The sequence below is a fragment of the Chionomys nivalis genome, chromosome 4 (genome assembly GCF_950005125.1).
Source record: "Chionomys nivalis chromosome 4, mChiNiv1.1, whole genome shotgun sequence".
Lineage (NCBI taxonomy): Eukaryota > Metazoa > Chordata > Mammalia > Rodentia > Cricetidae > Chionomys > Chionomys nivalis.
In genome coordinates, this window is record NC_080089.1 from 37,123,720 (window position 1) to 37,195,808 (window position 72,089).

General features: G+C 36.5%; 5 protein-coding genes and 1 pseudogene across 6 annotated transcripts; all 6 read left to right on the top strand.

The window, feature by feature from the left end:
- Positions 1–106, top strand: part of LOC130873238 (olfactory receptor 145-like) — a 951-nt pseudogene extending 845 nt beyond the window's left edge.
- Positions 107–17,644: 17,538 nt separating this feature from the next.
- On the top strand, positions 17,645–18,589 carry LOC130872935 (olfactory receptor 147-like). Its single transcript, XM_057767342.1, has one exon. It carries the CDS (start codon positions 17,663–17,665, stop codon positions 18,587–18,589), a length of 927 nt encoding a protein of 308 aa, XP_057623325.1. The 5' UTR covers positions 17,645–17,662.
- A 6,874-nt stretch (positions 18,590–25,463) lies between these two features.
- On the top strand, positions 25,464–27,997 carry LOC130872809 (olfactory receptor 8B3-like). Its single transcript, XM_057767076.1, has 2 exons — positions 25,464–25,472; positions 27,059–27,997. The coding sequence occupies exon 2, from the start codon at positions 27,065–27,067 to the stop codon at positions 27,995–27,997; it is 933 nt and encodes a 310-aa protein (XP_057623059.1). The 5' UTR covers positions 25,464–25,472; positions 27,059–27,064.
- Positions 27,998–39,923: 11,926 nt separating this feature from the next.
- On the top strand, positions 39,924–50,404 carry LOC130872816 (olfactory receptor 8B3-like). The gene is made up of 2 exons (XM_057767093.1): positions 39,924–39,937; positions 49,468–50,404. Exons 1-2 carry the CDS (start codon positions 39,924–39,926, stop codon positions 50,402–50,404), a joined length of 951 nt encoding a protein of 316 aa, XP_057623076.1.
- Positions 50,405–61,701: 11,297 nt separating this feature from the next.
- LOC130872870 (olfactory receptor 8B3-like) lies at positions 61,702–65,061 on the top strand. Of its 2 annotated transcripts, XM_057767212.1 has the most exons (2): positions 61,711–62,630; positions 65,049–65,061. In XM_057767212.1, the coding sequence occupies exons 1-2, from the start codon at positions 61,711–61,713 to the stop codon at positions 65,059–65,061; spliced, it is 933 nt and encodes a 310-aa protein (XP_057623195.1). The 2 variants fall into 2 exon arrangements, with proteins under 2 accessions (XP_057623196.1, XP_057623195.1); XM_057767213.1 differs by lacking the exon at positions 65,049–65,061 and having other exon boundaries at positions 61,702–62,643.
- Positions 65,062–68,371: 3,310 nt separating this feature from the next.
- LOC130872724 (olfactory receptor 8B3-like) lies at positions 68,372–69,310 on the top strand. Its single transcript, XM_057766938.1, has one exon. It carries the CDS (start codon positions 68,378–68,380, stop codon positions 69,308–69,310), a length of 933 nt encoding a protein of 310 aa, XP_057622921.1. The 5' UTR covers positions 68,372–68,377.
- Positions 69,311–72,089: the final 2,779 nt, after the last annotated feature.

Consider the following 72,089-nt stretch of genomic DNA (forward strand, 5'->3'; position numbering starts at 1 on the left):
CTATACCATTGTTGGCCCAATGCTGAACCCTTTCATCTACAGTTTGAGGAACAAGGATGTCCATGTTGCACTGAGTAAGACTTTGAAGAAAAGCATGCTTATATAGATAGAAACTATTTTTATAGATACAGTTGAAAGGAAATGCCAATTATTTAATAATATACAAAATTAATTGTGTAAAGCAGTTCACAGATCAGACATGTGAAGCAGAGAGTGAGTCCTTTATACTTTTTGAAATAGTAAAGTGAGGATTTCAGTTTTTGATTCTTGAGTTTACTTTCAGTTTTCCTATTTTTACTTTCTTTTGTCTCATTATATAACTTAGGATTTTTCTCAAACTCATGATTATTCTCAGCCTCCTGAGTGCTAGAATTATAAGTGGTCATATACAACTGTATATGGTTTGTATAGATTTAAGTAGAAGTTCTGAGTTAATAAATTGAGAAATGACAAAGTTGTGCATTTTTTTCTAAACTAGAAACATCTAGGATTCTGTAGAGCTGTGATGGACATGCACTAATTCAGAGGACTTAGAGTTAGTCTGTCTTAACTTAGAAATCCTCCGTTCAGTGTTAAACAAGCTTCTGTTGGGAGAGATTTCTTTCTTTCTCTAAGAGAAGAGGAATAGCGTGAATGTCCCAGTCAATCTGATTTTCTACCCACGTTCAGTTCAAGGGAATTTGGCAGAGTAAAGTCAAATTTTCTTATTCTAATTCCCAAGGACAGGATACTAAATAGCAATTCAGTGTACAAAAATAAAGGAACCTAACTCTGGTGCATATCTCTGATTTCAGGAACACGGTGGATATGATGGTAGGCTGTATGTTCACTGACAAAATGTCTAGCTACTCATTCTAGCAATGCTCTGAAGAAAAGTTTGTTCTTTTAAAACTTAATTTTATAATACTGATTAATTAACAGGTGAATATTTCAATTGTATTATTTGGGTTTCATAGGTGTATATGGCAACAATAATTCAGATTGTATTTGAGTCTTTCTGAAATCAATGATAAAGAAAGCCCCTGTTATTTCTTCAGAATTAGTAGTCAAGATGGGCTTGACTATGGAGTGGTTTGTGAGCTGACAAGTCATTGAGCACTATGTGACAGCCATAGAGAGGATATTTCCATCAAAATTTGTAGTTGAAACAAAATCTGACAGGCAATTAAAACTTTGATGCATATAAAAGCAAAAAAAAATAAGACATGGATTCAGCTCCATATAACGTGTGAAGACAAAAATTTAGAGATATGTACGATCTATGGAAAAATAACTTAGAAGTAAAGCTGATATGTTAAGAATCTGTAAGGGATAAGATGAGTGCTGCTCAAAGAAAATAACATTTCCTATGATATTAATCACACAAAGGCTATTTTATTTTATATTACATTATTTTTACTGTTTTGAAGTCCTATATATGTTAATTTTGTACACACTTCCCAGACATATTAAGCATTTCACTGCTAATTTGTGGTGAAGTTTGTTACACTGTCATTGCTCAAGCATTCTCATAGATATTGAAGTTGTCATTGAAATTGAATCATAAAAATTGATGATAACACAAATTATTAATAATTTCATTGCCATTGAAGATTCCTTGTGCAACTTGTACATATATATATATATATATATAAAGAATATGTATATATATATTCTTTTTTAGCTATGAACTAGGTTTACAGTTTAAATAACTTATATTAAAGAAAATAAAATGTTAGCTGAACAAAAGCAATACCCATGGTCATGCCCAAGGGGGTGGGAATGGGGGAAAAACAATGAGGTTTCAAACCTATACAAAGAACTATAGACAACTGAGAAAATCTGGGAGACAGAGAGGTGGTCTTCCCCAGGGAAGAAAATACCAATTGTTTGTCCAGTGTCAAATTGTGAACCCTGAAAATATAAACACAAATATCATTGTACAGACAGAGAAGGTTATATTTAGGAGTATATATGCATATTCATATATATGCAAGCAATGCAAATAGTCAATGAAAAGGACAGGATTTGAAAGAGATGGGGGAGGTTTGTTTGGAAGGGTATGGAGGTAGAAAACAGAAGATAAAAAAAATCTGTAATATTCTTAAACTATAATTTATTTAAATTGCAGTATAATCCTATGCCTATATTCTTTATTATTTTGAACAGAAAAATATTCTTTATGAAACAAAACTTCTCCTTTGAAACCTTCTGTTAGAAACACAATCTTTTTAGCAGTTTTCTATGTAAAACACATCTATTGAGCTGGAAGGCTGGGTCAGTCTCTTTAAGGGAACACAGCATTCTTTTCATGCAGTTCAAAACTGGCAAGGCAGGCAGTGGTGGTGCATGAGTATAATCATAGCCCTTGGGAGCAGAGGTAGGTAGATCTCCGTGAGTTCAAAGCCAACTTTGTGTATAGAGTGAGTTCCAAGAGAGCTAGGACCACATAGAGAAACCTTATCTTGGGAAAAGCTACTGCAGCTGTAACTCCTGGGAATCTAATGGCCTCTTCTGGCCTCTGCTGGCACAGCTCTCATTGCACAAACTCACATTCATACACACACATATAAATATAATTAACATGAAACAATAATTAATGAAAAATGAGTCCATGAATTTGAAAGAGGGCAAGGATGAAATGGAGGGTTTGAGGGAGAAAGGAAAGGGGGAAATAATCTAATTGCATCATAATCTCAAAAAATTAAAAATTATATGTAAAGATGATTTTGCTTAAAAATAAAAATATTAAAGTTCTTAAAATATAAATAAATATAACTATGGCTGGCTGATATCCATGAGAGGCCACCCGTGTCTGAAGAGAAATAGTAGAAGTGGAGTGGATGGGGTGGGGGTGGGAAAGAACTATGAAGAGAAAAGTAAGGGGAAACTTTGTTGGGATGTAAAAATAAAAATTAAGCAACAAAAATAAAAATACATAAGACACACATCAAATGTTTCATGAAAGTATGGCTTTCCTTTTAATGTTTGGTTTCACTCATTATGTCTAATCCTCAGCAATGTGAGGCAGCAATTTGTAGATTGATATCAATTCATGATGTAGAAATGTAAATGTTATTATAATATAATGCTTTAATGTGGAAAACTATCTGCTTCTATTTTTACTTAAAATCGTATAAACAAAATGCTTAGCTCTATACTTCAACCATGTATTTAAGAGTTGATATCCTAGTCTTTTAAAGAACAATTTGGGAGACCTAGGTTCCTGACAACTCATTCTTTGCCTCTGCCTGTATCCTGAATTCAGAGTGTAGGGAGTCCCTTGTCCACAGAGAACTATGGGAAAGTAGAGATGGTCATTGCAATGCTTTCTGTTCACTATAAAGTCAACCTAAAGGTTAAGTTGCAGTAAGAATTGGTCTGAACTAAAATGAGGGTCACACTCAATTAAGAACTTCCAGAGATAGGGAGTAGCTATTGGGACTCGTTATATTTATGGATATCTTAGAAATAAATGTTAGGATGATCTAGATGGCATTTGCAGTATACTCTAGAGCCCCATGGTCCAGACATTTTTTTGTAATATTATGCTTGTGATACTATAAATCTTTCATTAATATATACAAGAGATGATAAAATCTCAGGATTTAACATTTCTTTTTTTTCCCTAAATACATGTAGACAGAAGTTTCTGCCCTGCCTGATCTCACAGCCATTCAGTCCAAAAGAAACACACAGACACTTATATTAATTGCAAACTGTTTTGCCTATTAGCTCAGGCTTATTAATAACTAGCTCTTACAATTTAAATTAACACATAACTCTTTTCTATGCTTAGCCACGTGGCTTGGTAGCTTTTCTCAGTGCAGCATTTTTTTTTTCTTGTCTTCCTCTGTCTTTGGGTGATAACTGCAGACTAAGCCTTTCCTCTTCCAAGAATTCTCCTAGGCCCGGGAGGTGGTGGTGCATGCCTTTAATCCCAGCACTCAGGAGGCAGAGGCAGGTGGATCTCTGTGAGTTTGAGGCCAGCCTGGGAACCAAAAAAGCTACGAAGAAACCCTGTCTCAAAAAAAAAAAAAAAGAATTCTCCTAGTCTGGTTGCTGCACTTATACTCCCTGTCTAGCTACTGGCCAATTAGCATCCTATTAAACCAATATGAGCAACAAATCTTTACAGGGTACAAGATCTTTATCCCACAACAAATACACATGATTTCGTTTCACTGAGAACTTTTAACGTCTTCCTTCCAAGTAATTTTTTTATTAAAATAAAGATTTGTGCATCTATCTGTATAGGTTGCATTTTGGTCATTCTGTATGTGTATATAATATGCAAATATCAAATCAATTGAAAATTTCTATATTTTCAAACATTGATCATATTTGTGTGCTGGTAATTTCATATTGTAGTAATTTTGAAATCTGTTATTGAATAATTCTGGTGATTGTTCCATTCCATAGACTGAGGCTTCAAGTTTTTCAGGTTTTTTTCTGGATTATCTTCTTTTGCTGTGATAAATACTGGAGGGCTCTCTAATAGCTGCAAGCATTGCAAACATGGTATCAGCAGGTCTTCTTCTCCTTTCTTTCCTCTTCCTTGCTAAACTTAGATTATATTCCTAAAACTTGACACCAAGGTCTTCTCTCTTAGTTGGTCACTTCCTTATTCCTTACAAAAACACCAAAGTCCAACATTAAACATTCATTCTCTGACTGCATTGGCTAACATGTCCAATCAGGATTTGCCGACTCATCCTGACATAGGCTTCCCCGTTTTCTTCTTTAAAACGACTCCTGCAGAAATACCTGCTGCTGTTTTTGCCCAAACCAGAGGCAGTTTCCAGTCCCTACTCCTCTTGTTACTCAAGAGAAATAAATTTTTCTGTTGAGAATTTGGTGTCTGTTCTGGGCCGACTCCAAGGCCGCATTCCAGTACCACAACTAAAAACAACTTGGGAAGGAAACAGAGTATTTAACCTTAGGCTGCATGTAGTTCATCATTGAGAGAAGCCAAGGCAGAAACTGAAGCAGAATCCATGGAGGAATGCTGGCTATCGACCTGATCCCATGCTCAGGTTACTTTCTTTCCAGTCATGTCCCTCTGCCCATGTATGGCACTGCCCTCAGTAGGTGTAATTTTATTACCTCAATTATCAATCAAAAATGTCCCAAAGGCATACACACAGTGTAGTCTAATGAAGGAAAATCTTCAGCTGAGATTCCTTCATGCCATTTATGTCTAGATCTGTGTCAGGTTGAAAAGATGTAACTAGAATACTTTAAATTCAGGTGATTCATCCATTGTGGTAGTTACTTTTCTCACCGCTGTGACAAAATGCCTTGCAAAAGTGTTTAAGAAGGGGTTTCTTTTGATTCATAGTTTGATGACACAAAGCATAATGGTATAAAGAGAATGGTGGCAGGTTCAGGAAATAGATGTCTGCTATTTAACGTTGGAAACATGGAAAGATGAATGTTGTTGTCAAGGTCACTGTCATTTTATTTCTTTCTGGGGTCTAGCACATAAAAAGGTCTGACCACTTTCATGATTAGTCTGCCCATGGCAATTAAGTCAATCTAGAAACTCCCTCGCAAGATGTGCAGACATGCCATGCATAGATTATTCTATATCCTGTTATCACCATTAATCATCATAAGTCCACCTGTGGTTAATTTAATGTGATGCCTCTTGAAAATTTACATTTACTTTTCAGCACCCATCTTGTTGGTGACTAAACTTCTTTTACATGTCCAGTGGCACAGGCACACGTTACAAAATAATTCTCTGTCTTTCTCAGTCTCTCTCTCTCTCTCTCCCCCCTCTTATAAAATTAAATAAGAAAAATAAAAGTAAGTGATAGACTGATTTGATCCACTGTTGATATTTTCTTCACAAAGCAAGCCAGTCCACATTTTTTTTTTTAAATTTAGCCTTTCTCAAGTCCTTAGGAGACAGGCAGAACAAATCCACACTCTTTTTCATTGTATAATGCAAATGCATTCCACTCCAGCTCTTCATATTGTTCCACTCAGAGATTAGAATGACCCTTAGTTTCTGCATTCAAGGCCCCTTCTAACCCAAAAATTGAAAGTCTTGTGTGTCTCTCTACAAAGCAATTTTCTATATGTTTATTAGGCATAGAGTCAGATTCATCACACCAAATAAAGGATCCTGGTTTCAGTGTTCAGCATTAGTTAATTTATTGTTGTTATGACAAAATATACTACTAACATGAAGAAAGAATTACTTTGTTTCACAGTTGGAGCATTCAGTCTACCATGGCCAGAAAGGCATGACAGATGGTGCTTGGTATAAGTTGGTCATCATGTTCACCTACAGGGAACATACAAAGTATGATTATCTTGCTTCTCTTTTTTATTCAATCTGTGAATGGTGCCACTCATATTTACAGTGTGTCTACCCCTCAGCTAACCTGATCTAGATAATTCCCCATTGACATATCAGAGATCTATTCTCTAGGTGATTCTAGATCCTGATATCAATATCATTGCCTTGGCAAATCTGGGTAAAACAAAATAGATGTGTTTGTGTGTGCATGTGTAAATTGTAAAAGTGTCTCTATACTAATAAAATTTCTGTCTGATTTCAGAATAATAATTTTGATGTTGAAAATGTGTATGGCTCTTCAGTATCTAATTATTTTACAAGAGTTGTAAAACATATTTTTCTCAGAGGGATGTTGTGGTTGTTTTTCCTTTAGTGGTGCTGGGAATTGAAACCAATCCTTGGAATATTAGACATATGTTGAACTGCATCTCTAAACAAATTATTTGTTTTAAACACATTTTACAGCTTAAATAGCATTCCTATATTATACTCAGGAACATTTGGTCTTGAAGTGAGAAAATATTGTTGAAGAGATGTGGCTGTAAAGACAAAAAAAGGCTTTAATCTATTCTGTCTTTTTAAATCTGTCTGTTTATCTGCATAGTTTCAGGAGGGAAGGCTGGAAAAGAAGATCAAAGCCAACATAATAAAAATCTAGATGTCAGAAATATAGAAACGTCTTGGCAAGGCTAATGAGTTATAGATAATGTAAAGAAAAAAATCCATGCTTTGTAATGACACAGATGCTGAGGATTTTGGAATGTAAATGCCTATTTCAACATTTGTCATTAAGATCTTGATCTTTCATTCTTTTTAACTGATCTATTTTAAAATATTAGTTTATCTTTTTTAGTTTTTTTTCTAAAGAAAACAAGCTATTTATTTCATTATACATACCAATTCAAGTTCTCACTCCTTCCCCCTCCTCCTGTTCCCTCCACATACCCCCATCTCACCGCCATCCACTCTTCAGAGAGTGTAAGGCACATTGCTTTGGGGAAGGTCCAAGGCCCTCCCTACCATATCTAGGTTAAGCAATGTATCCATCAAAAGAGAACTGGTTCCACAAAAGATAGTACAAGCAGTAGGGATAAACCCTGGTGCCACTGCCAGTAGCCCCTCAGTCTGCCCCAGTCATGCAACTGTCAACCACATTCAAAGGGACTAGTTTGGTTCTATGATTGTTTCTTACCAGTCTGGCTTGTGTTGGTGAGCTTCCATTAGCTCAGGTAGACTATTTCAATGGGTATACCCATCATGGTCTTGACCTCTTTGCTCATATTCTCATTCCTCCTCCTCTTCAACTGGACTTTGGGAACTCAATCCAATGCTCTGCTGTGGTTCTTTTCCTTTGTTTCCATAAGTTGCTGGATGAAGGTTCTATGGTTATATTTAAGATATTGATTAGTCTGACTACAGGGCAAGTCAAGATCAGGCCTCCTCTCCTCTATTGCTTAGGGTCTTAGTTGGGGTCTTCCTTGTGGATTTTTGGGAATTTCTCTAGAGCCAAGTTTTTTGCTAACCCTGTAATGGCTCTCTCAAACAAAATATCTCTTTTGTTGATCCATCTCTATACTTTTTCCATCTTGACTATCCTGTTCCCTCAAGTTTTATTTGCCCCTCCCCTTCTGCCGTCTTCTTCTCCTTCCAATCCTCCTTCTCCCCAATTTACATATTAGATAACTACTCTGCAGTATAAACAATGACATCTTGAATTTTGCATGCAAATGGATGGAACTAGAAAACACCTTTTTGAATTAGGCAACCCAGACCCAAAAGGAGGAATATGATGTGTACTCACTTATAAGTGGATACTAACCATAAACAAAGTATATTGAGCCTATAGATCATGATCCTAGAGAAGCTAAGTAACAAGGTGAACCCAAGAAAAACATATAGATCCAACTTGAAAGTCAAAATAGAAAAGTTCACCTGACAAAATTGGGAACATGGGTGTAGTTTCTTTTTTTTATTGTTGTCTATTTATGTTTCTGAACTAGCCCCTCATTCCAGAGGAAATGAATTTGTAAATCCCAGAGATTGTCCATGAACTACAATATCCATCTATAACAGTATAACACTAAGCAAACCTTAACTTCTATAAGTCCAAGACACATCAACTGTAACATGGACATTAATAACATTCACTATAAATATATGACTTTTGCGGTGCAAAAACTGAATTCACAGTTGTACTGCTTAAACAATTAAAGAAAATCCCAAATCAAGAAGATTATTTTCATGTGTTTTACTCAAACTTGTTTGTCGTTCTAAAGGGTATGCCTCTGCTATCCCTCTTTACATGAAATTATAAATAGAGATTCCTTAAGTACCTATTATGTGAAGCTATTTATTTTAGTTCTACTAGTCAAATGACTTCATGTTTTGTCTCAGTTTTCTTAATTAGGGTATAATTGGCTTAAAATAAGTTCACATGATCAAAGTAAACATATTAAATGAGAGATAATACTAAAAAAAAGCAGGTTAGTTGATGTCAGAGGACAGAAGTGAAATTAGAGGAGAGTACTATAGAGAGGAATGACAGGGGGTCTCTTTATTGAAGGTGGGGTGATTATATGTCCTGATTTGGGTGATGGTATATGAATACAAATTTGGACTTAGATTATATAGATTATACATAGATCTGCACTTACATATATTTGTACACACATCCCTGTTAAGCTTCTTGATGTAGAATAAGATCTGTAGTATTGTTAACATTGTTGTGTCAATGTCATTTTCTATTTATGTTTTATTAGGCAGGTTTTAAAGATATAATTATTGGAGAATGTTAGTGGAGAGTTGAAGATGATAAATTTATAATCATTTATACCTTCTTTTGAACTTATATGACCTTTAAACTTTTATGATAAACACCTGAAGACTTCTCATAAGCCAAAACACTTTTTCACATATACAAATATTTTAATTTTTGAACTTGTATATGTAAGATGTGTGTAATTGTATTGTGATTATATATGCATATACATGAGTATATTTAAGTGTGCATATGTGTGTTTATATGTGCATATGTACATGCATATATGTGCATATGTATGTACATGTGTTTATGTGCATGTGTGTGCATGTGAATGTGTATATGTGTAGTTGGAGGCTGCTCTTTCATTTCCCATCAGCCCAGACCCAAAATGATCACAAATAAATTGAACTAATTATAACTCTGCTAGGCCAATAGCTAAGGCATATTCCTGGCTAACTCTTATATCTCATATTAATCCATTTCTTATTAATCTGTGTATTGCCTACTGGTAAGGTTCTATCCAGCATCTGTCTCCTATGGTGACTACATGGCATCTGTCCTCTTATCTCTTCTATCTTTACTTGAATTTCCCCCTTGTCTTATTCTGTGCTGCCATAGACTCAAAGCAGATATTTAATTAACTCATGGTAATAAAGTATATTTTCACCATTCAGAGGGGAATCCCATTTTAACTCCACTTTTATGTCTAAATAAAAAGAAAAATTTTAACTTTATCATAGAAAAATTCATATAAAAACAGGTATCAAGCTAGAATTACAGTTGCAATATTTATATATACTTTATCTTTGATCGTAACTAAGGAAAACTATAATTATAACTATCTATTCTTCCACTCCATCAAAGAACCCAGAAGGATATAATATTACCTAAGTTAACAGGAAGTGCATTGTAAGCAACTTCCAAAACTCTAGAATTGACAGAGACATTCTGCTACCTGGACAGTTATCCAAAGTTATTCTGTATTGCTGCAGCATCTATCTTTAGCCTACAGGCCATAGTATCTGGCAGACTTTTCCATGAAGCAGGAAATTGGAAGATTTCCTATGCCTTATACTGGCAAAGTCCATCAGCTACTTTCTTCTGTAACCTAGAATATGTCTGGCAGTTCTCTCATGAAGTAGGAACCCTGAAGGACTCTCTCACCTTCTTTCAGCAACTTCAGCAGTCATTTTTCTGTGGGTCCAGCATGTCAAATTCATGCAGCATACCATCAAGCCATCCAGGCAAGAGAAGTTTCTTGTCCAAATACCTACAAAATCTATAAAGAAACTCTTCAATGTTCATCTTTTTCTTGAAGTAACTGGTGCAGCTAGAAGAAGATGTGTCTCACTATCATAAAAATTTCTAAGTTCTTAAATATTTTAAATGACACATTCTGTTAGTCTTGGAAAGGTTTGAAATATCTATTTGAAATATAACTCTGTACATCTAGAAAACCTAACTAACATGACTACAAGCTTGACTATTATAGATAACTATCTATTAACCTGTATTTTTTAGTTATACATTACATTTTAAATGAACTGTTCAACACAATAACTTAATCAAGAGCAGAAATATACATATAACAAAATTGACTTTAATTTGTATCAATAAACCAAGATCTATACCAATGCACAGTATTCATCTCTATCTCATATTCTCTTTTAAATTCAATCAAACATTTATTGATAGTTCTCTTCAAAGTGCTTCCTGTTTTTTGTTGGGTGAAAGTAATTTTAGGTGTTCATGGAGACCTTTCAGGGTGTCTTATTCCATTGAACTGCATTAGTCTGGAAGAAATCCCACAGATTCTCATCCTCTGTGGAAATAAAATAAGAACCACTTTTCCAAAGCAACATATTCTTAGACCCAAATTTTGAAGTTTTCTTCTCTCTCCAATGTCTGTGTTTTTCCAACACTGAGGCCCAAGTAGAGGTCTTTTTCATCTGAATCTGTCTTTATTCCATATTTGTAATCCTTTTCTGGCCAGGAGCACTTCTGAAAATGCTAAGCAGCATGTTTAGGACAAAGGCTGCTTTGCCTTTTAACTCTGCCAAGTCCAGCATGGTAGAGGTCTATTTACTGCCAGTTCTGTGAGTCATTCTCTCTTCCCCAGCTCCAGGGATACAGCAGGTCTACTTCACTATCACCTGTAGCACACTGAACACAAACCCCATTCAAGGGCTTGGTCTCCTGAAAGAGCCAGAGCTGATCCTTCAACTAGCACTCCTTTTTAAAGGAGTCAAGTAGTTTTTGCTGCTATCACTGAGTTAGGGTGCATTCTTGGGGTAGGAGTTCCTTCTGTTTGTATGTTGCTTTCATTCGTTAATGAATAAAGAAACTGTCTTGGCGTAGTTGATAGTGAGGAACTTAGGTAGGCAGAGAAAACAGAACTGAATGTTGGGAAGAAGAGTAGAGTAAGAGACAACATGCGTCTTCTGCCTGAAATGGACACCAGTTAGAATCTTGCTGGTAAGCCACAGTCATGTGACAATATACATATTAATAGAAATGGGTTAAATTAAGATGTAAGAATTATCCAATAAGAAACTAAAGCTAATGGGCCAAACAGAGTCTTAATGAATACAGTTTCTATGTGGTTATTTTGGGTGTAAGCTACCTGGGCAGCTGGGACAAACAAGCAACCCTCTCCCTTGTAACACATTCTTATAAGAATTACATCTCTGCTTGCTTCTAGGAAGCAGAGCCCACCAGAGAAGATATTGCTATGCAAAAGTCATGCTTAACTCTGTTATTTTGTATCTATAATTCTTTTTAAGCTCTTTCAAGTGTTGCATGGGTGAAGCTGGCCCATATTGGCATGGCAATCTGTAGTTGGAGGCTGCTCATGTTTTCTGCATTGGATGCCATTCTGTTGTCGGAGGCTGCCCATTTGTTTCCCAGTTGCCCCAGACCCAAAATAATCACACATAAACTGTATTCATTACAAATCTGCTTGGCCAATAGCTTAGGCAAATTTCTAGCTAACTCTTATATCTTAAATTAACCCATTTTTATTAATCTGTGTATTGCCACATGGTTGTGGCCTACTGGTAAGGTTCTGTCTGGTGTGTGTCTCCTGTTGTGGCTACATGGGATATCCCTGACTCTGCCTTCTTTTCTCCTCTATCTCTGCTTAGAATTCTCACCTTGCCCTATTCTGCACTGTCATAGGTGCAAAGCAGATTTTTATTAACCAATGGAGAAATCCCACATCATACATTTGTATATGCATATGTGTATATATGTATGTGTTTATATATGTGTATACAAATGTGTATGCATTTATGTATGTATGTGTGTATATGTGTATTGCAAGGAACCACTCGTTCATTCCAGCCATCCAGAACCAGTATCATACAGGTATATACATCAACAGCAGAACCAGAAGAGGATGTCATCAACAGTTCTACATAGATCTCCAGAACATGCCAACAGGGCACATAACAATGGCATACTAATCATTATGGGTGACTTCGGAGAAGCAAGCCAGGGAAGACAAACCAGAAGATCAACTGTAAGCTACTAATGAACATAGCTGTACAGAGAGAGTATAAGAGAACTGCTGAAAAAAGGTATGGGAAATCATTAAACAACCCTTTACAAACATAGAAAGTGAATAGAAGAAAATCAAAAGAGCTATACAGGAGGCTTCCACTTGGTTCTGAAAAAGGACAACACAAGTAGAATGACTTACTGCAGAGACAATCCACCTGTCAGAAGAAACAAGGCTAAAAGCACACAAAGAGACAATCTGCAGCAGAAAAACACCACAACTATCTGTACAAAGAGGTCAAAAGAAAAGTGAAAAAGGATAGAGAATTGTATAAGCAAGATATGTGCAAAGATGTTCAAGGGATTCGATTCCATATAAAACACATCTTGTCTATGAAGCTATCAGACTGATATGCTCCTCAGATTCAGGTGATTAAAGATGGACAGGGTCATTTATTAACAGAACCATTGGAAGTAAAGCAAAGATAGAGACAATACACTGATGCCCTATACGATGACCCTAATGCTGCCAATGTAAACTACAATGAGAAACCCTTTGGCAGTCACTCAAACACCAGAGATGATGAGGAAATATTAAATATTGGCAGGAGCAAGATAGAGAAAAGTATAAATAGAGCAAAATGCAGAGGACCCAGGAATGGATGACATCCCAGTGAAGGAGTTGGAGGCAGCTATAGTAGACTTAGAGGTTGAGGCTTTTCTCAGACTCTTCAAAGAGATGGGGAACAAGACATGATTCCCTTGGGATGGAAGCACTCACTCATAATTCTCATACACAAGAAGAAGGACAAGCTGAACTCCTCAAATTACAGGGGCAGTACTTGTGCCATGACAGCAAGATCTTTTCCTCCTTTATACTGCAAAGAATCAAGGGCAGAGCAGAAGAAATCCTAGCAGAGGCCCAGTGCCGACTGAGGGCTAACAGGAGCACAATTGATCAGATTTTCACTTAGAGGCAATTGGTAGAAAAATATGAAGAATTTGGAAAAGACTTATATGTCCGTTACATTGACTTCTGAAAGGCATCTGATAGCATTTAGAGGAAAGTACTTTGGGACACAATGACGGGTTCTATGGGTACTCAGAAAATAATAAGAATACTAGAAAATGCCTATAAAGATATCTTCCCATCAGTCAAAGTCTATGGAGAACTTAATGATCAATTTAAGATAATTGTCGGAGTGTTACAGTGATGTGTCTTCTCACTATTACTCTTCAATATATTCCTAAAATTAAAAATAACAACAGCCCTGGAGGATGTGGAGATAGGCACGCAAATAGATGGGTGGGAATCGATAACTTATGTTTAGCTGACAATTCAGCAAATGAGCTGCAGTCCAATGGTAAACAGAGTGGAGAAAGTAAGTGAAAATCTTGGCTTGAAAGTAAACATTGAGAAGATTGAGATACAACACATGAGAAGAACACACAAAAATTTCAACATTGCAATAAAGAATCCGAACCGCAATTAAACAATCAACTTTGTCTATCTGGTTGGAAACCTCAGTTTAAAGGAGGGAACCATTTCAGAGGCTGGGAAGCAGATAGGGCAAGTGAGGGCTGCATTACAGGCACTAGGAAAGTTTTGGTCAGCAAGACACAAAATGGCTTTGAGAGTCCAGTTTCAACCCATGCTTATTCAGTCCCAGACGAGCTGGCCTTGGTGGGCTCCCAATAAATCAGATCCACTGTCACAGTGGGTGGGTGCATCCCTCGTGGTCCTGATTTCCTTGCTCATGTTCTCCCTCCTTCTGCTCCTCATTTGGACCTTAAGAGCTCAGACCGTTGCTCCAAATTGAGTCTCTGTCTCTACCTCGATCCATCGCCAGATGAAGGTTCTAAGGTGATATGTAAGACATTCATCAGTATAGGATAGGGTCATTTCAGGTTCCCTCTCCTCAGTTGCCCAAGGTACGACATCTCCCTGGACACCTGCGAACCCCTCTAGAGTCAAGTCTCTTGCCAACCCTAAGATGGCTCCCTTAGTTAGGATATATACTTCACTGCTCCTGTATCCACCCTTCCTATATCCCAACCATCCCAATCCCCCGAGCTCCTCCCATCCTCCCCTTCTCATGTTTCTCATCCCATTTCCCCTTTGCCCCATGCCACCTCACCCGCAAGTTCCCAGTTTATGCCCTGCAATCTTGTCTACTTTCCCTCTCCAGGCGGATGACTATACGATTTTCTTTGGGTTCACTTTCTTATTTAGCTTCTCTAGGATCACAAATTATATGCTCAATGTCCTTTATTTATGGCTAGAAACCAATAATGAGTGAGTACATCCCATGTTCCTCTTTTTGGGCATGGGTTGAAACTGGACTCTCTGAGCATGGCTGACAATGAAGGCTGATGAGAAGCCAAGGACAATGGTACTAGGTTTCGATCCTAATACATGAACTGGCTTTGTGGGAGCTTAGCCTATTTAGACGCTCACCTTCCTGGACGTAGATAGAAGACCTTTGTCTTCCCACAGGGCAGAGAATTTGGACTGCTCTTCAGTATCGAAAGGGAGGGGGAATGGTGTGGGGGGAGGAGAAGAGGAGTGGGGATAGGGGGAGGGGAGTGGGGGGAGGGGGCAATATTTGGGAGGAGGGGAGGGAAATGGGAAACGGGGAGCAGGTGGAAATATTAATTAAAAAAAGAATAAAAAAATATAAAAAAAAGAAAAAAAAAGAGACAAAATGACAACAACAAAATTGCAAATATATGAGACACTTGTCTTGAGCTGCCTTAATTACAATTCCTAAACCTGTACAATGAAACACTCCTCAGAACAGCAACTGAATGTGTTTGACAAGGCAAGACATAAGAGGTTTCTAGGCAGAATTCATAAAGTCATTTTTAAGGAATCAGTCTATATGCCACTCTGTGGATGAGGAAAATAGAGGCAGATGCTTGCAAACTCAGCATGTTGATGGATGAGGTGGGAGAATTGTGAGTTCCGTGCTGGCTTCCACTAAATAAAAAGTTTTAGGTCAGCCTCAACTACAGAGTGTGATGGTATCTCAGATATTAGTGTATTGTGCAACAAAAGTTTTATTCAGTTATAAAGGAGAATAAAATGTCATTTGTAAGAAAATGAATGGAATAAATGTTAGACATATTAAGTGAAATAATGTACTCTCACAAATACAAGTGTCAAATCTTTCTGATCACATAGAAAGAGGGTACATGAAAAGGGGAATGTGAGGTATGTGGCTGTGAAAATGGAGAGGGAGGTAAAAAAGTACAATGGAGGAAGTGAGTGAAATGAAAGTACATTATATGTACATGTGAAAATGTCATACAAAGCCCACTACTTTGTATATTATTTATTTTTGTTTTTAAAATAACAATAAAAATTTTGTGGCTATAAAATATTTTGGGTTTATGATCTAATATTTTATAGTGTTCAATGTAATAATATTTTACAAAAGATTATTAATTACTAAAAGTATTAGAGTAGATAATTAGTGAATATGAATACTGATGACAACAAGTCTAGGTAGAAATTTATGGACGACTTTAGAGACTCCATATTTGTGTACCCTGGGGATTGTTTAATCCCTGGTGAGAAGTTCACATCTGTAATCTTGAAACTGTGCATGAACAAAAACATCATTATTTCATGTCTTCCTATTTGATCATCTTACAGATGACAAAAGGAACACACGTGTCTAGATTTTTAATGAGGTCTGAAAGATTGAAAAACTGAGAGAAAATTCTGTGTGCTCAAGGAGGTGGTGGCTCTGAGATCTGGTATGTTGCTTTCCTTCATATCCTCTGCGTAGATTCATCACTACAGATTTGAGCTACACTGTGATGGTGATTCCTGGAACAAACATCTCATTTGTGAGGAATTCCCATATTAAAAAGAAGAAGAAGATTCTCTAGCTGTGTCAGTTTACCTCTCACACTTCCAAAGCCTTTCTTTGTGTTTTGTAGAAAACACTCATGCAGTGTTGAGACTCATGAAGAACCAGCACCAAATTGTTTTAGAAAAGAGAGGGTAAGTTCCTCTGTTCTCAATTTATCTGAGTTGCACATGCAGCTTAAAAATCAGAGCTATTATACTCAATAAGAAGAAATTGCAGGGGGATAATACTCTACTGTTGAATTGTATCTCATCTGAATCTTACTTTCTCCATTCTCTGGTAGCATGTCAAATTTAGCAGCTTCAGGTGACACATCTAGAATATAGCAGCAACCAGGAAGAATGCCTCTTTTATAAAACGATGTGTGCGAAACATACAGAAAGATTACACAAGAACACACTTTCAATATTTTATTTCCAATGTATTTGCAAATACTCAGCACTGACATGTGTGTCCAACTTTCGTTCTCTATTCTATCTTTGGAAGCATGTTTATAACTGTATTAATTCTCCAATTAGGCTACAATGGAAGGGAATGTGTAGCAACAGAAGAATATGTGGTTACATGTGAATCTAAGGGAGCACAGATAGCTCCCATGACTATTACCAATGACTGACTCCTTAGATACTTGAGGCAAGACATCTGGAATCTCAATAGACCAGTACACATTCTTTCTTCTACATCAATGTTGTCTTCCTGGTCATCACTGGAGAAGTGAGGTTTTTAGAAAGTCATTTAAGCAGGAATGGGAACTGGGAAATGAAAGGACTTTAAAGATAACTTCATTAAGTTTTCCAGCAGACTTTAGTCATTGTGTCTTCCACCTACCAATAATGAGAGAAATAACTTATGTAGATAAAAGTGATACTGATCCAAAAAGTGGTGGGGTGAGACAGTACATGTGGATACTGCAAAACAAAAGAGAATTTAAACTATCCCAGTCATTTTGGATGAATTAAAGCTGAGAAACAGCCGGGTGGTGGTGGCGCATGCCTTTAATCCCAGCACTCGGGAGGCAGAGACAGGCAGATCTCTGTGAGTTCGAGCCCAGCCTGGTCTACAAGAGCTAGTTCCAAGACAGGAACCAAAAACTACGGAGAAACCCTGTCTCGAAAAATCCAAAAAAAAAAAAAAAAAACAAAAAAAAAAAACCAAAACAAAAAAAAAAAAAAAACTGAGAGACAGATCACAAGGAAGTCTTCCAATGAAATTTTTTTCTGTCTCTCCAGATTTTCAATGACAAGCATGATGACTGGAAAAAATGGCTCCTTGGTGATTGAATTTGTTCTTGCTGGTTTGACAGATCGTCCAGAACTCCAGCTGCCCCTTTTTTTCCTGTTTCTAATGATCTACATTGTCACCGTGGTGGGAAACTTTGGCTTGATCACCCTGATTGGCCTCAATCCTCACCTGCACACTCCAATGTATTATTTCCTCTTCAACCTCTCCTTCATTGATCTCTGCTACTCTTCTGTCTTCAGTCCCAAAATGCTGATGAACTTTGTCTGTGAGAAGAATACCATCTCTTATGTAGGGTGCATGACTCAGCTGTTTCTCTTTCTCTTTTTTGTCATCTCTGAAGGCTACATGTTGACCTCAATGGCCTATGATCGCTATTCAGCCATATGTAATCCACTGCTCTACAAGGTCACGATGTCCCCTCAGGTATGTTATTTTCTATCTTTTGCTTCCTATGGAATGGCATTTGTTGGAGCCTCTGCCCACACAGGCTGCATGCTCAGACTGACCTTCTGCAATGCCAACGTCATCAACCATTACTTGTGTGACATTCTGCCCCTCCTTCAACTTTCTTGCACCAGCACCTATGTCAATGAGGTTGTAGTTCTCATAGTTGTAGGTATTAACATCACAGTCCCCAGTCTTACCATCCTCATATCCTACATTTTTATCCTGGCCAGCATTTTAAACATCAAATCCACGCAAGGAAGATCAAAAGCCTTCAGTACCTGTAGCTCTCACATCATGGCAATTTCTTTGTTTTTTGGATCAGGAGCATTCATGTACCTTAATCATTCTGAATCAATGGAGCAGGGAAAAGTTTCATCTGTTTTCTACACTAATGTGGTTCCCATGCTCAACCCTCTGATCTACAGTTTGAGGAATAAGGATGTCAAAATAGCACTAAAGAAAGTTTTGATTTAGTTCTTAGCAGATTCATATCCTAACTACAAATAAAATAAAATAAAATAAATAATTAAAATTTAAATTTAAAGATTCTTAAAATGATACTGTATTTTATGAAGATATTTTGTTTGTACCAAAGTGGTTTTTACGTATATTACTATGGCATTTCAAATTATTATTGATATTCTTACAGCTTGATATCACAACAATCATATTTAACACAGAGGCTATACCATATTATTATGCTATTATTTCAATAATTTCCCATCTGTTTTTAAGATTTAAGTATATGTGAGATAAGGAAGTACCCATAGAAATAATTTATCTTATTTGGATAGTACAGCAAGAATTTACTAACATTAGTAACAATAAAATATAATAAATATTTTAACTTTGATTAAATTGTTAAATAACTTTATGATGCAACTTTGAGTAGCATGGCTGTCTGTCAATCTTTTTTTTTTTTTTTTTTTTTTTTTTTTTTTTTTTTTTTTTTTTTTTTTTTTTTTTTTTTTTGGTTTTTCGAGACAGGGTTTCTCTGTGGTTTTGGAGCCTGTCCTGGAACTAGCTCTTGTAGACCAGGCTGGTCTCGAACTCACAGAGATCCACCTGCCTCTGCCTCCTGAGTGCTGGGATTAAAGGCGTGCGCCATCACCGCCCGGCTTGTCTGTCAATCTTTATCCAAGGCTCCTTCACATATACTCTAGTGCTCACTTTGTTATATCTCACATGCATCAGAAACACACACACAGTTTTACTCAAACATAATAGCTCATTTTTTGCTATGTATTAAGGCTGAACAATTTCTTCCCAGAGAGATCCAGTGTAATAAATAGGAAATGCTTCTTTGAAGATTCCCTATGGTCCTTCCAATAATCCTATTATCCTTTTAGAACTGTGCTTAGTCTAAATCTCCACCTAATCCTTCTACATCTCTTTTAAATGCCTGATTTTTCTCTTTTGATCTGAGGTTTTCCATACTGATCGAGCCTCACAATTATTGTAGCAACTGACTTGCAGCTTTGATCATTTTTTTGGATTCTAATTCTAAGTAGAACTTAATGTTACAGTTATATGAAAAGTTTATTAACTTGGTGTAATATGATAGTATTGTAAAAGTACACAAACTCATAAGATGGAATAGAAGAGTCAGAGATTTTCATGTAGGCATTTTATACATTTACAACAAATCATAATTTTGATTTCATTGGACAAAGAAAATAATTAAAATAATTTCTTCTTGTCCATGAAAAAAATCCATGTACAAAAGTCGATTCCTCAAAAATGGTCCAAAAGCATACACATAAACTTAAATTCTAAATCTTTAAAAATATGTTTGGGCAAGCTAAGATTCTTCATTTAGAAAACATTAAACCTAGAAGAAAAAAAGATAAATAAACTTAATTTAAGTAAGTACTTTGTATCAATAAAATATCTTAGGTCCATCAGACTGGAATAATATTTGTAGGATAGGTACCGAATTAAGATATACACAGGTTATATAATTAACAGAGTAATATATCAACCATTAAAGACCATTTAATACCATTTAATAAGTGGACAAATGTCTTAAAATACATGCTATGGAGGACATGCAAATAGTCAGTGGACATATACAAATGTGTTATTCTAGGTGACTGGGAGATATTATCCAGTTCTGTAGCCACTGGTGAGCCCATCGGTGTGGTTCTCACCGATGAATTCCTTAGTCAGTAGTTTGAAGAACAATGAAGTTATGGTTGCCCTGAGAAAATTCTGACCAGGAGGAAGATTTGACTGTAAATATATGTTGGGTGCCTGTTGCTTGGGTTCAGAGAAAGTTTGTATTCAATTACAATACTTCAACAGTGTAGTTTTTTCTATTTACTGTTCTTAATATTTATTGTATTTTTTGAATGTTCAATATTTTCAAGTAATAGTAGTATCATTATTAGGGACATTTAAAATATTAAACATAGTATATTAAAATAGATATTGATGCTGCTATGAAATCTAACCTTACATCTTCTGTATCATAATAGAGGAAATATGAGTCTTGTAAAACTTCTTTATGATCCTTCTGGAATATGTCTTCTTTTCTTGACCATTTATACAATACTATATGCCTGTATAATAACATACCTAAGAATAATTATAAAAACTTGATTGCTTTCCTACTACAAATATAAATTTACATTTATTTTTCTAGTAATGAAAATAATTCCTGCAATTGTCAATAAAACAACACTAGTGTGGCATTTTTTGTTCCCTGTATGGTTTCCATTTTGCTTTCTATGTGACTTTGCAGCATTGATCAGAACTTATGCTCCTCCTTTCTGCACACCTTCTATTGTAGTCACCATATTTCTTTCAATTTAATAGTCACAGATATGAAGACTTCTTTTTAAACAATATTTCATTTTTAGATTATAATATTATTTCATCATTTCCCTTTCCATTTCTTTCCATTAAAATATCTCATGTGCTGCTCCTTGCTTTCTTCTAAATTCATGGCCCTTTTCCCATTGTTTTTAAATGCATTTATTTCTATGTATGTATAGATTAATTCCTATGTACATAATACAACATGTTTAATCTGTGTAATTTTACTTGTATGTATGTTTGCCTTGTTGCAAATAATAGAAATGAGTTAATTTAAGATGTAAGAATTAGTTAACAGGAAGCCTGAGCTAATAAACCAGAGTATGTGGCTGATATTAAACCTCAAAATAACTATTATATAATTGGCTGCAGGAGCTAGTGAGCATGATCCAGTGGGAGGAGAAAAACCGGTCCAGGGGGATCAGTAGAATGGAGAATAGCTACAGATTATGTTGTATTGGGTGACCAATTGTTGTGTCATTGAGTGGGGAAGATATTTTCTCTCATTCTTAGCAAACCTTAGTTGCCTATTTATAATGTGTTTAGGGATTAAGTTGGTTCAGAAAAGTAGTAGCTGCAGATTCCCCTCTGTGATCTATGACGTCACTATCCTGGGGTAGGTGGCTAAGTTTCCAGTAGCAGACATGATTTCTATTCTGTTGAATAAGTCCTAAGTACAATTAAAGAGATGTTGTTTACCACCAAGATAGACATACCATTATTGCAATTTTAAGATTCTTTTTTCCTTTTACACATATAGATTTCCTGGCAAGTATTTTTGCAGAGTCATTGGTCTGGGTTGACGCCTCTGGTCTCTCCTGTATTTTGAGTCTGGGCGCTCACTGGGACTACTCCCCATGGATATCCTGTTGTTGTTCTCTGTTGTGGAAATCATTCAACTTTCGATCTACATGATCGGTACATTCATGTGTTTTAGCAGATCATAGATGGGTAGATATTAGAGTAGGCCAACTCATAATCCTCTTTTTGGTCCGGGCAGTTACTGGGTTGGTGAGCCCACCAGCTCTCTCAGTCTTCACCAGCAGCGTGAACTCTCAAGCATTGTCCTGGCTAGTTCACATCTTGTAGCATGAGCAAGGGGTGGGGCCAATTTTCTTGCTTTCATTGCTTCGGAGTTAGCTATTCCCACACCTATACTTTCAGGGCCAGCTCTACTGTCTTGCCCAAGGGAGGTGCAGATATTACTCTCCTGAGTGCTGTAGCTATTCAGTGGCAGGGACAGATGTTCTGCTCTTATGAGCTCAGGGCCAGCTCTCCCAGTGCCACAGGGGTCAAGTGGAGGGAGGCACCTCTTCCTAATCCATGCCACCTTATCAAAGATGATGGGTGGGGCCAGATCTCCCATTCCTTCATTCTCAGAGTAGGTTCACCTGCACTCTCATCAATAGGGTCAGCTCTACTGGGCTGTCAAGGCAAGATACGGGGCACACTTTCCTGAGTGCTAGAGTCAGTAAGCAGCAGGGTCATAGTCCTTGCCTACCACAAGTGGCTGGGACAAGGGAAGGAAGCCCTCTTTCTCTTCCCCTCACCACCGCATGGCAGATGAGTGGTTGTGGCTCACTATCTCACTCTCACACCCTCACGGCAAGCTCAGCCATGCCTCTGCCAACAGGGCCAACTCTATTGTGCTGTCCAGTTGAGATGCAGGGTCCACTTTCCTGAGTGCTGATGATGCTAAGTGGGAGAGTCACCTCCCTCTTCCATTGTAGGTAATGAGGGGTTAGGAGTAAGGGGACATCTCTCCCTGCCCATGTCACTGTATGACAGATGAGTAGCAGGAACAACACTCCCATAATCACAGCTTCAGGGCTGTCTCTACCACACCAACCAACAGTGCCAGTTCTATTTTGCAAACTAGGAGAGGTGCATGGCCTGTTCTCCTGAGTTCTGCTGCTGGTGAGGGACAGGAGAAGCTCTCACACCTTTATGACCTCAGGGTCAGCTCTTCCACCGGTCTCAGGCATAAAGGCAGTGGGAGGGGCATCTCTTGCCTCCACTCCCATAGCACCATATGGCAGATGAGGATTGTGACAAGATCTTTTGTACTCACGTTCTTAGGGTTAGTTTTCCTGTGCCCTGTCAGCAGGGTCAGCTATGCTATGCTGCCCAGATGAGGTACAGGACCCACTTTCCTGAGTGTTGCAGCTGGTTAAGGGAAGCGTCAGTACCCTGACCAATTGGACACAGTAGGACCAAGGAGATAGGGCTTCTTTCCCTCACTCCCACCAACACATGGCAGATGAGAGAGACAGTAAGAGCTCAGCCCTCTCATACCTTAAGGGTTGGCTCATCCTGTCCCTATCTACAGGTTCAACTCTACTGTGCTGTCCAGGTGAGGTCCAGAAACAATTCCTCAAATTGCTACAACTAGTGATGGGTTGGGTCAGGAACCCTACCTGCTGCAGGTAGCTAGGGATAAGGAGAAGAGGCCATGTTTCCATCCATCACCCATGACACCACATGGCAGATGAGGGGGGCATGGTCTGGTCTCTTATTTTCATACCCTCAGGGCCAGCTTACCAATGATTCCATGAACAGTGTCAACTCTATTGTGTTTGTTAGATGAGGTGTGGTATAGGACTCTCTCTCCTGAGTGCTTCAGAAGGTGAGTGGCAGGACCAGTTCTCCCTAATGCTGTAGCCAGTAAGGGGTTGGGTACATTTTCTATAGCCCTGTCCTCTAGGCCATCATAGTATCAAGAGGCAAGAACACCAACACAGACTGTGGCTGCACCAGTACCATGAACCCACACATGGACACTAGCAGCAGCCCATGCCCAGACATCACCATGGTCCTGAGTGGCAATCAAGCCAACCATCTCAACCATCTCCTCACCATTTTCACTTCTTCAGATCTGCCTCCTTCTGCAGAAAATGAACCATTCGTTCTCTCTCTCTCGCCCACAACACAACACATATTTGTTTTCCATAATACTGCTTATCCCTTTGTGGTGATGGGTCAGACCCTGTTTTCAACTTGGAGACTGAGGTGGTTTGCTCAGAGCCTGTGAATATGCCTCTTTGTCCCGCTCATGCCATCATGGCCTACTCTTAGAATTATTAAGCCATATATGTTTATTTTATATTAATTTTGAGGTTATATCAATTCCTTCTTCCCTCTCCTCTCTCATAATCAGCCAAATCCCTCACCCCTTTCCTTTATATAAATTTATATCTGTGTGGTTGTGTGTCTCTGAACGTTTTGGGGAAGTTGCTGGTAGAATTCAGAGTATCCCATAGGATCTCCTGAATCTGGAGTTAAAATCAACTATGAGTCACTTGAATTGGATGCTAGGCACCCAACCCTGTTCCTCTATAAGTCCTATTAGCCACTGTGGTGCCTATCCACCCTCTACTTTAGCTCTTTTTTATTCAGCACAGTGTAAGTAATTCTTTTCATTGTTTTTTTTTTTATTAAGATATACATTATTCTCTGTCCCAATCCTTCCTTTTCCCTCTTCTTCTATCCTCTCCTGTGACCCCCATGTTCTCAATTTACTCTGGAGATCTTGTCTTTTTCTCTTTCTTATGCAGATCCATGTATGCCTTTCTTAGGGTCCTCTTTGTTGCCTAGGTTCTCTGGGGTTATGAGTTGTAGGCTGTTTTTTCTTTGCTTTGTGTCTAGAAGCCACTTATGAGTAAGTAAATATATTTGTCTTTCTGCATCAATGTTACCTCACTCAATGTATTTTTCCTAGATCTATCCATTTGTCTGCAAATTTCAAGTTGTTATTGATGGGGCCACTAGGCAAGGAAAATACACAAAACAAACCAAACTAGAAAGTATGAAGTATAATGATATTTGTTTTCAGAGAATGAGGTATTATAGAGAAAATCCTAATGATTCAACAAAATATATGTAATTAGAAAGGAAATTTCATAAAATATAAGTCAACACTAAAAAATTAATTTTCATGTACTAACAATAACAATGAACAGCTTAAGAAAGAAAATTAATAAAATAAGTCTAGATAACAGAATATTAAAAATAATAAAATAATGGAGCCAGAGAGATAACTTTAAGTAAAGTGTTTGTTTCGAAGAATGAAGAGCTGAGAAGGTACATTAAAGATAAGCAACTCCATCCCAAGGTTTGATACGTGAAGGGAATAAAGACTCTCAACTGTGAAATTCTCATCTGTGTTTCTTGGATGTGGATTCTTTTTGACGTAGGCTGCTGTTATAGCTTCCCTACCATGATGGGATATACCCTCAGACAATGAACCCATGTAAACCATTTTTCAATCTGCTTCTGTCAGGCATTTATCACAGCAACAAGAAAATAACTAGTACTGCATCTAAAGGTGAAAGATTTTTCTACAGAATGACAGTATGAAAAATGAAAAAATAAGACTCATTGACTGAACAGGATAACCAAATAGAAATTTCTACCATGAGTTTTTATAAGTAATACTTTCTCAAGATATATAAGTCATTAATAGAAGCACTACTTGTGTTTCATGGGGTAGTGGGGAAGATTACATGCTACAACACTCTACACGTACCAGATACAGAACTTGGTAAGCAAAGACTACAGTATGGACAATTCTCATTTAAATGCAAAAACAAATCTAATTCATAGATTTCCTACAGAGGCTGAGATAATTGGAGAGATGAGAGTTTGTCTTTTTACATCCACTGGGGAATGAAAGCACAGAGTGAAGAGAAAATACAAGACTAATTTTGAATCCCTCAAGATCTAAAGACAGATTATCATCTAGGGTGTAAAATAATCCCCAAGTTCCTTATTCTAAATAAATACTAATCTCTGGGGAAGAGGCAGGAACATTGCCATCCTGCTTATAAGCAAAGGTATTTTTCAGGGAAGCTTAGATGAAATCTTCAGAGCCTTCTCAACTGGCAGTGTGATGATATTACAGATTATTTTTTTCTTCTTTTAGTAAAGACTTGAAGTATTAATCTCAAATAATTTCTTAAATTTCATAGATCATTCCAATATATTTAAGGCATTAAGTCCTTACTCTATCTTGCTAGAATGACAAGATATGAATCCTTGGAACCTGAAATTTTCTACAAGATAAACAGGGATAAATAGGAACCCAAAAGCTCTTTAAGGTTTGGACTGTGACTTCTAGCAAAGGGAATGGGTGTAATTCTGACTCCTTTGCCTGCTCTTTGGTCTCTTTTCCTCCTCTTAGGTTATCTTGTCTTGCCTCATTATAATGACTTTTGCCTTGAATCATTGTATCCTATTTTGTTGTGTTTGGTTTCTGTCTCTTGGAGGCTTGCTCTTCTCTGAAGAGAAACGGAGGCATACTGGACCAGAGGGAGAGGGAGGTATTGGAGAGATTGGAAGAGTGGAGGGAGGGGTGTATTGTATTAGTGTATTTTGGATGTATTGTAAGAGAAAAGAATGAGAGAGAGAGAGAAAGAGAGAGAGAGAGAGAGAGAGAGAGAGAGAGAGAGAGAATATGGATTCCAGGCATAGTAATAGGTTTCCTAATATAGAATGGTTTTCTGTTGAAATGTTGTTTCTTCCCTATCCTATACAACTTGAGGCTAAGTGGAAGTAGCAGAAGAAAACATTTGGAAATAGGAGAGTGGTAAGAGGCGTTGTTGGCTATTGGAATTGCAGCATCTCTGTTAGGGTTCTTCTGAATGGGCAGAACTCAAATCTTCGTGATTTATGACTCTCTGACATGGAGTAGCAGAGACATCAATCTTGTTCTTATAGTTTTATTTTAAACACATGCTTATAATTCGTGCCATAGAAGAGTATAAGAGTAGAATCTGTAGCAGCAGAAGCCAGCTCTGGCTTGCCAAGACTTCTACTTCAGACTTCATTGATGTGAAGAGAGCTCTAATAAAGAACAATATAGGTAGATTGAATCATTCTTATTCCTTTTGTCTTTTTCTTCTTCATTTTTGAATGCATGCTCTTATTGAAAAATAGTATTGAAATTTGATACTGCTGGCCTTAAGACTGTAAAATAATTAGCTTGTGATTTTAATAGTTGATTCTGCATACATATTTGGGTCTAGAAAAAACATTCCCAGAATATAAATCACAGGTGGGGAGGATCTATGTCTAGTGTGGATCATCACCTAATATAACTCTTTTTCTTGAGTTTACAGATTGCCATAGAGAAGAATGAATGCAGTAAATATCTCTTTGGTGACTGAATTCATTCTGGTAGGATTAACAGACCAGCCTGATCTCCAAATGCCACTGTTCTTTGTCTTTCTAGCAGTATATATGGTCACTGCATTGGGAAATTTGGGTTTAATGATTCTAGTTTTGCTGAATTCACATCTTCACACACCTATGTATTTTTTCCTTTTTAATTTGTCCTTCATAGACTTTTGTTATTCTTCTGTGTTAACTCCAAAAATGTTGATGAACTTCATATTAAGGAGGAATGTCATTTCCTATATGCAATGTATGACTCAGCTCTATTTCTTCTGTTTTTTTGTTGTTTCTGAATGCTATGTGCTGACTTCAATGGCCTATGATCGTTATGTGGCTATCTGTAATCCACTTTTGTATAATGTTGTCATGTCCCCTCAAGTCTGTTTAAATCTAATGCTTGGTTCATATTTAATGGCATTTTCTGATGCTGTAGCTCACACTGTATGCATGCTGAGATTAACCTTCTGTAATGCAAACACAATTAATCACTATTTCTGTGACATCCTCCCATTGCTCCAGCTTTCCTGTACTAGCACCTATGTTAATCAGCTTGTAGCTTATGTTGTAGTCATCATCAACATCATTGTTCCCACTCCTACCATAATTATCTCCTATGGTTTCATCCTTTCAAGCATCTTCCGCATCACTTCCTCTGAGGGCAGGTACAAAGCCTTCAGCACCTGCAGCTCCCATATCCTTGCTGTTTCTCTGTTTTTTGGTTCTGGAGCATTTATGTATTTCAAACCCTCCTCTGCTGAATCTGTGGATGGAGCAAAAATATCTTCTGTTTTTTATACCAATGTAGTTCCTATGATGAATCCCTTAATCTACAGTTTGAGAAATAAAGATGTTAAAGTTGCCCTAAGAAAAACCTTGGCAAGGTGGAAGGTTTGACTGGGTTCAATGTCTTCATGGCTGCACTTTTGAGTACATGTACAGTTTATATTTATCGAACACATTTGTTTGGCAGCTCTGTATCTCATGATTTTATTTAAGAAAATGTTCTTACTTTATTTTTTGATTTATTGAAACAAAAGAAAATATTACCAGACAGAGAAATGTAAGATTCAGCATAATGTGATAAAATGTGTATGTATGTGTATATATAATAAAACAAAACTGTCTGCTTTTCATCATATTATGAGACTGAAGGTAATGAAAAGAAACTACAAAAGTAAATTATTTCCTGGTCTTAAGCAATGAAAAGATGCTTATTCACTTTTGTGATAAAACATATGCTGAAAGCAACTTGGAGGAAGGGAATGGTTTCTCTGGCATACGACTTACAGTCTATCCAATATGGAAGTGAAGGAAAGAACGTGGAAGTGTAGCTTAAGCAGACAAATTGGAGGAATTCTTCTTAGTGGCTTGTTTTCAGAGGTTTGCTTTGCTTATATATGCCCAGTAGTATTACTTCCTAAAGTGGGCTGGACCATCTGACATAAATCATGTATCAAGATACAGAGTTTAATCCAGACAGGACCTATGGATAATTTTCACTTAACTATGGTCAACATAATTGTTCCTACTTCAACTATGTTTATCTCCTATGGTTTCATCATCTCCAGCATCACCCACATCCATTCCTCTGAGGGTAGGTCCAAAGCCTTCAGCACCTGCAGCTCCCACATCATTGCCCGTTTTTCTGTTCTTTGTTTCAAGTGCACTTGTGTATTTCAAACCCTCCTCAGCTGGGTCTTTGAATGAAGGAAAAATCTCTTCTATCTTTTATACCAATGTGATCCCCATGTTGAATCCCTTAATATACAGCTTAAGGAACAAAGTTATTAAAGTTGCCTTTAGGAAAACCCTGAGCAGCAGGAAGTTCTAAATGGACAGGGTTGTCTTTATGCCTCTTATTTTTACACAGAAGTAGTTCCAAATGATGTGTAATATTATATTGGGAGACATCTTCTTCTTTCATAGAAAATGTTTCACATCTCACTTTATTTTTTCCAGTTTAAGAACAGGCAGAATCTCTTGGTATAATCTTGAAACTACATCTGATTCTTTCTTCATTAAATGAAGTCTGAGTCTTCTAGATTTGATTTTAGTATTTCTAGAGTTAGACATCATCTTTTATGTCATTTATACCATTTCCATGCTCTGTCTTATTTCAAAAATAGTATTATTGAAGCAATTTAGCCTTTCCCCATTGATTAAAATTTGCCTTTTTTCCCTTTATCAACCAAATGAGGTCTTCAAATAGACAAGTGAAGCAACACTAGCACAGTGGTTTCAACTGTGTGCGGGCTTCTCATTTTGAATACAAGTTTAATTAATTAATTAAATTTAAGTAATGTGTAATTCAAACATCTGATTTTTTCTTTACATTTTTCCATTAGAAAGCAACATATTCCTTTTAATTGCCAGTGTAATAGGTATGATTTACTTGTTATTGATAACTTATTGCAAACTATAGAGTATCCTAATTGTTTCAGGTTTCAAGTGACCTATTAATTCACATGTTCTTTTGAATATTTTATTACTATTTTAGAAATATGAGCATGAGAATATATTTCATCTTTAAAACTGGATTGTGCTTTATGAATTCTGATGTTCTTGAAAAACCAGGAGAAATGCAGGCCTGCCTTTTCTCTATAGAGTCACAATTCTGACAGTGGGGACAGAAATCATTAACCTTGGTGGATGCCTGTTTTCTTGTTAAGTCACTAATTAATTGTATCCACATAGTTATATCGTTATTGTACCACAATGAACTGTGGTTTGCACTGGAGTGTAAAACAAAGCAGAAACCAGAGAACCTGGAGAGACACTGGCTTTAAGGGATCTGAGTTTGTCCCCAAGAACAGCAAAACTACATCACACCAAACACAATCTCAGCCCTAGGAGGGCAAGGCCATGTGGAGTCCCAGGTTCTCCGCTCAGCTATCTTAGGCTACTTGCTGAACCCCAGACTGGTGAGAGAGCATGTCAAAAAGGGTGAACGATGCCTAAAGAATGAACCTCAGGTTGTCCTTTAACTTTCATACAAATCTATCCCCCACCACACACAGTCATGACCACTTAAAAGCAAAATTTCATCACATAATTATTATAGGAATTAGTGGAGACAAGTGAGGACAGTTTGTTAAGCCAATTTGACAATGGACTTTTGGGAACTAGCTTCCCCTGGCTTCTATATGACTGGGAGCTGTTTCCCCACAGAGGTCTATCCTCCCTGAGCCCGGTGGACCACCGGAGAGGAAAGGGAGAGGATGAGCAATTACCAGGAATCTTTGGAGTTCTTCTGCTTTCAGGATTAGTTCAAAGGTTTCCAGTAGAAACATCTTTAAAACATTCAGGACATTAAGCCCCCAAATGGCTGTCTTCAATGCCATTGTTTACAAAGCTCACCCAGGGTCATTTAATTATTTAAATTTTATTAGGTGATCAGAAGCAAGCCATTGCCAGCCTGTAGAATCATTTCTGGTAGAAAACCTCTCTCTGGTAGAGACATCAAAAGGTTAGAGAGTCAGTAATCAGCCGCATATTAAGATGCTATAGATATGCATATGTTATTTAATATTCCATGCATCTTTGTGTCCCCATTAGTTATCTGTTTGACACTTTGTCTTGGAGTATTGCCTTTTAGGGAATTATTCAGAGATGCCAATAATGGAATGACAATAAGAGTCATTATTTTTTTAAATTTCTGTTTTATATGTGTGATGTTATTAAGGGTGTTTTAGGCTATAACAGATACGTGAAGACCAGAAGACAGCTTTGTGAGTTGTACATTATATCATATGCATAAAGTGATCAAGATTACCAACCTTGAACACCACAGATGTTTTCCTGTGATTTTTCTCACTAATTCTCAAATAAAGTCAGTTTAAAGATAACATCAGTAAATTATTGTATTTTTTCAGATTGTAAATATTTTCATAGGAGCAGAGAATAAAGCAAGAAAATTGAATAATAAATACTATTTACAAATTGAAAAAAAATAAAAAAAATAAAACTGGATTGTGTTTAATTGTTGTGGACTCCTGTGTTTAGAGTTTTTGCAGTGGTCACTTTATTTTGAATTGTTCCTTTGGTTAGAACAAGCCAGGAATTTTGCAGTAATGAGTTTAGTTCATCTACAAAATTAAAATTATATAATTGGAATGTTTCAAGTATCTAGTAACTCAATAAATAAAATCCAGGGACAGAAAGTATGCCATCAAAAGTCATTAAAGCAGGAGCCACAAATAGCGACAGTGAATAAATAGTTTTCCCCTACAATTGGCTCACTGAGGGGTTCTGGCAATCATAGTGTCATCAGAATCTTAACTTTCTTCTGTTGAGCATTGCAAATATTTCCCTTGCTTTATTAACCTCACATTATCTTTCTCTCCACCAATGACTGTGCATTAATATTGTTTGGAGTAATGAAGATTATTTTATTGGGAAATAAAGGCAGGCTACATTTGCTGAGTCCAAGTAGAGTGAGGATAGCTAAGTCAATGAATAAAGAGAGTGGCCATTGAGACTCTAGTTAGGATGAGAGCTTCAGACAGTGCAGGGCAGTCAATGGAAGCCTCTGTGGCTTCTTTTAGCTTTTCTGGAACTTGATGTTGTACTGGCTTTGAGAGTGGCTCCAGCTCATACCCAGGGTGCTAAAGGCAAAATGCTTCTCAGGAATGAAGGCAGTAAAAAAGATTTCTACAATAACTTTACACAGACTAATGCTCTTTTAAAGTGCTCTTTTTTGTTCTTTTTCTATGCTGATGATAGTGTCCTACATCTAGATTTTATATACTTCTTCTGAAATCTATTCTCTTATAGGAGCCTTGAAGCAAAGAGGAGCTAAGTCATTCACCATGGCAACCAAAAGGTCCAAGACCATAGTAGCAAAACCTCAACAAGACAAGGGGGTGCACAGTTTCTAATGACAACTTTGAGACACAGACCCATTGTTAGTAGACTTGCACGTGAAGAATTGGCATGCTTTTCTTAGTAACCTTGGTTGGACTTTTGTGACTCTTAGCTTTCATCTTTCCTTTTTCTATTGTATTTATGGAGCTATATATTTTTCTCTGCTCCCTTATCTTCCTCTCCCTTCCTCCTTCGTCCTCCCCTTTCCCCTTTTACCATGTCCCTTTATCCCCATGCTCCCAGTTTACTCAAGAGATTTTGTCTTTCTCTACTTTCCATGTATATTAGATCCATGTGTTTCTCTCTTAGGGTTCTCTTTGTTTTGTAGGTTCTCTGGGGTTGTGAATTGTAGGCTGGTTTTCTTTTCTTTATGTCTAAAAGCCATTTATGAATGAGTACATATATTATATGTCTTTATGGATCTGGATCACCTCACTTAATATGATGTTTTCTAGATCCATACATTTGCCTTCAAATTTCAAGATGTTATTATTTTTTCCACTGTGTAGTATTCTATGGTGTATAGTTTTTGTTTCACAAAAAGTCTTTAGTTTAGTTGGTCTTATTCTGCGGTGAAAAATGAGCTAATTATGTGTAGTTAGGAAGTCAGGCTTGTAGGTGTCTGTAGTCCTTGTGAACAACATATGAAGAATGTCCCAGTATATATTCTATATATCAAAACTACCTGCCTAAATGAAGAAGTCATATATTTGACCATCCACCGATATGTGTGCTCATATGAGTGAGATGCAATCATAAGGTTACATGTATGAAAATGCATCATATCAGGGAGGTATCATAGCTGTTATTATACAAGTGAAATTACAGAAAAATAAATATGCAGTTTTCAGAATAAGCTGTAATTGTGTTGTGGCTTGTAACAGCTCATAATAAATGTAACAAACAACATGGAAATTGTGAGGATTGAAACATATCTCTGTAGAGGTTAAAAAACTTAAGTTAATTGACAATTAAGAAATGTTTAACTCAAAGGAAGTTAGAGGTAAGTAAATTATTCCATCATTGTTGACTTTCATATGGGTTTTCCAAGGAGGATTTCTCTGCAAAGTGAACAAAATATCTACCAAATGAACTGTAATAGCATAAGAAAAGTATCAAGCACAAAGAGATTATTTCTAAATAAATACTAAAGAGCTGCCTTTTTCCCAGTGTGAAACAATGTGAGTGGATAAAGTATTTATAGTCAAGAGTCTTTTTAAAAACAACCACCTGAAACTGGGCTGTGGCGTCACACACCTTTAATCCTAGCACTTGAGAGGCAGAGATGGGCAAATCTCTATGCATTCAAGGCCATGCTGGTTAGTTCCAGGACAGCAAGGACTGTTTCACAGAGAAACCTGTCTCAAGGAAACAAAAGAAGAAACAAACAAACAAAAACAAAAAAGAAAACAAATCATGAAACATGAAAAATTGTAGTTACTCTGGCAAGACTTCATTCTAGATAGAGAAGATAGAGGTAATCTTCCACAGTGTTTAGGAACAGAGGAATCCCATCCATACTGTTATTCTGTTTTTGTTTTCTCAAAATATAAATTAGTGAGGGGATGTTATATATTAATGTAACATCAATCATGAACAGAAGTAAAGCATATTCACTATGGAGGGCAACCACTTTTTAAACAGTACAGGACACACCCAAACACAAAGTTATTGACATAGGAAGGACAAGTTGGACAAGAAGAGAGAGGTGCTGCATCTCGATCTGGCAAAGAGCAAGCAACAAGCAAAAGCTAAAGTTTTTTCACTTATTTATTTATTTATTTATTTATTTATTTATTTTTTCTTCAATGGTTGATTTTTAAGAAGAAAAAATGGAAATGTGTGTTAGAGCAAGTTGGCTAAGTTAGCCAAATCATGAATTTATATTATTAGACCTTAATGTTTTGTCTCAGGAATAGTTCAGTTAATAGAATTGTGGAGGGTGATAAAGATCCTTTTGTATTAATAGCGCTTTAAAGAGAGTGTATTTTCATTCGAATTTACAGAACTTCATTTTACCGTCTTCTACTATCTCAATAAAGTCTCTTGAAACTTGAAAAAGTTTCAAGTATTTGTTAGAAGTATTATTATAATCGCTGCATGCTATGTTCAAACCCAGGGATTCACTTGAGTTACTAAGGACTCTACTACTTACCTATATCCCCAGAAAATTAATATGCACACTCAATTTGCTAACAATAAAAATCTGAGAAATTTAATAATTCTATGCACCAAAAATAAGAATAAAATATTGAAGAATTAAAGTATTTTTCATAATAAAAGACCTCAATAAATGTACAGTGAAAACTGTCTAACATTGTTAAAAGAAGTGAAGGCATTAATTCACATAAATATACTTTGCTCATAACTTAGATATGTCATGGTTGATATAATGCTTCCACAGTCATGCAAGCACATGCTCTTGCCACCTGCATGCCTACACACACATGTGCACCCACACAACAGAAGTAGGCACATATCATACCACAAAATATAACAATGAGGCATTAACTAAAGAGCTGAAAAATTTGCAGGAGAAAACCAAAAAACCCTGCTTTAAGAAATTAATGAGATAACCACACAGAAAGCACAACTCTTCATAAGTGGTCAGAAAACTTACTAGTGTTGTCAATACTTTTCCAAAGCTGTCAGTAGAACCAGTGCTATACCTATCACATCCCTATGACATTTTAATATTAACATTCATAAATATCAAGAGACTCTGAATATGCAAAGCAACCATGAGAAAAATATAGATTAATCCCACATGCAAATTTCAAAACTTATTAAAAGCCTATGATGATCCAAACATTGTGGTAAGGAGATATAAAAGTGTTGAAACACTGTCTAAGAATAAAGTCATTCGAGGAGAATTCTGAGTGCTTCTAGAAATACTCCAAGAAAACAAGACAAGGATCTTATGACTTAATTTTCTTCAAAAATACAGAACTATCCTTGGAATATGCCTTGTGCCCTCCCAGGTGTAGAAGATATCTGTGAGTTTAACTCATATTATTCATTACAACTGGCTATTGTTATTTGTTTATATTCCTCTATGGAAAAATATATCTGTGTCACATGTGGTTTGTACTTGTGCTTACACAGTTTATTCAAACAAATCTTTTTAACTCTTAAAGTATAAATTATCTGATATTCTAACTACCATTGTCTATTGCATGAGACTATAGCCTACCTTATTTATAGGTCCCATTCTACTAGTTCCCACTGCCTATAGAGTGGTTAAAAAAAGAGAGATGGAATAGAAAACCCAGGAACAAGTTCTGAGTTGAAGGTTTAAGGAACATTTGAAGAAGTTTCCAAGAACGTATGTCAGCTGGGATGGGCTCTCTTTTCAAGTAGAGATAACTGAAAGTAGACATGCAAGTAAATTATACTGGACCCACAATAGACATTGCATATCACTTACTCCAAGTGGATCAAATGCCCAGAATTAAGATTTTTTTTTTTTTAAAAAAGCATTTATAGGAAAAACACTGCCAAAAACTCAGTCTCACAAGTGGGGATGACACAAAAACACAGGCAGCCATAGAAAAATAGAGGAGATTCACAATGAGTCCACTTCACTCATGTTGGTAAAACTGTCCACTTATGAGAGTATATACCATTGACTTAAGCAGATCTATAATCACCTGGGAGTCAACCTCCTTGTCACGCTGTCCAAGAGTTTCTAGATTGAGTTAAGAGAAGTGGAAAGATATAGTCTGGCTCTAGCTGCACTATTATATGGACTGGCTTCAGACTGATTGAGAAGGATAAAATAAGTCGAGCAGTGACAAATCTTTCTCTTTTTTTTTTTTTTTTTTTTTTTTTTGGTTTTTCGAGACATGATTTCACAGAGATCCGCCTGCCTCTGCCTCCCAAGTACTGGGATTAAAGGCGTGCGCCACCACCGCCCGGCTTACAAATCTTTCTCTTTACAGACTGTGTCCAGTGTGGCCACCTGGCCATCACTTCTGCCACCTCAATTCCCCATCATGATGCTCTTTACCCTGGTCTGTGAGCCATATAATCCCCTTTTCCTTTAAGTTGTTTTTACCATATATTTTGTCTCAGCAATGAGAAAGGTAATTGCTCAATCACTGAGCAGAATATTTTACAACCATAGACTATACAGATAACTCTTCTTAGTCCATAATGACAACCTGCTAATGAAAAGAGCCATGTATTATCTATACATGTCCACAGAAAAACATGCAAATTTTCAATGAGCTCATTACCAGTTCTCACCATCATTAGTCAATAAAGACATTTATACCAAAACTATTATCAGATGTTAATCCTGCAGATCTTTGTAAGATAAAACAGAAGAAAACAGACAAGTGTTGGTGAAGATTCAATTATTTAAAATCTCAACACAATGTCTATAAGAATTTGGATGTGGTATTGCTGCTGGAAAACAGAGGAGAAGTTACTCAAAAATTAAATATTTAAGCTAGTGAGGTAACTTGAAGATAGATATGATTGTTTCAGTTTGTAATAGTATGTGAAATTCTCAAAGAATAAAAATTGTTACCAAGAGAATGTTAACATTCCCGATCTAAACTGATCTCCTGAAATATTTGTGAAAGTTATGATCCCTGGTTGAAACTATTCATAATTTTTGGTACTTTTCATTTGTTTTGGATGAGTCCATGATCATAATGATTTACTTCCATTTATTTCAGTCACTATACATATGTGCTCAGGAATATTTTATGTTCAATGCCAAAATAAACATTAGCTATCTACAGACAATAGCATTGTCTAGTTCCTGGAATGCATTTTTGCTGTTGTTTTGTTTTTTTTTTTAGAGATAGGGTTTCTCTGTGTAGCCTCAGCTGTCCTGTAATTTGCTCTGTAGACCAGGCTGGTGTCCAACTCAAAGATCTGTCTGCCTCTGTTTCCGGAGTGCAGAGATTAAAGCCTTGTGCCACCACTGGACCCAGCAGAATGTTTCAACTGAACTGTGATACTGAACATAATAGTAAAAATCTTTACTATTATATACTAGGCTAATTGATCTTGAAATATATATATATTAATGATAAATAAAAGGTTTTCAAATAATGAGAATACAATAAATATACAATATTTTGAAAAACAGAAGGAAAAAAGATCTGAATATGTTCCTCACATTGCAACAAAAATTTCACCCAGTGAGTTATGTAAACATAAACATTGAAATTTAAGACTTATGGAAGACAATAAAAGAGAAAAGATTGATGACTTAGGAATAGACAAAATAAAGTATGACATTAAAAGTAAAACCTATAGGAGATAAATATATAAATTGCATTTCATAAAATAAAAATATTTTTCTTCTAAAATATAGTATTGAAATAATGAAATTATAAGCCTCATTCCTGACTGGATTAGTTTCTCAGATCTAAATGTCCAGTGGGTTTTAGAAGTAACAACCTTGGCAAAGAATTTAATTCTTTAAGTTCTTTTAAAATATATATTATTAGTATTCTGTAGGTTACAAGACTTGAACTCATTTATTAAAATCCTTGAATTTTTTCAGAGAAAGAAATTAGGAGGCTTGGAGTATATTCAACTAGAATTTCATAATTAAAGTGAGTGGAGAGGCATGTAACCCAACAGCATATTCCTCTATACAGATTTGAATAATTGGGTAAATTAAAGATTATATTTCTATCTCTGCAAGAGGGAATATCTTCCCAAAGAGAAATTTGTATAAAATTTTAAGTCTTTTAGAAACCAAAGGCATATTATAATCCAAGTTGCAAATGCAACCCCTTCAATTTCTTCCTATATTCAAATGTTATCCTCTTGTGAAGGGAGTAACTATACTTCTACCTACTTATAAGCGAATAGATTAAGTATTTTATGTCACATTGAAAACATAGCCTTATCTGGCAGTGTGGGGATTATAAAGTTATTTCCTATGCTGTTGGAAAACACTCAAGTGTCTAATCACAAAATATCATCTGTACTTCAGAAGTATTTCTAGAGTACATCAACTATTAAGTCTTAACTACATTCTCTGACTAGAAACAAAGAACCTATACCTGGGAATCCAAAATTGCTCTTCTATAGACATTGAAAAGCAAAGGTAAGGAATCTCTGAATTTTTGCTGATATGTTGATTTTCTGCATATATGAACATCCTCCTTCATATCATGAACTGCAACATATCACTTATTTCCTGTCTTTTGTGATTCATGGATTTAAGTCAAATTATACAAGAAAATGTTTATGGGGAATGTTAAAAACTGTAGTGGTTTTCCAAGTTGCAGGATACCACTTCAAGGACAGGATTTACACTTCTGTAGTTCATGATTTTCTCGGTGTCTTTGAGTACTTAAAAAAATTCTTTTAGCTGTATTCTTAGATGAACCACAGACAAATCTGTATCCATGGTCAGCTTTAGTTGCGTTGGCCTAGTTGATAAGACAGAACTTAGGTAGGCAGAGTAGACAAACTGAATGTTGGGAAGAAGGGCAGATACTATGGATCTCCTGCCTGAGGCAGACGCTGGTTAGAATCTTGCTGGTAAGCCACAGTCATGTGGCGATACACAGATTAACAGAAATGGGGTAAATTAAGATGTAAGAATTAGCCATAAGAAGTTAGAGCAAATGGGTCAGGCAGTGTTCAAATAAATACAGTGTCTGTGTGATTATTTCCAGTGTAAGCTAGCTGGGCAGGCGGGACAACAAACAGCTCACTCCTCCATGGTACAGCAGACCTTTGGGTAATAGGCACTCTTACACTGGGAGATGTATATTGGCTGCATTTATAGGAAATAGAGCAGAGTGAAGACAGTCCAAGAGAGCATGTGGCCCTGGAGATTTTTGGAAGAAATAGAGAGTTTTTTTTTTCCCTAATAGGCAGGAAAATAACTGTCCCCATGGCCTTAACTTTTTTATGAAAATTTCTAGAAATAGTTTAGGGATATTTTTTTTCTTGGTAGGATAAGTTGCAAGTTATTAAATAGCAAAGTTAAACTCAAAGAGTGACTGAAGACAAATTCTGTATCCTTGGCTTTCATGTACTATTCTCATATAAAATTTAAGTTGCAGATTGATCAAGGTACAGCTAGAAGATAAGGATTTTTTAAGGTTGAATTTTTGGTGAACAAATTAAAACAATGTTTTTTAGAAGTAATAGAGAATTAGAAAGCACAAAATATCTATAGCAGATTTTATTTTTTTTTGTTTCATGTGAGGTGATTTAACAAGTTTAAGTTTTTTCTATTCTGATAAACTTGCAGGTAATTCCATTATTTTAAAATCTTAGTCATAAATATTAATCATTGTTATCCCCTCTTGCCAGAAATAAAGTATTTGTAAAACTAAACTTCAAAAAATTATAGTTTAAGCCTAAATGACTCATTTTATATTTTTCTTTAATGTGGTACCCTTGTTTTTGAAAATTTTTATTTTATTTTATTCTTTTTTAATTAAAATTTCTGCCTCCTCCCCGTTTCCCATTTCCCTCCCTCTCCTCTCACATATTGCCCCCTCCCCCCTTCCCTTCCCCTATCCCCACTCCTCCTCTTCTCCCCCCACTCTATTCCCCCTCCCTCTCAATACTGAAGAGCAGTCCAAATTCCCTGCCCTACAGGAAGACCAAGGTCCTCCCACTTCTATCTAGGTCCAGGAAGGTGAACATCCAAACAGGCTAGGCTCCCACAAAGCCAGTTCATGTATTAGGATCGAAACCTAGTGCCATTGTCCTTGGCTTCTCACCAGCCTTCATTGTCCGCCATGTTCAGAGAGTCCAGTTTCATCCCATGCTTATTCAGTCCCAGTCCAGCTGGCTTTGGTGGGCTCCCAATAGATCAGTTCCACTGTCACAGTGGGTGGGTGCACCCCTCGTGGTCCTGACTTCCTTGCTCATGTTCTCCCTCCTTCTGCTCCTCATTTGGACCTTAAGAGCTCAGTTCGTTGCTCCAAATTGGGTCTCTGTCTCTATCTCGCTCCATCGCCAGATGAAGGTTCTAAGGTGATATGCAAGATATTCATCAGTATAGGATAGGGTCATTTCAGGTTCCCTCTCCTCAGTTGCCCAAGGTACCAGCTGGGGACATCTCCCTGGACACCTGTGAGCCCCTCTAGAGTCAAGTCTCTTGCCAACCCTAAGATGGCTCCCTTAATTAGGATATATATTTCTCTGCTTCCGTATTCACCCTTCCTATATCCCAACCATCCCATTTCCCCAAGCTCCCCCCATCCTCCCCTTTTCACGTTTCTCACCCCATTTCCCCTTTGCCCCATGCCACCTCACCCGCAAGTTCCCAGTTTTTGCCCGGCAATCTTGTCTACTTCCCCTATCCAGGCAGATGACTATAAGTTTTTCTTTGGGTTCACTTTCTTATTTAGCTTCTCTTGGATCTCAAATTATATGCTCAATGTCCTTTATTTATGGCTAGAAACCAATTATGAGTGAGTACATCCCATGTTCCTCTTTTTGGGTCTGGGATACCTCACTCAGGATAGTGTTTATCTATAGCAGATTTAAAAAAAATATCTTGAGTTAAAAATTTGTCATTTTGCCATTTCTAGCCTTTAACTCAGTATTTAGTTGTTTTTGCCTTGTAAGAAATGTGTTGTCTATTTTAGGTACTGGGCATTTCTAAATACATGAAATTTAATTTACCATTTACACTGGCCTATTATTTGTTCCTGTATTAATATTCTTGGTTTTAACTTGGAAATACTTGTTAGAAAAAAAAGAAAGTAAATTACTGTTTTTGAGTGGAGTTTTACTTATTTACTTACCTTTTTACTTGGTCTTATTCTAAAAATTGCTTTTCTGATTTCATCTTTCATTATTGGTCCTTGGTCATAATATCAGTGGTCCAAATGTTTGGCAGAATTGACTGGGGTCTCTTCTTTCTCCTTCTTCGCTCTTCTGTGCATTGATGTATACCAGGTTAGTTCCAGATATTCCTGATACTATTCTAGGACCAATTTTACACCTTTTGCACTTTTCTAGGCCATTTATTTGGCAGGGTGGAGAAAATGAAGTCTCACTTAAGTTCTTGATCTATAATGCAAACTCCAGAAAATTATTACAACACAATCAGATAGAGAAGGCATAAATGAATGAAGTTTCTATCAGGAAGGATTATATCGCCATTGACTGATGAGGCCTACTGGCTATTCCAGTTATTCAGGAAGCTGAGATAAATAGATGGTAAAGTTGAAGCCTACCTGGACTGTTGATCTGTACCAGTCAAACCAGGGGAATTTAGAAAAAATGTCTGAAAGTCAAATTTGAAAGAGCGGATAAAGGGAGGGAGAGATGAGGCAAGCTAGTCTAAAACTCGGTGGTAATATACTTATCTAACATGTGAATTTCTCAATTTTATCATTAGTAAGACACATAAAAAAGCAGTACATGAAAGGATCAGGTATATTGTAAATACCCTGTTTATAACAACACATACCCAGTATAAGTTATTTGTTTTATACAAATGTGCTTCAGTGCATTCTTTATCCAAACATAGTAATGCCAAGTTTCTAATAAAATATTATAAAACTTTAATTAGATTGTCATTTATGTGAACAATAATGTTGCCAGGAAGAATCTCAAGTATAAAAGATTCGCCTTACTGGAAATAATCTAGCGGAATCAAATCAAATGAAACACTGGACATATATATTCTCTGCAGATCTGTATGCCAGGTCCAAATATTGACTTTATATCTAATTTTCAGTCTGAATTTTTTTTATTTTCTCAGTTAAACTGCTTTATCTCAATAAAACCTTTCCTTAATGAACTTTTTCAAATACGTATTTATTTTTAAAGGTTTATTTTCTCTCTCTCTCTCTCTCTCTCTCTCTCTCTCTCTCTCTCTCTGTGTGTGTGTGTGTGTGTTCACAGGTGTGCATGCATGTCTAAGTGAGAAGGTATTCATGGAGTCTAGAAAAGGATTCTGGATTTCATAGAGCAGGAATAACAGGTGATTGTGTGTTACTTGGGAGTTGAAAGCAAAATGGATGTCCTATATATGAGTAGAAAGAGCCCTTAATTACTTATCCATCTTCCTATTCCTTCAAGTATGTGCTATTATTATCACTGCTATTGTTTTACACTGCTGGATATAGAATTTAGAGATCCACATGCACTAACCAAGAACTACACTTTAGAGGACCATTGTTGGCACATTGAGTTTTCATTTTTTGAATGTGTTTATTTCTTTTATTTCCAGAGGATAAATAAGGCTGGCATTTCTCAGGTCCAAATAGTTATTTATTCAATGAGTCATGAGCTGTGCTGGGAAATAAATATGACATTTTTTTAGTTGTGGATCAGTGTAAATGTCATGTGTGTAGCTCAGGTAATACTCAGAGGTCTTCCACTGTTTCTTTAAAATCCCAGTTAAGAAAGCTGAAACCAAGCATCTGTCACTGGCACTAAGATCTGACTTTAGAGTCATGAAAGCAACCTACAACTTTTCTGTCAACCATTGCTTCTGTGACCACTCTTGCTTACCGCTAAGCTCAGGCCTTGGACAGACTCTAGCAAAGCAATCCCAGCTGCTTCTCAGGCTTTGTCTTCCTCAGTAGCCATTTATTTCACTGTAGTTTCCGTATATCAGTTAGGGGTGATGTTTAACATACAGAGGATTGCTTGATTTCCATAGTTGTCATAAAGTATAATTGCAGAATCCAAATGAGGTATTTCAGTTCCTATTCAAGTTTGTAGGATACTCTGTGCTTAGTAACTTTGTGTTGAGTCATATAATATCATAGTATTCTATGTTAGAGTATTTTGTAGCTCATCACCCTAGATAAGCATTGGTCTAGAGAACAAAATACACATAAGTCATAAGGTACAGCCTCCACATGTATGCATATATATTTAAATGTGTATCTATATGTACCTGTGTATGCACATACACACAAAGTATATATACTACAAACTCCTATAAAACAAGTACTTAGACCAAATACATATGTAGATACATGAAAAATTGAGAAAGTAAAATGTGCTGTAAAAAACAGGTAATTCTGAAAATAACAAAACCTTAATAGAAAGAGAATATTGTGTAAAATAAGAAGCAAGGACTCTATGATAAACATTTCATTGATAACCCATTTGAAATTTTTATTCAATATATGTAGTAGGAGTTGCGGGCTGCATTCCTGCCACCCAGCTCCCGCCTGCCTGGCTAGCTTATGCCCCGAAATAACAACACACAAACTGTATTCTTTTAAACACTGCCTGGCCCATTATATCTAGCCTCTTCTATGCTAATTTTCATGTATTAATTTACCCCATTTCTAATAATCTGCGTAGCACCACTAGGTGTACTTACCGGGAAAAATTCAGCATGTCTGACCTGGTGGCTGGCTGCATCGCTTCTGGCTCTGAGAGGAGCTGCCATGCATCTGAGCTCACTTCCTCTTCCTCCCAGCATTATGTTCTGTTTACTCCACCCACTTATGTTCTAACCTATGAGGCCAAGCAGTTTCTGTATTAACCAATGACCTTACTCTATCATTTCCCCTTTTTCTTTTTAAACAAAAAGGAAAGGCATTCGCTTTAACATCAAAATTACATATAACAAAACAGTTATCAGGTAAGAATCACAGTTACAATATTTACATCTATTTTATCTTTTATCATAACAAAGGAAAACAGCTATAACTATCTATTCTTCAACTGCATCGAAGACTCCAGAAGGATATAATATTACCTAAGTAAACAAGAAGTAAGAAACTTCCAAAACTCTAGAAGTGACAGAGACATCTCACTGCCTGGACAGTCACCCAAAGTTCTTTTGTACTGCTTGGGCATCCATAATCGGCCTTCAGGCCCATAGTTTCCAGCAGACATTTCCATAAAGCAGGAAATTTCAAAGGCAGTTCAGTCACTATCTGCTGTGTCCTGCAGAATGTCTCGCAGACTCTTTCATGAATCAGGAACCCCAAAAGATCATCTCACCTTTAGGCAAGTTCAGTAGTCCTCTCTCTGCGGATTCTCTGTGTCCAGTTTATACAATAGTCCAGGCAAGAGCAGTTTCTTGCCCAAATGGCTATCAAACTCCATAACATGCATCTTTGATGCCCATCTTCTTTCTTCTTGAAGTAGATTGATGCTGCCAGGAGCAGACGTGTCTCATTATGAAAAACCCTAAGTTATTAAAACATTTAAAATGCAATATTCCATAATCTTTGAAAGATATGAAGAATGCCTATCTAAAATACATCTATGTACATCTAGAAAATCTTAACTAACATGACTACAAACTTGACTATTATGATTATCTATTAACAACCTATATACATTACATTTTTAAATGAACTACACAATCACAATACCTTAATCAAGGTCAGAAATACATATACCTATAACGAAATTGAACTTAAATTTAAATCACTAATGCAAAATCTTTATCAATGCAAACGATTCATATCTATATCATATCCCCCTTTAAATGTAAAAGAACATTTATAAACAATATTTGGGAAAATGGGCGCAGTTTTTTCTCTCCAAACTGCTTCCTGCTGAATGGGGGCACTGTTATTCAGGTCTTTTATGGGATAACCTGTCTGCTAGGTTCATCTCAGTCGGCAGTTGAGCAAAGTAATTTTTTGAGGGTGTTCACAGCAACCTTTTGGGAGGGCATGGTCTATCATACCATATTGTGATAGAAGTAATCCATAGAGTCTCATCCTCTGTGAAAACAAAAGAAGAAACTCTTTTCCAAAGTATCATATCCTTAGATCCAAATTCTGAAGTCAAGGTATTTTCAAAATATATATGTTGGATTAGTTCAGCAACATTTATAAACAAATATCTTTTAGCATCTGTTGCTCCTTCCTCAGCATTCAAACAATTCAAACAGAGCATAATAGCATATAGTATCAAGATTCTCAATGTATTTTCCATCTTTGTGTGGCTTTATTTTAACCTCTATTTTGTTAATTTTTACTTTTATTTTTTGCTTTTTGAGACAGGCTCTCTGTATATCTTTGACTTGGAATAACTCTGTAGACCAGGCTGTCCTGAACTCTCAGAGATCCTTCTGTCTCTACCTTCTAGGCATTGGGATTAAAGGTATGTGCTACCACACCTTGAAGTCACAGAGGTCAATCTCCCTCTGCCTCCCATGTGTGGGGATTAAAGGTGTGTACTACCACACCCAACTACTTTGTTTCTTCCTTTTTTTTACTTTTAAGAACTTTAACTTTTGCCTGCATATATTTTTAAACATACTGTAAATAATTTAAAGGTTTTCTTTGTCTTTGAATCTCTCTTTACTGTATATCTCTCTTTTTCTGACCACACGAGCCTTTAAATTACTGAGCAATATGGGTAGGATTAAAGCCCTGGTTTTGGCGGCTGCATCCAGTCCATTCCTTAGCTTTCCAGCCTCATGGCAGAGGTACCAGCTGTAACCATTTTTATGGCCACAACTCTGTGGAGTTTTGAGGTCCCTGCCAGCAAGCAAGCTGCAGCATTCTGCTCACAGACCACACTCGGCCTGGCTGTCTGAAAGAGTCAGAGTTTGCCCTGGCAGTACAGACCAGAATGCCAGCATTTTTAAAACAGCACAACTTTTTTTTCTGCTATGGCTGAAAACAAACAAGCATGCAGTCAACTTTTATCAATACCATCTAAGTGTTTTGTGGCAGGACCTCTTAATGAGCTGCAGGGTTTTGCAGCTAAAGCTGAGTCAGGAAGCCTCTCTTAGATGAGAGTGCTTGCTTGCCTCTAGCAAGCAGAGCAGACCCGAGAAATTGCTGCTACCAAGAAAACGTGCTTTACTCTATTCTTTCCCAAGCTTTCTCATGCTTTCTGTGGATGCAGTTGTCTACACATTGGGGCCCATTCTGTTGAAGGAGCTGCGGGCTGCATTCCTGCCACCCAGCTCCCGACCGCCTGGCTAGCTTATGTCCCGAAATAACGACACACAAACTGTGTTCTTTTTTTTTTTAAGTTTTTTTAAACTGTATTCTTTTAAACACTGCCTGGCCCATTATATCTAGCCTCTTCTAGGCTAATTCTCATGTATTAATTTAGCCCATTTCTAATAATCTGTGTAGCACCACTAGGTGCGCTTACCGGGAAGATTCAGCATGTCTGACCTGGCGGCTGGCTGAATCACGTCTGGCTCTGAGAGGAGCTGCCCTGCATCTGAGCTCACTTCCTCTTCCTCCCAGCATTCTGTCCTGTTTACTCCACCCACCTATGTTCTAACCTATGAGGCCAAGCAGTTTCTTGGTCATTAATTAACCAATGACCTTCCTCCATCAAATATAGCATTGAAAGTTCTAGAAAATAGTCATTGAGCATGAAAAACCAACAACTGCTATTGTGCTATTAAAATAGATATCTTGAAGGATGATTTCTCTTTAAAGAGGATATTGCCCTTTCTATCAAAATTCCAATGAACAAAATAAAATTCTATAATTAATACAAACATTAAAGAAACTATAAATATTAGCATTTAATTATCAATAGCATTTTAGTAAACTAACCATGAGTAGTATGAAGAGGAAATGAAGACAGTAAACATATATACTAATGCATCCTAATGCAGCCCAACAGAGAGCAGAAACAATAAAATCTACCAATCTTTTATGAAAGAAATTATTAAGACATAAATATACGGAAACATATCCTCATTAGGAAAGTGGAAAATAATATTTTTAAACAACAATTTCTAAATTAACCTCTACATGCTTAGCTGAGATAAACAAACAAGCAAACAGGAAACAAAATGTCACTTAAAAGATGTTCATGGGATGATTTTTGTTTGTTTGACTTTAGTAACATTGGACTTATAGCATTAATTTTGATGTTCTCACTTCTCTTTAACTTTTGGGAAGAGTTTGAAAAATATTGGTATTAACTATTTTATGGGCTTGAATATAGCATTCACTCTTGTTTTGTTTTGTCCTGAGTGGCTACCAGGTGTTCAAAATATGACAAACACAGTCAGTGCTCTGAAACCGCAGAGACTGAAACCAACTGCACAGCAGTATCAAAATAAGTTGCATTATGACGTTTCACATACTTTCTTCCACTCTGGGGAGATGCCAGGTGGTAGTGTGGCTAGGAGCTTTCATATCTTATGTCTTTGACACACATTGGGTAGGAGTGTGGTGATCATGAGTCCACATCCATATATCTAATCTTACTGGAACCGAAAACAAGACTATTGAATCTTAACTACCATCAATACTCAACTATAACCTAGCCTTCTAGATGGTAGCCAAATATCTGCTTTATTCAAGGATGTTTTTGTGCATTGGAAGTATCATGCACTTCTTTCTTCTATAGGCAGAAATCAGTAGGCAACAATTTTCAATATTTACCCCTATATTGACCTAAGAGTATTAAGTATGCAAACTGCCAATCTCAACCACCATACCTTTCTCAGTGGCATTTGAGATCAGAGTGGATACTGTGTTATCCTGAAAAGCCTATGAACAGGAGAGACAGAAAGTTATACTGTGGATAATCTGTGAACAAAATGTGGAATTGGATATGTATATGTACATCACATTCATTTCATAAGATTAAGTTTTCTTCCTTAGTTTGTAGTGCAATGTCAAGAACAGTGCATGGTTAGAAGCTAGCTTATTTTTCCCTATCAGATCCACAGACACTGATTTCATGGCAGGTCAGGATGAAGGGAACTCACACTTAATTTTCAGATTCCTCATAGTTCCTTAGAGATTTATGAGTTCATAACTGTTGTTTATTTTCTGTGTTAATGAACTAGGGTACTGCACTTCATTCTCAATCATCTTGATGAATTATAAAAAAATAATTTTCAATTTCTCTGGGGGATTTCCAATCCCTAAAGTGAAGGTAAACCTGAATAAAAATGAAAACCCTTAGGAAATGATGACAGACTAATGTCTAAAGAACAGTTGTAAACTACTTATCTCCATATTACACATAAAAATTATTCTCTTGAGAATTTTGTGATTATCTACCCTGTTTATAACTGAGTGTACTAAAGCATTAATTGCATATTAAAACTCTTACTTATCAAAGGTAAATGTGTGAAAAAATTTCTCCACTACTTGAGATGTCTGTAAGTTATGATAAGAAGTTATGAATTTTAGTTTGGAGACACTGACTAGATACATACTGTAAATACTGTAATTTCATTGCTCTTCCAGGATCATCCAAGTAAGTAAGCTTGAGGAAATACTGTATATTTTATTTAATAAATGGGAAGTTTATTTATTTTTTTAAGATTTATTTATTTATTATGTGTACAGCATTCCTTCCATGTGTGCCCGCATGCCAGAAGGGGGCACCAGGTCTCATTATAGATGGCTGTGAGCCAACATGTGGTTGATGGGAATTGAACTCAGGACCTCTGGAAGAGCAGTCAGTGCTCTTAACCACTGAGCCATCTCTCCAGCCCCTAAATGGGAAGTTTAGAAGTAAATTTACATTACTATTTTCTTTAAGACTAAATTCCAGAGATCTAGGATATAAGTCACTCTTTTTCTTAGTGTGGAACATTGAAACTCAAGTGAGAATGATGTAAGTATCCACTCAAAGTGGGTCATGGAGAGTGTGAAGATACACTGACGATTTTAAGAAAGGTTGAAGATTTATGTTGTTCCTCCTCTTTGGACAGAACCAAGCTATTCTACTTTCATAGTTTTACTATCTTTGACATTGAATTAGCTAAACTACTTCTGATTTTTCAGAACAATGTACTAATCTCAGTTTTCAAGGTCTAGCCTGTGTTAGAGGCCAGCACATGTTGCCAGGGTATATACTTCCAATATCAGCAGTGAGGGGACAATTCAAGACATGGAAAAACTGATGCTGAGGATGATGAGTCTCTCTTGGTTCTGCTCTCACATTTCATATTCCTTGGCTTTCGGGAGTCACCTTTTCATATAAAAGTATTGATAGTCATCTGTGGGAAGCGTTTAATATTGTACTTTGTTATTTTTCTTGTTGATAATTGAGGGCAGAAAGAGTCTAAGAGCCAGAAGATAGATGAATATAAAGATAACATGTTTTCTGAACACAGAAGGGTAGTTACATATACAAGCTTTCAGTAGTTGTAAAAACTTTCACAAGATCTCTCCAAGTCCATTACAAGCCAACCTTAGCATTTAAAAAGGAGAGGGATGAGAAGTCACAACCTTAGCTAGGAGTTATTGGCAGTTTTCAGGTTCGGGGAGAGGAAGAGTCAGGCTTCTCTAAGAGAATACCCTCTGGTAAGTCAGCTCTCCTAGTGAAAGGCTACATTCTCAAGAATATATGAACAGCACAAATTAGCCTGATGAATAAAAGAGGATAATATAGTATGGTAGGTAGTGAAGAAGGATGAATCTGTAAATAGTTGGGAAAGAAGAGTGAATATGAAATAATATTATATACGTGTGTATATGCCAAAAGAATTTGAATGAGAAAAAGATAACTATTAGGTAAGTTCTGTAGGTGTTAATTTATGTTACATGCAAGGCTGTTGTGGGAATGGCTGCATTTTCCTCTAACACGATTCTTCTTGACTATGTGCATAGATTCACTTAAAGAAGAATGGTTCCTGTAAATAGCTCTTCAGTGACTGAATTTTTTCTGGTGGGATTAACAGAGGAGCCTGATCTCCAGTGTCCACTCTTCATCCTTTTTCTGGTGATGTATGTGGTCACTGTGTTGGGAAATCTCGGATTGATCATCTTGATTGCACTGAATTCTCACCTTCACACCCCAATGTACTACTTCCTCTTTAACTTGTCCTTTGTTGACCTCTGGTATTCATCTGTGTTCTCACCCAAAATGTTAATGAGCTTTATATCAGAGCAAAACATTATTTCTTATAGTGGATGCATGACCCAGCTTTTCTTTTTCAGCTTTTTCTCCATTTCTGAGTGTTATGTGCTAACCTCAATGGCCTATGATCGCTATGTGGCCATCTGTAATCCACTCTTGTATAATATTATCATGTCTCCTAATTTATGTTTGAACCTTATGCTTGGTTCATATTTGATGGCATTTTCTGGTGCCATGGCTCACACTGGATGCATGTTGAGACTGATTTTCTGTGATGCAAACACCATCAATCACTACTTTTGTGACATCCTCCCTTTGCTTCAGCTCTCCTGTACCAGTACTTACATCAATGAGCTGGAGGTTTTTGTTGTTGTGGGTATCAACATCATTGTGCCCAGCATTACTGTCTTTATTTCTTATGGTTTCATTCTCTCCAATATTTTCCATATAAACTCCACTGAAAACAGGTTCAAGGCCTTCAACACCTGCAGTTCCCACATAATAGCTGTTTCTCTATTCTTTGGATCAGGTGCATTTATGTATCTCAAACCTTCCTCTGCCATGTCAATGGATAAAGGTAAAATATCTTCTGTTTTTTATACCAATACAGTTCCTCTGCTGAATCCTTTAATATACAGCTTGAGGAACAAAGATGTTAAAATTGCCTTGAAAAAGACACTGACTAAAAGAAAGTATTGATCTGAAAGAGTGTCCAGTTGACAGAAATTTCTGTCTCACCACATTCCACAGCTGTTAAGTCCCAAAGATTAATACAGAGGTCTAAATCAATTATAAACGGATTAGCCCAGTATCTCAGGATCTTCCTATCAACTTATTCTTATAACTTATATTAGTTCATAATTCTTTTCTGCTAGCCATGTTGCTTGGTACCTTTTTAGGTGAGGCAGTCACATCTTTCTTCCTCTGCAGCTGGGTCATGGTCACGACTGCAGACCCAAACCTCCCTCTTCCCAGAATTCTTGTTGCCCCTCATATACTTCCTGCCTGGCTACTGGCAAATCTGCATTTTATTAAAAATAATAAAAGTAACAGGATAAAAGACAATTGTCCCACAACAGTGTCCTTTGTCACATAGTTACAAGACTGGAAAGTCAGTTTTGTTAGTTCCATTTGTGTGTCCATTATATTCCCCTATTTTTTTATTAATTGAGTGAAAACATTTGAATGCCCTTTCAATGTTTTTTCAATATCTGTTTTTTAAAGATATTGACTTCTACTGCCTGCCTTTGGCAGGATGAATTTCTCATTTTCTATCACATGTACTTTAAAAATTCTAGCAGGGAAATTTGTGTCTTTAAAATTATGATTACTTTTATCTTTTCTTCCCATGACAGAAGATCAATATCTGATAATGGCCACATCTCATAATGTTAGGTTAGAATTCTGACAAGTAATTGGAAGTACTCATCTGGCATGCCCTTTAGGAACATGCAGTTATGGATTTTTATATTCTGGGAGTTCTATATTCCATTAGAGAATGTCCCCGTTACAAATAAGAAATGACAGTTTCCATAGTAAATTAAATTTGTCCTCTCATATGTACAAGCGTTATGAACTAAACATCTTTCTGTAAGGAGTTCTCTTAGTTAATTTGCCAAGTTGAGTTTTGTAATTTTTTTTATAGAAGACATATTTTGAGTCTGAATTTGGAGATAATGACTGAACTGGAGAATTTAATCTTGAAAGAACTATTTGGAGAATAAGCTAAGTTATGATAAAGTTTTTAAGTAAATATGATGTTCAATTATGACTCTTTGATAAAAGGGCAAAAATGACAATCCTTAAGATACCAATTCAATAAAGAAGACCATCTATCATCAAAATTGTACATTTTAAAAGTTAAGGACAATGTTTTATTGTAAAAACTTATCTATATATAATCTGATAAGCATCAGTAGAGTTAGAACAGACATTTTGAAGCTATAAATCTTCACATTGGAGTTTATCCTTTTACTTTTGAATGTAGAAAGCTTTTATCTACTCATCCACCACCAAAAACATCCATAATAGAAATAGAAAAGATCTATAAAACCATTAAAATATACCAATTTTATATGGTATATGGAAATAAAGCTTATAGATTAATAAAATTATAAAAAATTTTATAGTTTCATAAACCAGAAAGTGAAAAATATTTAGATTACCAAACCCTTTTTCTGCATATTTAAAAATGCTAGTGACTGCCATTAACTGGGATGAAACAGAATCTCGTTGTAGCTTTTACCTGCATTTATTTGATGTCTAGTTGAAATGAATATTTTTTGTTTATCAAACATTTGCATTATGTCTTTTGATGAATGTTTTTTCATATCCCAGCACATTTATTAATTAGTTGTTTGATTTAATGTTGTTGTACTCTAATGTGTATATATTCCACACTTTCTTCATTAGTTATCCTATTTATCTTTCTTTGGGGGGTTGAGACAGGGTTTCTATGTAGCTTTGGAGCCTGTTCTGGAACTAGTTCTGGAAGACAAGCAGGCCTTAAACTCACTGAGATACACCAGCCTCTGCCTCCCAAGTGCTGAAATTAAAGGTGTGTGCCACCACTGCTTGGCTTCCTTTTCATATTTTTATAAACTAGATACCAAACTTATGTAAGATGATTAGTTATCAAAATCTACAAGCTCTCTATTTATTTGATTTATTCCTTTTCTTTGCTGATTTTAATTTCACAAGACTTTAGTTTTTAATTGTTGGTATTAACCTGAGTGACCAGATGGTATTCAGAAATACCAACTCTAATTTTTGCTATAGCAGCTTCAATTTTTTAGGCCTTACCTTCAGGCAGTGGTTGTCAAACTTGCTCACGCTGCAACCCTTTCAAACAGTTCTTTATGGTACAGTGACCACAATCATAAAGTTATTTTCAATGCAACTTAATAATTGTAAATTTGCTACTATTAAAAATCAATTGTAAATATCTGTGTTTTCTTATGATCTTAGATGACCCCAGTGGAAGTGTCTTTTGACCTTCGCAAATGGGTCACAATTCACTGATTGAAAACGGCTGCTGTCTATTTGAAACTGATTTTTGTGAAAAATAGAGACCACTTCTTTATTATAATAGTGACTATCTAGTATTCCCAGAAGCATTTGTTGAATAGGCTATATTTCCTACAATGTATATTCTTGGTATGTTTGCCAAACTTTAGTTAGTTATAGCTTGATGAGTTTATGTCCATGTCCTAATTTAGTTCTATTGTTTTTACTCAAGTATTACACTATATTTTGTTACTATGGTATTCTCATGCACATTAGAATCAGGAATGGTGACATTGTTAGTATTGACTTTTTGCTCAGGATTGTTTTGACTGTCCAAGATATTTTGTGATCCCAGAGGAATTTCATAATGTGTTTCTATTTCTTTGAAGCTGGCATTGCAATTAGTTGGGAAGGTAAAGAATTTGTGATTTTGGAAGTGAGTTTTTGTAATATCAGTTTCCCAGTAATGAGTATGGAAAGTCTTCTTATCTTCTAGAATCAACCTCAATTTTTTTTGTATATTTTAAAGTTTTCAATGGTAAAGTTACATTCTGGTTTTACTGATTCCAGTTTTTTGTTGTTGTTGTTGTTAATCACTAATGGGTATATTTTCTTGATTTGACAGCATGTTAATATTGGGAAAGCTACTGATATTTGTGTTACTTTAGTGTACTGTCTGTTTACCAGACCTGAGCATTTATTTTTTTTTTTCAATTAAGCAATAACTTCTTGAAGGATTTTTTTTATTTTCTCTTTTGTATAGTATGGTATCATCTTCAAATGGAAAGAACACTGTTTTTTCCATATTATCTTTTTTATTTATTATTGTCTTGTCTTGTGGATTTTGATAAGCCTTCAAGCACTATGCTCACTAAGAATGAGCAAAGTGCTAACCCTACCCATCCTTATGACATCTCCACACTCAGATGCCTAGCTCCAATGGAGCAGCTCAAGCACTGACTATCTCTAGTTCTGATAACACATTCTGCATATGCTCAACCTAAAAGCCTAGATTCATGCATCAGACACAAAGCAAGAAAGGAAGTCACATGCCCAGGTCACAATGTAAAAACACAAATATTATGAAAGGTAAAGGCAGTATGCTCCACAATATACACACTAGTATTACAGAAATGATCTTCAATAGAAATTACATAAATGAACCTTAGAACAGAGAATTTTTTTAAAAAAGAAAACATTACCTTACCAAATAATTCAAAAACATTAAAAGTGAACTCTACATGGTAAATATAATTACTCGTGTAATATTCAAGAAAACACATGTATATTTCTAGCTGAAAGAGTGAAAGGGAGAAAGATGACACCAAGAAAACAAAGCCTTAAATCAACATGAGTTCATAGGAACTCAGAAATTGAGGCCTGTCCTTGACTGATTGATTTGAGGCAAGGACATATCCCGTAACTATTATACAGGTATACACATCAACAGCAGAAGTGGAAGAGGTTATCATCAAGAGTTTCTATATAGATCTCCAGAATGAGATCAGTAGGACACATAAGAACGACATACTAATTGATATGGGTGACATCAGTTCAAGAGTGTAATTCAGAGAATTGACTATGGTGTCAGACAAGGCAACCATAGAGGGGAATGACTGCTTCACCTCAGCTATAAAACTGATTTATACACATCCAGCATAAAATACAAGCATGTCAAACCATCAAGATGCTGGATGTGGGAATCACCTGGCAAATGCACATACAGCCAAATTTACTACATTTAGATTAGCAGGAAACTCTTATCTAAGATCTATAACACCTGTCCCAAAAAGCTGATGAAATTTGTCTATGAGAAGAATACTATCTCTTATGGAGGGTACATGACTCAGCTGTTTCTCTTTCTATTTTTTGTCATCTCTAAATGCTACATGTCAACCTCAGTAGCCTATGATCACTATTCAGCTATATGAAATCCACTACTGTATAAGGTTACCATGCCCTCTCAGGAATGTTCTATGCTATGTTTTGCTTCCTATAGGATGGTTACTCTCCTGAGTGCTGCAGCTGTTTAGGGACAGAAAGAGATGTTCTGCTCTTATGAGCTCAGGGCCAGCTCTCCCACATGCCACAGGTGGCAACTGGAGGGAGATATCTCTCCCTAACCCACACCACCATAATCGAAGATGAAGGGTGGGGCTAGATCTCCCATTCCTACATTCTCAGAGTAAGTTCAACTGCACTCTCATCAATAGGATTAGCTCTACTGTGCTCCAAGGCAAGATACAGGGCATAATTTCCTAAGTGCTACAATAAGTAAGCAGGAGTGTCAGCTCTCTTGCCTATCACAAGTGACTGGGACAAGCCCTCTTTCTCTTCCCCTCACCACCACATGTCAGATGAGTGGTTGTGGCCAGCTATCTCATTCTCACACCTTCAAGGCAAGCTCACCCATGCCTCTGCCTACAGGAACAACTCTTTTGCTGTCCAGTTGAGATGCAGGGTCCACTTTCCTGTGTGCTGATGATGCTAAGTGCGAGAGTCACCTCCTTCTTCCATTGTAGGTAATAAGGGGTTAGGAGTAAGAGGACATCTCTCCTCTGCCCATATCACTGTATGACAGATGGGTAGTAGGAAGAGCACTCCCACAGTCACAGCTTCGGGGTTGTATCTCTCACATTTCTACCAACAGGGCCAGTTCTATTTTGAAACCCAGGTGAGGTACAGGGCCTGCTCTCCTGAGTACTACTGCTTGTGAGGGACAGAAGAAGCTCTCACACCTTTATGACTTCAGGATCAGCTTTTCACCTGCCTCAGACATAGAGGCAGGGGACATCTCTTGCCCCTTTCCCATGTCACCATGTTGCAAGGAGGGCTGCTTGTTGATTTCTGGGCACCCGGCTAGCTTATACCTGAAATAATCACACAAAACTGTATTTATTAAAACATGCTTGGCCCATTTGCTCTAAATTCTTATTGGCTAACTCTTACATCTTAATTTAACCCATTTCTAGTAGTCTGTGCATCACCATGAGGTCATGAACTACCAGCAAATTTTCAGCACGTCTGTCTACATGATTGCATGGCTTCTCTTTAACTCCACCCTTCTTTTTTCCAGCATTCATTCTGTCTTTCCCTACCTACCTAAATTCTGCCTTTCCATTGGTCCAAAGCAGTTTCTTTATTCATTAATAGTAATCACAGCACACAGAGGGGACTCCCATATCACCTTCCCTTTTCTGTTTAAATAAAAAGTAAGGTTTAAACTTTAACATTGTAAAATTACATATAACAGAACAGTTATCATGCAAGAATTATATTTACAATATTTATATCTATTTTATCTTTTATTATTACTAAGAAAAACTTTAACTATAAATTCTTCAGCTTCATCAAAGACTCTAGAAGGATATATTAGCTAAGTAAAAAGGAAGTACATTGTAAGCTATTCCAAAACTCTAGAAATGACAGAGACATCTTGCTGCCTGGACAGTCACACAGAGTTCTTCTTTACTGTTGTGGCATCCAATCTTCAGCCCACAGACTCATAGTATCCAGGAATCTTTTCCATGAAGCAGCAAATTTCAAATACTTTTTGACCTATATTGGCAGCTTGTCCATCATATTTTTCTGTGTCCTGAAGAATGTTTGGCAGACTCTTCCATATATCAGGATCCTGAAAGAAGGTCACACCTTTAGGCAAGTTCAGCGTCATTTCTCTGTGGGTCCTGCTTGTTGGTTCAGCAGTACTGGTAGGAATAGTCTCTTGCCCAACTGGCAAGCAAACTTCATATGGAGCCTCTTTGATGCCCATCTTCCTCTTGAAGTAATTGGTGTTGCCAGGAACAGATGTGTCTCATTGCCATAAAATGTCCTAAGTTATTAAAACATTTTAAATGCCATATTCTGTAGTCTTTGAAAAGTTTGAAGAATCCCTATCCATCTGAAGTGCATCTCTGTACATTAGAAAATCTAGCTATCATGACTACAAGCTTGATTATATAGATGACTACCTATTACATTATGTTTTTAAATGAACTACACAAACACAATACCTTAATCAAGATCAGAAATACATATACATATAACAAAATCAACCTTAAATATGCATCAACAAACCAAAATCCATACCAATGTAAAGTTTCCATCTCTATAGCATATCCCCCTTTAAATGTAAAAAAAAAAATTACAAACAATATTTTGAACTATGGATGCAGTTCTGTCCAAACTTCCTCCTGCTGTTTATTGAGCAAAGTAATTTTTTGAGCATATTCATGGCAACCTTTCAGGGATTGTGATCTCTCAAACCACACCAGTCTGGCATCAATCCACAGGTTCTCATCCTCTCTGGAAATAAGTGAAGAACCTCTTTTCCAAAGCAACATATCCTTCAATCCAAATTTGGAAGTCATGATACCTTTATAATATACATGCTGGTTTAGCTGAGCAGCCCATACAATGGAATATCTTTCTGTATTAGCTCATTCACAATAAGAAAATTCAAAGATATCTACATAATCCAGACTCTCTGTGAATTTTTCCTTTTTACATGGCTTATATTTCTTTACTGCTTTCAATCTATGATAATCTGTATTCTGTCTTTTTAAAGACTTTACCAATTTTTATGACTCTCTATACTCTTTCTTCTCTCTTCCAAGCCTATGTACATTTATCCAACATTATGACTCATCTTGACTTGTCCTTATTGCATATCTGTAGTTCCTTACTGTCCAGGAGCACTATTTAAAATGCTAAGTGTTCCTTAAAACTTAAGCTGTGCCATTAATATGACATATACAGTACTTTCTGCTTGCCCGCCCAGTCCAGCTGGTGGAGCTGGCATAATCAGGAAAACCTCTCTCAAGGGAGCTGTGGCATGCCACCAGCAAACAGCAAGAAGCTGTGTCAAACTCTGTATTTTTGTGTCTATAATTCCTTTTCAAGCTTTTTCAGGTTTTACATGGATTTTAGTTGTTCACATGGGTGTCAATTTGTTTCAAGGACTTGCAAGGTTGCTTGTTGGTTCTGCCTGGCTAGCTTAGATCTATAATAATCACACAGAAACTGTATTTATTAAAAAACTGATTGACCCATTAGCTCTAACTTCTTATTGGCTAATTCTTACTTCTTAATTTAACCCATTTCTAGTAATCTGTGCATTACCACAAGGTCATGGCCTACCAGCAAAGTTTTTACCACATCTGTCTCCAGCAGCTCCATGGTTTCTCGCTGACTCCACCCTTTCTCCCAGCACTCACCCTAGCTTTCCCTGCCTTCTTAAGTTCTGCCTTGCTATAGGTCTGAAGCAGTTTTTTTATTCATTAATGGTAATCACAGAATACAGAGGGGACCTCCACATCAGGACCATATGGCATATGAAGATTGTGACCAGATCTTTTGTACTCATGTTCTTGGGGTTAGCTTACCTGTGCCCCTGTCAACAGGGTCAGCTATGCTATGCTACCAAGATGAGGTACAGGGCCCAATTTTATGAATGCTGCAGCTGGTTAAGGGAGGGTCAGTACCCTGGTCAGTTGGAGGTAGTAGGTGCAAGGAAATAGGGCTTTGTTTCCTCACCCCCACCATCATACTGTGCATGAAAGAGGCAATACCAGCTGTACCCATCTCATACCCTAAGGGCTGTCTCACCATGTCCGTATCTACAGTTTCAACTCTGCTGTCCTGTTCAGGTAAGGTGCAGAAACCATTCTCCCAATTACTGCATCTGGTGATGGGTTGGGTCAGGTCCCCTATCTGCTGCAGGTAGCTAGAGATAAAAAGAAGAGGCCATATTTCCATCACCCATGTCATCACATGGCAGATGAGGGGGGCATGGCCTGGTCTCCTATTCTCTCACCCTCAGGGCCAGCCTACCCATGATCCCATGAACAGTGTCAACTCTATTGTGTTGGCCAGATGAGGTATGGTATAGGACCCTCTCTTCTGAGTGCTTCAGCAGGTGAGTGGCAGGACCAGTTCTCCCTAGTTTTCACCCACAATGGGTAGGGAAACTTTCTATAGCCCTGTCCTCTAGACCTTCATGATATCAGGAGCCAAGAACACCAACACAGACTGTGGTTGCATCAATACCATGAACCCACACATAGGCAGCAGCAGCAACCCATGTGTAGACATCACCATAATCCTGAGTAGCAATAAAACCACCCATCTAAACCCTGTCTTTACCACTTTCACTTCATCAAATATGCCTCCTTCTGCAGGAAATGAACCATTCTCTCTCTCTCTCTCTCTCTCTCTCTCTCTCTTGCCCACAACATAACATACATTTGTTTTCCATAATAGTGCTTATCCCCTTGTGGTGATGGGTCAGCCTCTGTTTTCAACTTGGAGACTGAAGTGGTTTTCCCACAGCCTGTGACTATACTTGTTTGTCCTGCTCATGAGATCATGGCCTACTCTTAGAATTAAAAAGGCTGGTTTTTCTTTGCTTTATGTCTAGAAGCCACTTATGAGTGATTAAATATTATATTTGTATTTCTGCATCTAGGTTACCTCACTCAATATGTTTTTTTCTTGATCCATCCATTTACCCGCAAATTTCAAGTAGTTATTGATGGGGCCACTAGGCAAGGAAAATACACAAAATACACCATACTAGAAAGTATGAAGAATAATGATATTTGTTATCAGAGAATGAGTATTATAGAGAAAATCGTAATGATTCAACAAAAATACATGTAATTAGAAAGGAAATTTCATAAAATATCTGTCAATAATAAAAATTGAATTTTCATGTATTAACAATGAATAGCCTAAAAGGAAATTAATAAAATAATCTAGAAAACAGAATATTAAAAACAATAAAATACTGGAGCCAGAGAGGTTAACTTTCAGTAATGTTTTAGTTCCCAACAATGGAGATCTGAGAAGGCACATTAAAGACAGTGAATAAAGAATCCCAACTGTGAAACTCTTCTTTGTGATTCTTGGATGTGGATTCTTTGTGAATTCACAAAAAAAGGTACCTGTTGTGATAGCTTTCTTACCATTATGGGATATATCCACAGGCAGTAATCCAAAATAAACCATTTTTTTTGATCTTCTTCTGTCAGGCCTTTAACACACCAACAAGAAAATAACTAATTTTGCATCCAACAGTGAAAGAATTTTTTTTTCAGAATGGCTGTATGCAAAAAATAAAAAAATAAGACTCATTGGCCTAACAGGATAATCAAATAGAAATTTCTAGTAAGTGTTTTATAAGTAACAATGACTCAAGACATATAAGTCATTAGAAGAATCTCCTGTTGTGTTTCATGTGACACAATACTGAAGGTGACATACTAAAACACTCTACCCCTACCAGATACAGAACTTGGTAAGCAGAGTACAGTGTAAACAATTCTCATTTAAATGCAGAAAGGAATCTAAGTCACAGATTCCCTACAGAGGCTGAGATAATTGGGGAGATGAGAATTTGTCTTTTTACATCCGCTAGGGAATGACACCACAGACTGAAGAGAAAATACAAGACTAATTTTGAATCCCTCAAGATCTAAAGACATATTATCATCTGGAGTGTTACATAATCCCCAAGTTCCTTATTAAATTAAATGCTAATCTTTGGGAAAGAGGCAGACACACTGCAACCCTGATTATAAGCAAAAATATTCTACAGGAAAGCTCACATGAAATCTTTAGAGCCTTCTCATCTGGCAGTGTGATGATAATAGTACAGATCAGTTTTTTTCTTCGAATAAAGACTTGAAGTATTAATCTGAAATAATTTTATTTTAAATTCAGAAATCATTTCAGAAAATTTCAGGCATTAAGTCTTGACTATATCTTCCTAGAATAACAAGATATGAATTCTTGGAACCTGAAATATTTCTACAAGATAAACAGGGATAAATTGGAACCCAAAAGATCTTCAAGGTTTGGACTGGGATTTCTAGCAAAGGGAATGGGGTTATCTCTGACTCTTTTGCCTACTCTTGGTTCTCTTTTCCACCTTTTGGGTTACCTTGTCCAGTTTCAATATGATGGCTTTTTGCCTAGTATCAATGAATCTTATTTTGTCATGTTTGTTTTTGTCTCTTCGAGGCTTACTCCTCTCTGAAGGTAAACACAGGGGACATAGATCAAGGGAAGAGAGGTGTAGGAAAGCTGGGAAGAGTAGAGGGAAGGGTTTTTATATGTGTTTCAGAGGCATTGCATGAGAGAATAAACAAAGAAGGAGAAAACAAGAGGAGGGAGAGAGAGAGAGAGAGAGAGAGAGAGAGTATGAATTCCAGGCATAGTAATAGGTCTTCTTTTGAAATGCTGTCTCTTCCCTATTCTACACACTTGAGGCTAAGTGAAAGTAGCAGAAGAAAGCATTTCCAAATCAGCGAGTGGTAAGAGGTGTTGATGGCTATTGGAATTGCAGCATCTCTATTAAGGTTCATTTGCATGGGCAGAACTCAAATCTTCAAGATTCATGACTCTGTGACATGTACAGAAAATATATCAATCTTGTTTTTATAGTTTTATTTTAGACACATGCTTATAATTCATGCCATAGAAGAGTAGAATCTGTAGCAGCAGAAGCCAACTCTGGCATGGCAAGACTTTTACTTCAGCGTACATTGATGTAAAGAGAGCTCTAGTAAAAAACAAATTAGGTGGATGAGGGTTGAATCTTTCTTATTCCTTTTCTCTTCTTCCTCCTCCTCCTCCTCCTCCTCCTCTTTTCTTCTTCTTCTTCTTCTTCTTCTTCTTCTTCTTCTTCTTCTTCTTCTTCTTCTTCTTCTTCTTCTTCTTCTTCTTCTTCTTCTTCTTCTTCTTCTTCTTCTTCATCATCCTTGGCATGCATTTTCTATTATCAAGAAATAATATTGAAATTTGATACTGCTGGCCTTAAGACTGTAAAATAATTAGCTTGTGATTTTAAAAATTGATTCTGCATACATACTTGGGTCTAGGAAAAACATTTCTGGAAAATAAATCACAGGAGATGAGGATCCATGTATAGTGTGGATCATCGCCTAATATATCTCTTTTTTGTGTGTATGTGTGTCTACAGATTGCCATAGAGAAGAATGGCTGCAGTAAATATCTCTTTGGTGACTGAATTCATTCTGGTAGGATTAACAGACCAGCCTGATCTCCAAATGCCACTGTTCTTTGTCTTTCTAGCAGTGTATATGGTCACTGCATTGGGAAATTTGGGTTTGATGATTCTAGTTTTGCTGAATTCACATCTTCACACACCTATGTATTTTTTTCTCTTTAACTTGTCCTTTATAGACTTTTGTTATTCTTCTGTGTTAACTCCAAAAATGTTGATGAACTTCATATTAAGGAGGAATGTCATTTCCTATATGCAATGTATGACTCAGCTCTATTTCTTCTGTTTTTTTGTTGTTTCTGAATGCTATGTGCTGACTTCAATGGCCTATGATCGCTATGTGGCTATCTGTAATCCACTTTTGTATAATGTTGTCATGTCCCCTCAAGTCTGTTTAAATCTAATGCTTGGTTCATATTTGATGGCATTTTCTGATGCTGTAGCTCACACTGTATGCATGCTGAGATTAACCTTCTGTAATGCAAACACAATTAATCACTATTTCTGTGACATCCTCCCATTGCTCCAGCTTTCCTGTACTAGCACCTATGTTAATCAGCTTGTAGCTTATGTTGTAGTCATCATCAACATCATTGTTCCCACTCCTATCATTTTTATCTCCTATTGTTTCATCCTTTCAAGCATCTTCCGCATCACTTCCTCTGAGGGCAGGTACAAAGCCTTTAGCACTTGCAGTTCCCATATCATTGCTCTTTCTCTGTTTTATGGTCCAGGTGCATTTATGTATTTCAAATCCTCCTCTGCTGAATCTGTGGATGGAGCAAAAATCTCTTCTGTTTTTTATACCAATGTAGTTCCTATGATGAATCCCTTAATCTACAGTTTGAGAAATAAAGATGTTAAAGTTGCCCTAAGACAAATCTTGGCAAGGTGGAAGGTTTGACTGGGTTCAGTGTCTTCATGGATGTACTTTTGAGTTCATGTATAGTTTTATTTTGTGAACACATTTGTTTGGCAGCTCTGTATTTCATGTTTCTTCTAAGAAAATGTTATTGTTTTTGACTAATTGAGCTGAATGAAAATATTACCAGTCAGAGAAACTTAAGATTCAGCATGATGTGCTGAAATGTGTATATATAATGATAAAACAAAAGCTATCTGTTTTCCATCAAATTATGAGACTGAAGTTAATTAATAGAAACCACAGAAAGAAACTATTTCCTGGTCTTAAGCAATGAAAACATACTTCTCTATTTTTCTGACAAAACACAGGAAAAAAGCAACTTGGAGGAGGGGAATGGTTTCTCTGTCATATAGCTTACAGTCTATCAGTTATTGAAGTGAAGGAAAGAATTTGGAAGTGGAGCTGAAGCAGAGAAAATGGAGGATGTTTCTCAGTGGTTTGTTTTCAGACGGTTATTTTGTTTACACCCGTCCAGGATTATTACATCTTACAATGGGCTTGACACTCTGATATAAATCATGTACAAAAAAGTTGCCTCCCAATTCACATTCATAGGCAAATCTAGAGGAAACAATCCCTCTATTGAGGTTCTGTCTTTCCAGGTGACTTGGTTTGTGTCAAGTTGGTAAAAGCTAATCAAAAAATATGAGTTACAAAATCATAGACTCTAGTCACTCAACCATGTACTAGATCAGAGATTCTTACACTTTTTCCTTTTACAAAGCAATGTTAATGAAGAACTTTTTACATAACCATAAACATATTAGTATATTACACATATTAACAACAAGGATACAATGTAATTACTGATAATTTAAATAAAATTATTTTAATACATATGTTGTTTCTAATATGTTTGAGTTAAGAGAGAGATGCTGAAAGACATTTGTGTCTTTGTGTGTGTTTGTGTGTGTGTGTGCCACAAAGAACAAATGGAGGTCTGTGGAAGGCTTGGATGTCAGTATTCTTTTTCCATCTTGTTTTGGGGATAGGTTTTTTTTGTTATTCAAAAACAGGTTTCCCCTGCTAGTACCACATTCACTTCTAAGCATTTGCCTCTCCTCTCAGTTTCAGAATATTGCTATGACAGTTTTGAGCCAGCACACAAAGCTTTGTGTGGATTTTGGTGATCTGAACCCACATTCCCACACTTAAGGCTCAAGGGCTTTACTCACTGAACCATTATCTCAGCCCCTGTAGCAGTTTTCTGAGAAATATATCAAACATATCAGCTCTAAAAGGGAAATTCCATGCATTATTAAGAATGAGGTGTTTATTTTTATTCACATATGAATTACATCTTGAGTTAATGATGAATATTCCATGACAAGGCCATCTTCAACACTTCAGAGTTTATAAATATTTTATTTTATAATAGTCACCTCTTTTTTGTAAATTACACTAATTTGTCAAAGTTTGTTTAGGGCAGCTTCAGAAGTTGTTCAAAATTCTACCCAAAACCGCAACCAACATTTATTTAAGTTATTTAACATAACCACATATGGAGAAGGTGTGTTCATGGGTTTTCAATTTCTATAAAAAATTGTAGTGGTGAATTTTGATGCAGATTTTATTGAATTGTGGATTGCTTTTAGTATTATGGCCATCTTCACAATATTAAAACTATGGATCCATGAACATTGGAAGTCTTCTTATCATGCTGTATCGTCTTTGTTTTTTGTCTTAAATTTCACAGCATCCTGGTGCACTGCACATACAGTTAGATATTATGAGTGCAATGTATGCTTGTATACTTGCATCCAGATACAAAAATTTGACCAAAAGAAACATAAGACATTACATAAAGGTGCAAAATGAGATATTTGCCATAGTTTTTAAGGAGTCTGATATATCTGTCAAATTGGCAATTAGAGGAGATATTTTTCTCACCAGGGAATGATGTAAAAAAGTTAATAGATGTTGTAAATTGCACTTTCAAAGACACAAAATAAGAATCTTCATGAACAATGGGAAAAGGCAATCCAAATCTGTATTTGAAGATCATTTGAAGAATGCTTTTCAATTATTTGACAAAAAAACCATATGAATATTTTTAATAAAAATAAGTAAAAATAGCCAAATATTTTAATTAGCATTATTTTTAAGTGCTACATAGGTTATATAGGATTGGAAACTGTGAAAATGAAAAATTTCTGTTGTAACCTTATTCAGTTGTATGACAGATTCTGTTTATACAGATTTGTCAATGTGTATGAGGTGCTAACGAAAGCTGATTCTTTTGAGACTTTTAGAGTGAATGAGCCTTTGCACATCTACACACAGAACACCTGAATTTATCGATTATAAACAAAGAAATTGAAAGAAAACAGTGTTTCAATATCACATTCCTCCGTTAAGTTAATGCAAAAGACAATGAAAGCAAGGAAAATCTTCTAACATTTTTCAGTTTTAGTAGGACAAACACATCCTCAATGAGAATGGTAGAAGTTGTTGAGTGAATGTTCTGAGGATATCACCAACCCTATCTTTCTTACATGGTGCAGTAGAAAATCCATCATTATTAACGGATCCCCATAAGTGAATATATTGGATTGCTTAAAGTTTTAAGATGGTGGTATCTTGACTAATCAATATTAATATCTTTCATACATTAAAATAAGTTTGAGAGATTCAAATAGCTACCGAGTTTCTTAAGTTTCAAAAAGAAACTAATTATTTTCAAATGGAAAAATTCAATTTAAGTTGAAATTACTAATTTTCCTGTAAGGAATAGAAGCATCTCATGTAGAATTTCAAGTGAATGCAAGAGTCATCTTTGGGGGTTAGTGGTACACCATCTAAAACGCAGCATTCGTTTAGGTGCAGTTATGGTAGAACCAGAAGGGATGCTTTTTTATTTTTTTTTCAAGACAGGGTTTCTTACTAGATTTGGAGCTTATCCAGGGACTAGATCTTGTAGACCAGGCTGGCCTCAAACTAACAGAGATCTGCCTGGGGATTAAAGGAGTGCGTCATCGTGGCCTGGCCTAAGATCCTACTTTGAAAGTAGCAACACGATTTTCTTGGAATATCTAAATAAACTACAAGGGGTTAAGCTTTTATTTAAAGTGTTTCATCCAAATGTGTGTGCCACTGGGAGCACATCAGATATTCTTTAGAATTAATGGAGTTCAACGTGTGTTGTACCCTCTCAACTTTGATCCAATCTCAGTTGGATGAACCAAAACCAATCTGTCCAGCTAGTATCCAGGGTGTAAACTTTATACAAAAATGAATGAGAATATGATACAGAGTTTATTAAAGAGGCAAAGAATATTCCATAATGAGCAAACAATCTGCCAATTTTACCTCCCAGTAGAAAGATCAATTTTACGTGAAAGTTTTGTTGATTCTGCAGAGACAAAACAAAATGTCCTTCAGTTACCAAACACAAGCACTTGTATATCCTGATTGGTTAATTAATTAATATACTTTTTGTATTGTATGAGTTATATAAATTCAAATATGTCTTGTCTGTATTTGCTTCCGAGAGTATAATGTTTGTCTGTAGTCTTCCTAATAGAATATATAGTTTTTGTAAATCTTTACTTTTTCAAATGTTAAAAGGCCTATTTTTGAAAACTAAGATATTTCACATTGAATACAAAATGCTTAAAGCTGTTAGATGTAAATTTTACATGCAAATCTGTTAAATATATAACATCAGGTAGAAAGTATTAATCTTTAAAGTTGGCACTGTATAGTAATATATGATAGAATAAGTTTTTCATATAAAGCCTGAGACTCCCTGAACATATTTCATCCAGACCTGTTCATCAGACCATTTTTCATCTCAGCCTGCTAGTATCTATTATGTCTGTTTGTTTCCCTACATTCCTATCAACTGTACATATATAATTGTATGTATCTATATAAAATATTAAGAATGGAAGAGGAATAACATGATATTTATCTTTCTAAGACTGGATTAATTTATACCTATGGAATATATATTTATATTATATGATTTACAGTCTATTTTATAATTAACATTGTAATAAAATGCAAATTATTATTACTAATATAATAATATAAACACACAAAAATATATTACATAATGTGTATTATATTATATAATTAGTTACATATTATTAACAAAATAAGTCAAAGAAAAGCAAAGAGAAAGATCGTTTATTTGGGAGGAAGATAAAGTATGAGCATGGGAGAGGCTGGAGGAAGAAAAAGTGCTTGATACAATTATATTTTATTTTTCTAAAACATTTGTTTTGGATGAGTCGATGAAAAGAGAAAAGATTTGTGATTTAGAAATCGACAAATATTATAGGATATAAAAAGAAAAACTTATAGGAGAAAAATATCTCAATTGAATTTCATGAAATAAAAATATTTTCTTCTAAAATATAGTATTGAGATAATAAAATTATAAGCCCCACTACTGACTGAACATGGTTCTCAGAAGTGTCCAGTGGGTTTTAAAAGTAACAACTTCTTTAAATTCTTTTAAAATATGTTATCATTGGCATTCTGTAGGTTATAAGACTTGAACTCATTTACTCAAATCCTTAAAATTTTTCAGAGAAAGTAATTAGGAGGCTTAGAGTATATTCACCTAGAAATTCTTAAAGTGAATGAAGAGGCAATTAATCCAACAACATATTCCTCTATAGAGATCAAGATAATTGGGTAAATTAAAATTTGTATTTCCATCTCTTCAGGAGGGAATATTTTCCCAACAGAGAAACTTGTATAAAATTTTGAGTCTATTAGAAACCAAAGGCATATTATATACAAGGTATAAATGCAACCCCCTCAATTCCTTTCTATATTCAAATGCTATTCGTTTGCAAAGGGAGTAACTATACTTCTACCTTACTTATAAGGAAATGGATTAAGCCAGTCCTGTCACATTAAAAACCTAGCTTTATCTAGCAGTGTGAGGATCATAAAGTTATTTCCTATGCTGTTGGAGAACACTCAAATGACTAATCACAAAATATCATCTGTACTTCAGAAGTATTTCTAGAGTATATCAGGTATTAAGTCTTAACTACGTTTTATGATTAGAAACAAAGAACCAATACTTTTGAATTCAAAATAGCTCTTCTATAGACACTGAAAAGCAAAGGTAAGGAATCTCTGAAATTTGCTGATTTGTTGATTTTCTTCATATATGAACATCGTCCTTAATATGAGATGGATTGCAACATACCATTTTTTCCCTGTCTTGTGTGGTTCAGGGATTTAAGTGAAATTATGCAAGAAAATGTTTATGGAGAATGTTAAAAATTGTAGTGGTTATCCAAGTTGCAGGATACCTCTCCATGGACAGGACTTAAACTTTTGTATGTTCATGATTTTCTGTGTCTTTGAGTACTTAAAAAAATTCTCTTAGCTCTCTCCCTAGATATAGCACAGACAAATTTGTATCTATGTTCAGCTTTAGTTGCCAGCACATAGGCCTCCATATTTGCTTGTGTGGGGAAGAATCTCATGAAGGAATTAATTATATGATATAGAATGTTTCTCTTCTCATCTATTCTCATTCATCAATTTTTCTACAAATTATATTTACTTTTTTTACAACTGTCCTTACATGTGTATGGTAATTTGGCTATACTCCATACAACTTATGTGTTCAGGAGTGGTCATTCTAACAGATTTCCAACCCACACATCAAGAATTATGATAGAAAGAGGGCATCATTTTCTAATGGGATCATTTTTTCTGTTTCTGCAGATTCATTTGGAGAAACATGGCTTCTGAAAATGTTTCTTTGGTGACTGAATTCATTCTGGTAGGATTAACAGACCAGAGTGATCTCCAAATACCCCTGTTCTTTGTGTTTTTAGCAATGTATATCGTTACTGTATTTGGGAATTTGTGTTTGATAATTCTAATTGTACTAAATTCACATCTTCACACCCCAATGTACTTTTTTCTCTTTAACTTGTCTTTCATAGATCTCTGTTATTCTACTGTGTTCACGCCAAAAATGTTGATGAACTTTATATTAAGTAAGAATGTCATTTCTTATATGGGATGTTTGACCCAGCTCTATTTCTTTTGTTTCTTCGTCATATCTGAATGTTATGTCCTGACAACAATGGCCTATGATCGCTATGTGGCTATCTGTAACCCACTCTTGTATGCTGTTGCCATGTCCCCTAAATTATGTTTGAACCTTATGCTTTGTACATACGCAGTGGCATTTTCTGGTGCCATGGCTCACACAGGATGTATGATGAGGCTGACCTTCTGTGATGCAAACACTATCAACCATTACTTCTGTGACATCCTCCCTGTGATGCAGCTCTCCTGCACCAGCACCTATGTTAATGAGCTTGTAGTATTAATTGTGGTGGGCATAAACATTATTGTGCCCAGCATCACTATCTTTATCTCTTATGGCTTCATTCTCTCCAGTATCTTCCGTATTAACTCTGCTGAGGGTAGGTCCAAGGCCTTCAGTACCTGCAGTTCCCACATAATTGCTGTTTCTATGTTCTTTGGATCAGGGGCATTCATGTATCTTAAACCATCTTCCTCTTCATCTATGGATCAAGGAAAAACCTCTTCTGTCTTTTACACCAATGTGGTTCCCATGATGAACCCCTTAATCTACAGTTTGAGGAACAAAGATGTAAAAATGGCCCTGAGAAAAACTCTGAGAAGATGGAAATTTTGAATGGAGAATACATGATTCTGCCTGTGGCTACACAGAATGTGGGTACTTTATAGTTACTTAAAATGCTCCCTGGAATAGTATTGAGAATACTTTTCTCCCTAGGCATTATCCTATTTTAAATGTAGTGTTAAACTCACCATATGATATCTTGGAATATAGATGTATTCTATCTTAATCAATGCAACTCATTTATTTCATATTCTAATAAAGAAAATTTGAATTATTTTAAAATTTGTTTTTAGTATTTTTAGAGTAAGTCTTTTTCCTTTTTTTTTTACCATTTCCAAGATTGTTCAAGAGTTTTGTTTTACATTTAATTAAGCTTATTATTAAGGAATACTTTTTTTTCACTTTTCCATTTTAATTTTGAAGTCCTAGTGCTTTCAGAAAAAGAGAACAGTTTGTCAATTGATCAAGTAGAGTAACACAAGTCTGATCTTTGGTCAGTGGTTTTGAGTTTTTCATATATGCTCATAATGTGTCTTTGGGAATGTAAGTCAGAATAATGCCTTGACTCTTTTCTGTAGATTCTCCTTTGTAGTGTATATAACTTCTTTTTTTTCTCATTTTTTTTATTCTTTTTTAATTAAAATTTCCAACGGCTCCCCGTTTCCCATTTCCCTCCCCCTCCTCCCACATATTGCCCCCTCCCCCCGCTCCCCTCCCCAAACCCCACTCCTCTTCTCCTCCCCCCAGTCCATTCCCCCTCCCTCTCGATACTGAAGAGCAGTCCAAATTCCCTGCCCTACAGGAAGACCAAGGTCCTCCCACTTCTATCTAGGTCCAGGAAGGTGAGCATCCAAACAGGCTAAGCTCCCACAAAGCCAGTTCATGTATTAGGATCGAAACCTAGTGCCATTGTCCTTGGCTTCTCATCAGCCTTCATTGTCCGCCATGTTCAGAGAGTCCAGTTTCAACCCATGCTTATTCAGTCCCAGTCCAGCTGGCCTTGGAGAGCTCCCAATAGATCAGTTCCACTGGCACAGTGGGTGGGTGCACGCCTCGTGGTCCTGATTTCCTTGCTTATGTTCTCCCTCCTTCTGCTCCTCATTTGGACCTTAAGAGCTCAGACCTTTGCTCCAAATTGGGTCTCTGTCTCTCTCTCGATCCATCGCCAGATGAAGGTTCCCATGCCATTCTCCTTGGCCTCTCGTCAGCTCTCATTGTCCGCCGCATTCAGAGAGTCCGGTTTTATCCCATGTTTTTTCAGTAGCAGTCCAGCTGGCCTTGGTAAGCTCCCAATAGATCGGCCCCACTGTCTCAGTGGTTGGGTGCACCCCTCATGGTCCTGACTTCCTTGTTCATGTTCTCTCTCCTTCTGCTCCTCATTATAACCTTGGGAGCTCAGTCCGGTGTTCCAGTGTGGGTCTCTATCTCCATCCATCGCTAGATGAAGGTTCTATGGCGATATGCAAGATATTCATCAGTATGATTATAGGATAGGTTCATTTCAGGTTCCCTATCCTCAGGTGACCCAATGAACTAACTGGGGACATTGCCCTGGGCATCTGGTAGCCATTCCAAGTTCAAGTCTCTTGCCAACCCTTAGGTGGCTCCCTTAACTAAGGTATGAGTTTCCCTGCTCCCCTATCCAACCTTCCTTTATCCCCAATCACCCCGATTCCCCCAGTTCCCCTCATCCTCTCCTTCACACTTTTCTCTCCCCATATCCCCTCATCCCCATCCCACCCCACCCCCAAGATTCCCATTTTTTGCCCATCAATCTTGTCTATTTCCCATAGCTGGGAGGATATCTATATGTTTTTCCTTGGGTTTACCCTCTTGTTTAGCTTCTTTAGGATCACAAATTATAGACTCAGTGGCCCCTATCCATGGCTAGAAACCAATTATGAGTGAGTACATCCCATGATCTTCTTTTTGGGTCTGGGTTACCTCACTCAGGATCGTATTTTCTATTTCCATCCATTTGCATGCAAAATTCGAGAAGTCATTGTTTTTTACCGCAGAGTAGTACTCTAATGTGTATATATTCCACACTTTCTTCATCCATTCTTCCATTGAAGGGCATCTAGGTTGCTTCCAGGTTCTGGCTATTACAAATAATGCTGCTATGAACATAGTTGGACAAATGCTTTTGTCATATGATAGGGCATCTCATGGGTATATTCCCAAGAGTGCTATTGCTGGGTCCCAGGGGTAGGTTGATCCCAATTTTTCTGAGAAACTGCCACACTGATTTCCAAAGTGGTTGCGCAAGTTTGCAGTCCCACCAGCAATGGATGAGGGTACCCCTTTCTCCACAACCTCTCCAGCAAAGACTATCCTTGGTGTTTTTGATTTTAGCCATTCTGACAGGTGTAAGATGGTATCACAAAGTTGTTTTGATTTGCATTTCTCTGATCGCTAAGGAGGTTGAGCATGACCTTAAGTATCTTTTGGCCATTTGAACTTCATCTGTTGAGAATTCTCTGTTCAGTTCAGTGCCCCATTTTTTAATTGGGTTAATTATCCTTTTAAAGTCTAGTTTCTTGAGTTCTTTATATATTTTGGAGATCAGACCTTTGTCTGTTGCGGGGTTGGTGAAGATCTTCTCCCAGTCAGTAGGCTGCCTTTTTGTCTTAATGACAGTGTCCTTTGCTTTACAGAAGCTTCTCAGTTTCAGGAGGTCCCATTTATTCAATGTTGCCCTTAATGTCTGTGCTGCTGGGGTTATACATAGGAAGCGATCTCCTGTGCCCATATGTTGTAGGGTACTTCCCATTTTCTCTTCTATCAGGTTCAGTGTGTTCAGATTGATATTGAGGTCTTTGATCCATTT

Excerpts from the sequence above, each read along its gene's own strand:
- LOC130872724 (XM_057766938.1), top strand. The coding sequence starts at position 68,378 with ATGGCTTCTGAAAATGTTTCTTTGGTGACTGAATTCATTCTGGTAGGA.
- LOC130872870 (XM_057767213.1), top strand. The coding sequence starts at position 61,711 with ATGGCTGCAGTAAATATCTCTTTGGTGACTGAATTCATTCTGGTAGGA.
- LOC130872935 (XM_057767342.1), top strand. The coding sequence starts at position 17,663 with ATGACAAGCATGATGACTGGAAAAAATGGCTCCTTGGTGATTGAATTT.
- LOC130872809 (XM_057767076.1), top strand. The coding sequence starts at position 27,065 with ATGAATGCAGTAAATATCTCTTTGGTGACTGAATTCATTCTGGTAGGA.